General features: G+C 40.3%; 2 protein-coding genes and 4 pseudogenes across 2 annotated transcripts; all 6 read left to right on the plus strand.

Moving 5' to 3' along the window:
- The first annotated feature begins 19,952 nt into the window (after positions 1-19,952).
- On the plus strand, positions 19,953-22,534 carry LOC118797347 (alpha-amylase-like). Its single transcript, XM_036556680.1, has 10 exons — positions 19,953-20,126; positions 20,333-20,479; positions 20,583-20,780; positions 20,864-21,094; positions 21,187-21,320; positions 21,413-21,535; positions 21,676-21,775; positions 21,864-21,985; positions 22,090-22,215; positions 22,306-22,534. Exons 1-10 carry the CDS (start codon positions 19,953-19,955, stop codon positions 22,493-22,495), a joined length of 1,545 nt encoding a protein of 514 aa, XP_036412573.1. The 3' UTR covers positions 22,496-22,534.
- A 2,289-nt stretch (positions 22,535-24,823) lies between these two features.
- Positions 24,824-28,727, plus strand: LOC118796913 (annotated as a pseudogene).
- A 2,969-nt stretch (positions 28,728-31,696) lies between these two features.
- On the plus strand, positions 31,697-34,433 carry LOC118797348 (alpha-amylase-like). Its single transcript, XM_036556681.1, has 10 exons — positions 31,697-31,895; positions 32,213-32,359; positions 32,463-32,660; positions 32,744-32,974; positions 33,067-33,200; positions 33,293-33,415; positions 33,556-33,655; positions 33,745-33,866; positions 33,975-34,100; positions 34,191-34,433. The coding sequence occupies exons 1-10, from the start codon at positions 31,722-31,724 to the stop codon at positions 34,378-34,380; spliced, it is 1,545 nt and encodes a 514-aa protein (XP_036412574.1). The 5' UTR covers positions 31,697-31,721; the 3' UTR covers positions 34,381-34,433.
- Positions 34,434-36,503: 2,070 nt separating this feature from the next.
- LOC118796914 lies at positions 36,504-39,873 on the plus strand (annotated as a pseudogene).
- Positions 39,874-49,506: 9,633 nt separating this feature from the next.
- On the plus strand, positions 49,507-52,202 carry LOC118797354 (annotated as a pseudogene).
- A 13,481-nt stretch (positions 52,203-65,683) lies between these two features.
- LOC118797355 overlaps positions 65,684-72,089 on the plus strand; it is an 8,481-nt pseudogene continuing 2,075 nt past the window's right edge.

Here is a 72,089-nt window from a genome sequence, read left to right on the forward strand (position 1 = left end):
TTATTGGCACCAATTGTAAAGATGAGTAAAAGTTAGGTTGTAAAATATGTTAAATGCAGGGGTGCCAATAATTGTAGTACGTGATATTGCTAAAAAATATTTCTTAATAAGGTATTTCTAAATCCCAGAATACACTTAATTAAATTAAAGGTTGTATTTTTCTAATCTCGTCATTGTGAGATTAAACCATCAAAGCCATTTTATTAAAACCAACCCCAATAAAACACTGTGCTAAAATATCTAGTACCACACTGGAAAAATCAAACTGTGAACAGCACCAAGAAAAAGAACAAAAACAAAACCTGACCACATTAGGCTACCCTGGAACAAGAAGTACTCAGCTAACCTAAAAAAGGGAACAAAAGCTGAGTACTCTGCACCTCCCTGGACAGTAAAAGTACATGTGGTAGATACCTACATGGTGAGAATGTATAGGCGCCCCTCTCACCTGTTTGAAACCCCAGGTGGTACAAATAAATAAACAATCTCTTGTAAAACCAAAGCAAAAACTGTGCAGATAAAATACCAAAACTAAAGCTTAGTCCCAACACGAGATTAAACACACAAACTAAAACACTGCACACATAATCAGTCCTCTCTCCTCAGCCATCTTGAAGGCCTCTTTTAAAGTGTAGGCTCCTCCCCCAGCAACACCAGCCAGGCCTCTGATTGGTTTGAGGTCCTCCACTGATTGCAGAGCAGGTACAACTGTGAAGGGAGAGAGAGACAAAAAAAAAGAATAAAAAAAAACCAATGTGTTTACATGTAACGGTTCTCTAAAGATTCATTCTCTAAAGTTTTTGGAGAGCTAAAAATCAGTCATGCTTCTTCAACAAGAAGCCAAGATGAACTAATCTACTACTGACTACTGTGGCTCTGGGCCTTCTGTAGCCGTAGTTCGGCCCTTGGCTCTCAAAAAGCAGGAAAAACAAAACAATATATATAATTTTGCAATTTTCGCTGATGCCATCCTTCGCTGATGAATTCTATACAAGCAGCACTGTTTAAATCTCTACTTTGGAGATTCAACTTTTTGACCAAAAATTAAATTTTCATATGGATGGGAGGCAAAAACACAGAAAAAAAGTTTCAAAAGTAAGAAGCCAAATAAGCTCCTGTGAATCTGTATTTCATAGACATAACAAAACATTGTTTCATTTTGTTTTGTCTGTGGTTACATTACAAAATAATGACTCAAGTAGAAGGAAAAATACACTCACACATATATACGAACACATGCACACACACACACACACACATGCACACGCACACACACACACACACACACACACACACATGTTTTGCTTTGCTCACGATGATATTGTAAATTTTTTCTTTACTATGGTCAAATGTTCTATTTATCTAGCTCTCTGGCTAGATGAATGGTAGACTCAAAGATGGTTCTTTAGTAAGATGGTGGTTCTGTATGGAGCCATGAACACACAAAGAACCATTTGCATGCTTAATTGGTTCTTTGCATGGTAAAATGGTCCTTCAGATTGATGGAGAATGTGTTGTATATAGTTCCATATAGAACCTTTTCGAAAAAAAGGCACCAAAAAAGGGTTCTTCTATTGTGACAGTGCCAAGCTTGTAACAACAGACAAACCTATTTTGGTGCTGTGTAGAACCACATACAACACATTCTTCATCAATCTGAAGAATCATTTCACCATTTAGGCATGAATTGGTTCTTTGAGTGTTCATAGTTCTATATAGAATTATTGTTTTTTTTTAAAGAACCCTTGAAGAACCATCCTTTTTTAAGAGTGTAGCCTGCTTCAAAAACTCCTGGAGTGCTGGGTTGCTCTGTAGAACTGCAGAGGATCTTCTTAAGTCCATTCAGCATCTATCAGCACCATTGCTGAAGTTAGTAATGCTCTGTTTTTCTGTTGGTCTATAATGAAAGCCTGGGTGGGTTTAGGCTACTTTACCCACGTATGACTGTAGAGCACCATCAGAATAAATCATGACCTTTGGTTTTTAATAATTTAAATAAATTCCAGTCTCCATAGCAGGATGGTATGTAGTGGTGAATGTCACCTCTGCTGTCTCCGCTCTCACCGCCTGGCTTTCAGGTCCATGAGCGTGTGAGCATGTGAGCGTGTGACGGGGCGCGGAGGGTGGCCCCCTGGGCCTGGCACTGCCCTGACGGCGCTGCCATAGCTGCACTCAGGTGAAACCGACGCGGTGGCAGCATGAAAGCCCAAAACACAACAGAGAGAGAAAATGCCCCTGCAAGATCAAAGACTTCACTCAGCTGCTGCTGGGAAACCTGAGCGAACCGGCTTTGTTGTGTCTGGTTGTAGCGATGAAGTATAAATAACAAGAGCGTTAGCTTCAGGGTGTACAGGGTTGTGCATGTAGACAATAACACATTGTTTGTTTGTTTGTTTGTTTTGTTTGTTTCAGCTGCTCTGAAAACAGCAGTCCTGGCGTGTAGAGTTTGAAAGTTTGGAGGAACATTAAGACGCCTCATTAAAACACACCTGACACGAGCTCTACACCATGTGAGTGATCCGAGATAATGAACCACGGTGTAAAAGCGTCAGTACTTGTAGCTGAGCTACAGCATGCTGACGCTATTAGCATAAAAATGTGTATTTACTCAAAAATATTTGCTGATTATTCTTTTAAAAATGATCTAAATGTCCAAATTCCTGACACAGTGCTGTGGTCAATGCTATAAGCATGAATAGCCTTAGTGGCTCAGTGCTGTTTGTTGATGTTTGATAGATAGATAGATGGATGGATAGATAGATGGATGGACAGCCTCAGCAAAACTGTCAACTATAAATAAATCTATCTCGCTTATTACAAAAAGGCAGGAATATATACAATAAACCATCTACAGTCATATATACAACTAGAAATATACAAAAATATGCAATAAGATCCATCCTGAGATAAAAGGCAGTGCAGTAATGATGTACAAGGAGGCACAGGGAACAGTATAGAATGTCAATACTGAATAAATATGTGCATAGATTGGTACTGACAAAAGTGTCCAGATGTGCAAGATGTACAGTAAGGTGTCCATATGTGCAGATAGATAAATAATAGGGTGCTTCTTTTTAAAACTTATCTTGACCATATAAATACTATTAGACCAACTTGGACTTTTTATAATGTGCTGATTCTTTAGCAGCACGTTGCCAGTACTAGTAGCATAAAAGGCTAAGTATACATGAACAAATACTGCTATGAATTCTATTTTTATTTCAATTCTTAACTTGGTTTTAATTTTAATGTTATCATGACTTTCCTCTTTTGCTTTTTCATTGTATTTTTCTATTTATTTTCTGTTTTATTCTTGTTTTTTAGTTAGGCTGTTTATGCTCTTCTGTTACTCTTTTGACTGTTTCACTCTTTAAAATTTTATGTCAAGCGCTGTCAAGCACTTTGTGCTGTTTTTTATGCATGAAAGATGCTATATAAATAAAAAAAAAAAACTTATTAAAAATCTTATTAATCTTATTAATATTAGAATTGTGCTGATTACCTCTTTGCCATTAGTAGTTTCAAGCCAATTTGCCAAAATTGATAATCATTCCAATTCCTTGCAGGGTACTTACATTTTACCATTTCTATTTTTTTTTAGATAATTATCAAATAATTAATTATTATGTGCTGATTTTTCAAGCAGCACATTGCCAGTGCTGTCAGCATTAATGTACCACAGCAGAATTTGCTGATATTTGATCAAACATTGCACATGATTGTAGATCCCAGTTTCTTACAGTGTGCTTACTAAAACACACTTTAACATCATTTTAAGATGTCTTAGGATAAGACCAGCTGGATTTTTAGAATGTGCTAATGAGCTTAAATCTTTAGGTTGCTACAGCATGAAAAACCTCTCGACACCACTTCTTATTATCAAAAACTGATAAATATTTCTAACATGGTGCTCATTTTAAAATTATCTTGAGAATTTCTTAATATGCTGATCACTTGAATGAATCATTGCTAATGTCACTAGCATACAATGCCATAATTATTTTGGGACTCATTCAAATTAGGCCACAGATTTTCTTAATGTGCTTATTCCTGAGTGGCTTATTGCCAATGCTGTTAGCATTGGAGGCTAAATAACTCCATGCCATTTGCTAATATTTTATGAAGTTGATAAATATTGCAATATTCCTCATATGGTGCTTTACATTAAGATTAAATTTAGAATTTACAATTTGAGAATTAGATTTCTATAATGTGCTTAGAGGCATTTTGTCAATGCTATTAGCATAAAATACTCACTAACTCAACATCATTTCCAGTTTTATCAAAATGTATGTCATTAGCAATAAAATCTTTAAAAATTCCGCTTACACGTTAAACTTATATTTTAACATCTATCTTGGAAACTGCTGCAAGCAGACCGACTCGGACTTTATTAATGTGGTAATTCCTTTGCGTCACTTTGCTGATATTATTAGCACAAACAAAACTTAACTAACTAATGCTGTTTGGATATTTGATCAAAAAATGTATTAATATTCCAATTTCTACCACAGTTCTCATATAAAACTTATCATGAGACTTTCTTCTTGTGTTGATTACCCGAGTGAATCATTGTCAAGGCTATTAGCATAAAAGCCTTGCAAACTCAATGCCATTTGTTGATATTTGATCAAAAATTGATAAATATCCAAATTCATCACTTGAATTACAATGAGACCATCCTGGAATTTCTTAAGGCACTGATTCCCGAGCAGCACATCACATCCCTAGCACTATTAGCATAAAAAGCTTAGGAACTCAATACCGTTTGATCAAAAATGTATAAACATCCTCACACAATGCCTTTTTTAACATTACTATCCAAATGAGACCACCTCAGATTTTTTAATGTGCTGATTCCTGAGCAGCTCATCACAAAAAGAGAAAAAAATAATCTAACTCTTTTGCTCTGTTCAAGGCCATTGTTGGAGAGAATACATTTCTGTCACTTTTGATGCTGGGCAGGAAATAGATTATGCATTATCTCAGACTCTTTGGGTACGCAGGTCCATCCTGGAATTCATTAAGGCTGAGGGCCCCCGCAGACTGGCTGGTTGGAGCTGTGCTCTGCAAGGCCAGCGTCTCTGACAGGTCATTATTGGCCATCACGCTGGGTGACGGACTGCAGGGTTCAAACTTCCACTCTCCTTCCTCTGCGGAGGGAAGGAAGCAGCCGTGGTCTTCTGCTGCTTTCAAAATGATTTGAGGGAAGCGAGAGGGGGGCAGCTTGGGTTGCACGCTGTGCTAAAGGACTCGTGCTGTTGGGAGTGGGAGCCGGTCCAACGTGGGACATGCTGCTTACAGTGCTCATGACTCAAGCGCAGTGAGTCACTTTGCAGCATTTGCCAGAATTACACCAAAACCGGACTTCACGCAGGTGCCTTTTCTCTGCCTGTGATAGTATTTTTCACAGTGCAAACAATAGCTTGTTAACGCAGGCCCCCTAGTGGTGTGGATGCTGGTGTATATGCTTTAAGCACTTTTGGAAAACATGATTTGTATGAAGAGAATAGCATTTATGTCATTAAAGTCTGTCTGACAGCCACCTGGAAAACCATTACAGGCCAGGGGCATAGCTGGGGGCTGGGGTGGCTTCAGCACTCTCACAGCTGTCACCCAATTTCTGACTCCTAAACAAAAAAGTTCTGATGAAAACACAGGGTGAATACAAATGCTTTTGAAAAACATAATTTCTATAGAGAAAATAGGATTGATGACATTAAAGTCTGCCTGACAACCACCAAGAAAACCAGTACGGACCAGAGGCAAAGTCGTTGTGGGAGGGGTGAGGTGGCTAGTGTGGCCTAAGCCCTCTCACAGCTGTCCACCAGTTTTTGACTCCTAAACAAAAAAGTTCTGATAAAAATGTCTTTAATTTTGCACTCTAATAACACAGGATGAATCCATATTATTTAAAAATATATATTTTATATAAAGAAAATAGCACTGATGTCATTAAAGTCTGCCTGACAATGACCCGAAAAACCAGTACCAGCCAAGGGTGTAACTATGGGGGAGGCAGTGCTGGGGTGGCCTAAGTACTTTTACATCTGTCTCCCAATTTCTGATATCCAAACAAAAAAGTTTCTGATGAAAATATTTTTTTTATGCTCTTATAACACAGGATGAATCCAAATACCTTAAAAAATGATGTGTAGAAAGAGAATAGCACTAATGTCACTGAAATCTGCCTGACAACCACCTGAAAAACCAGTGCAGATCAGGGGCGTAGCTAAAGGCCGGGGGGTGGGGGGCTGGGGCTATCTGTCTCCTGATTCCTGACACCTTAAAACAGTTCTGATGAAAATGCCTTTAATTTTGTGTTTATATAACACAGGATGGATGCAGAAGTGGTCATCATACTTTTCTTTAGCTACAACAAAACCAGTGATTTTCAGCAGATCACCATGGCAACATTTACATGGCTGCATGCCACCACTGGTCACATACTATCGCTGTGTTACACCAGTTTTGCAATGAGGCACAGAATGATGCTGTGTTTTCAATGTCAACATGCAAACACAGCGTAACCCTGCTCAGCTGTTCCTGCAGATTGTGGGAACAGAGCTGAGCTGTGCTAGCTCCTCGCTTAGGCCACACACTTAAAAAAGAAGGTTCTTCAAGGGTTCTTCAGTGAAGACAGTGATTCTATATAGAACCTTGAACACTTAGTGAACAATTAGCATTATTAAATGGTTCTTTGCATGTTAAAATGATTCTTAAGATTGTTGGGAAATGTGTTGTATATGGTTCTATATAGAATTTTTTCTTTTTCTATATTTAAAAGGTTCTACATAGCACAAAAAAGGGCCCTTCTATTCTTACAAGCTTGACATTGTGACAACAGAAAAAACCCTTTTTGGTGCTATATAGAACCATATACAACACATTCTCTGAAGAACCATTTCACCCTGTAGAGAAGCAATTAAAAACCCTCAGAGAGACTCATCATGTACTACTCCCTAGTCAGAGAGCTAAAGAAATTTCAGTTGACCGTAGTAAAAAAAATAAAAATGTTAAATATTATAACAAAATTACAATCGTAGCTGCCCAAAGAAAAACATTTCTCTAAAATAGTAACATTACGGGAGAAAGGAAAACATCCTGAACATTTAACGTAAGTTAATGTAAAAAAAATATTCCAAGTGATTTTGGAAAATTAAAGAGCAGCTTCTGTGCTCAAATGATGTAGAGAAATAAAAAACGACAAAAATGGAGATGCTTTTTCATATGTAGGCTCTTCAGACATTCTACAGGTAGTGCTGTAAAATGTAGGCCTGTGGCTAATTAGCCTTTACTCTCTGTGGTTTTCTGCCAGCTAAGCAGTTAAATGCTCTCTGGTGTACAGAGGCCCTGAAGGGTAAGGTGGAAAAAAGTTCCACTTTTTATTTATTTATTTATTTATTTATTTATTTTTGCAGTATAACATATCAATATCAGCCATGGATGGTCAATTCATAATGAAATTTTCACACAATGTAAGGGGCAGCTGCTGTGTTGAAATGCTGCAGAAAATTAAAAAGCGACAAAATGGAGATGCATGTGTTTCTTTGGACAGCTTGTCAGACGTGTATAAAAACGATGCCGTATTAAAAAGACAGTGTTCATAATGGATGAAGTAAAGTTCTCTACAAATGCGGCTGCTGCGGTTTGGTGTACACAACTTTTGAAGACATCAGAAAACATGCTTTTCATAAGTATTTTATTGAAAAGTTTATTTTTTTTATAGAATATGCTAGAAGGACAACAAGAATGGCCTTCTCTGCTGCCATAGCTGCAACACACAACCGTTTCCGTCTAATTGTTTTGCTACATTTTCTCAGGGCTGAATGCAAAAATCAAGGAGAGCAAAGTGGCTTGCAATTAGCATGCTATACCAACTTTGACCACAAGGTGGCAATTCATTTTAATGGACTGTCAATCCAGAGACAACTGGAGAACTGGCCTTCATACAGTTAGAGGTGAGTCAGTTAGTTCACAGCATGTAACTATTATACATGACAGACTTAATAAGCTAGCAGGTTAAATAATTCAGTAGTTCTTTTTTTGTAATGTTGATTATAACATCTCAACAGAGGAAATCATTAGCTTATTAAGTCTAGCAGTAGGAGATCATGTATGATAGTTACATGCTATGAAAAGTTTGATTCACTAGTAACTGTATTCACTAGTAACAGTGAGTTACAGAAGAAAACTGTCACTGTTAGGAAGTCACTTTTTTTTTTTAGAAAAATGGCTTTATGTAAGAGTGTACAGGGCTTACACTGGGAGGTACACTCTGATGTTTGTGGATCTCTGCCCTGAACACATATTTTTCATCTCAGCTGCACTGCAACAAGGTCAGGATGAACGCTGGCCTGAGAGGAACCCTGCGGTGGGATTTGTTTTGCTCAAGATGTATCACTGGAGAATAGAGATCTATATATATGGATTTCAGATTCGTTGAGGTTAACAGTGAAGCAGGAGACTTATAAAATATATATAGTGGGTTCCAAAAGTCTGAGAGCACTGGTCCATTTTAAATTCCTTTCTAGTTTAATACAAAGTTTTTCAGTACTAATGATGTTATCAGCATAACAATCTGAGTGAACAGTAATGTCTTTAAATGTTTGCATGAATTTCTTTTGGTGGTATTTGTTATGTGTCCACATTTTACTTTAAAGAGCCCCTCTGAACAAGTTTTTTTTTGGTGTAATAGTAAAGATGTATAGGTATGCTGTAGAAAAAGCATTTACCAGTGTTTTATATATATATATAATTCATATATATATATATATAATTCAATGGTAGATAAATGCTCCAACAGTTCCGAGCTGCTGTTCACAACTGTGTGGGCATGTCAGAACACAAAATGATTGGCAGTGGCTTCTCAAAGGCAGTGTAAACAATCTAGCTCTAGTGGCAGTGATGAGCCAATCGGTTTCAGCCCTACATGTTCAAAGCAACATTACCTTAAACTAACAGCCTCAAAATCATTTTGATGCTACTCTGACTTATAACAGTGAGAACGGCATCTCTGTTTTTGCCACTCCGGGCCGGAACACCTGCTATAGCGCTATGTAACTTTGGAGGAGCAGCACAAGAACCTCTCGCCAGAACTGCGTAACGCTTTACAGCACCACATCACACAACAACAATTCAGCAGCTATAAGAAGAAGCAGCTCGGTATTCCCAGCATGGACATCATGGCAGAGGCTGCGAAGAGACCAAAGAAGATGCTGTCAGAGGAAGTGAAAAAAGAGAGAGTGACTGAGCGAGAGAACAGACGAGTAAATCTCGGACTGACTTTCTCGCTGACGAGAGCTAAAAGAGACAAAAGGATGCAAGACAGACTCACGGCTAACGGGAAAACAATGAAACTCAGTCAGAGTGTTCATCCCTGCCAGTGCTATTAATGAAAGACTGCGCCGTAGACTGTAAGCTTATCTGTGTCGTCCCCGTCTCTCAGAGTTTTGTAGTTTTTCTGGATGCCAAAAGTCGTCTAACCTCAGTCTCATTTCAGACTAAGTTAGCATGCAAATAAATAAATTCATCTCACACCAAAAGTGGTCATTTTTTGTCAATACCACATCAAATAAGCCTTGAAAGTTTGCAACCTCCTGTAATGTTACTTTACCTTGTAAGTTGACGAGGTTCTTTCTCTTCTGATGTTGTCTTGTCGCTGGTATTGTGCCAAATTCTCACTTCACGGCAAAATCTGACTCCCCTTTACGTGCCTGCATGTCACGCAGACATATGGATGCTGCAGATTACACTCACGATTTTGGTTATTTAAACATAGAAACAAGAGAAATCTGTAGTGGTAAATACAGCAGGGTTTATACACGCATCCCTGCTGATTGAGTAACACCTCTGTGTTACGACCCTGTCTAGGGTCAGGCCAAAACAACAAACAGAACCCACACTAACTTGAAGACAAAAACTAAAATGAACCAAAATAAAAGAATAAACAAAAAGACAAACAGCCCACCTAACTCCATGACTGACACAAAAACAGACAAAACCCAAAACCCAAACAAAATGGCAGCCAAACCTCACGTCTGGTGAAGCTATTTACAAAACCTAGAAAAAAGTAATCTATATACAAAATACACCAATCAGCCATAACATTCTGACCACCTCCTTGTTTCTACGCTCATTGTCCATTTTATCAGCTCCACTTACTATATAGGTGCACTTTGTAGTTCTACAGTTACAGACTGTAGTCCATCTGTTTCTCTGATACTTTGTTAGCCCCCTTTTACCCTGTTCTTCAGTGGTCAGGACCCCCATGGACCCTCACAGAGCAGGTACTATCTGGGTGGTGGATCATTCTCAGCACTGCAGTAACACTGATGTGGTGGTGGTGTGTTAGTGTGTGTTGCGCTGGTCTGAGTGGATCAGACACAGCAGGGGAAGTCAGTTTTCTCACAGCATGTAACTATTATACATCATTACCTGATTTTATTTTTACATTACTGAGATGTGGATTCAAGCAGGACTGCTATTCCTGAGGAGCTCCTATAATTCACCAAATTCAGAGCTCCAAATTCAGTATTTTGTTTGAGTGTCTAGAATTATTACTTAACAGACTAAAACTACAGACATGGCAGATTCATACTGGATTAAAACCATGGATCTCATCGGTAATCTCTCAGATTACAGCACATACTCATATAACACTAATCCATCTTGAATAGGTCTTAAGAAATTTAAAGAAAAAAATTGTCACACTTTTAAATTATACCCAAACAGCAGAGAAAGCCAAAAAACACAAACAAAGTGAACAAAATAATCAGCATTTCTGATCTTCTGTTTTGTCTCTCCTGCTCTACTTTTGACTGTTTACAAGTGTCAAAGCTGCCACACCCATTTTACATAAGCTGCAGCGTAAAGGAGGCATATCTGCCTGTGTAAACACTCAGAACAAGTCCAAAACAACAACTCTGGCCCTCTGGACAGGTGGCTGATTGTGTAACTTGCTCCTGCTGCTTACTTAACCAGCTTGAGTAACATGGACATGGTATTCACCAGTGCTCTAGTTTAGTTTGTGCATTGGCTCATATTGAATTAACCCTTTAAGACCTACACAGAGACACTTCTGCCTTTGCATACTTTTGAGTTTTGCACTTTTATTTTGTTATTTATTTATTTATTTATTTACTTATTTTTACACAACCACAGATTTGGCACAACCTCAGCTAATACAGTTTGTCAACATGTTTTTCTACTCACTTTATTTGTCAATTAAAACCATGATATGGAAATAAAAACCTGCACAAAACCCTTTGACCTACAACACAAGTTATTTGAAGATTTTATTTCATTTTGTTTTGAAGTTAAGCTCCTTATTCTGGACAGTGGAAAAATGTTTTTATGTGAAAGTTCTTTTGGCAGTTTCTGTCCACAATTACGAAATAGCACTTTGTAAACTCCAAACAAGAAAGGGGTCGGTTTATATATTTTTACACAGTCTGTATGTAAGGGTTCAGCCGGCCCCGCCTGCTGCCGGCAGAGGGCAACGGCAGCAGGGTGTCCGGCCTGCGCCGCCAGCTGCCAGCAGAGGGCGACCGCGGCACAGGGCCATAACTTCAGGGAACTCCAATTCCCAGAAGTCCGCGGGCTGATTAGGCCCAATGCACTCACCTGCGGACTCCTCTACTTAAGGTCAAGGCAAACAGTGGTGTTTGTCACACCTTTGTAGAGGGGTGACCGGTACGGTACTTAGTGTCAGAAAAGCAAAGAAAAGCAAAGAAAAGCAAAGAAAAGCAAAGAAACTGCCCGAAAACTAAAAAAGAAAAAGAAAAGAGGGCTGAGAGAAGAAACTGCCCCAAAAATAAAAAGGAAAAAGAAAAGAGGGCTGAGAAGAGAAATTGCCCCAAAACTAAAAAAGAAAAGAAAAGAGGGCTGAGAAAAGAAACTATCCCAAAGCGGCTTAAAGCCAAAAAAATAAATAAATAAATAAATAAAAATAAATAAATAATAAATAAATTAAAAAAAAAGGAAAAGAAGAGGTCTGCCTTCCCTTCGTTTTTGGAGTGGAAGTGTTTTTTTTGTTTTTCCTATTATCTGTCCTCTCGCCTCTCTAGTTCAGCCTTTGTTTGAGCACGCTGCTCTCAGCGTCTCTTTTGTTTGCCGTTCGTCATTTTCCCGCCTTTTCTTTTCCCCCTTCCTTGAGGTGTTATTGCCGGTAGTTACCTGTGCTCCTCAGTGGCGCAGTGGCAACGCCACGAAGCGCCGATCAATACATCGCCGGTTCGAACCTGGCTTTGGGTCACCTCATGTGCATGTTTTGGATTCACAACCCAGTATCACAACAACTCATTTTTTCCATTTTTTTTTTTTCTGTTTCCATTTCTGCACTTGGGTCCGCCTCCCCGCCGTCCCGTAACACTGTATTTGTCTTCTGAATAACATTAGGAATCATCTGCAGCCGTATTACACAAACATCCTAACTAGACTAAACCTCCTAAATCCTGTCCTAACTTTAGGATGAACCCCAACAGGGTCCTCACTTCTGTTTAAGGTCCGTTTCTATGGTTTTTAGGCAGCTGAGTCAGCAGCATAGTTCACTACCAGCATAATGAGCTCCATTTATTTCTACTGTAAAATGCTGCTTTCACTGTGAGATGATTTTCTTTTCTAACTCTGCGTTTTAAAGATCTCAGACGCTGCAGACTCGATCTCCACCGCCCCTCTGATCACCTTCGTGTGTTAATGTTGATGATGAAATATTACAGTGATGGTGGTGAATAATGAGGAGACGGAGCTGAACGTGTGTCTGATTATTAGGAGGAGTAACGTTAGCGCACTCGGCTAAAGCGTTTGGGAAATGGAGATTGAAACTGGGGAGCGGTGACGCTCTGATAAACAGCAGGGGGCGCTCTCACAGTATTCACACCTTACAGTTTGTCACACTTTAGTTTTGTTTGACCTTTTTTACACTAGTAATGGCAATGACATGACAGTTGACTGTTGACTTTAATGGAGTAGTTTAGGATTGCTAACCTGAGATAAGATACAAAGATTCCTAAATTGAGATCAGATTTGCTTCTGCAATACAAATTAGTGAAAAATCTTATCTTGACCTGTCAGATCTTAACTTAGGGCAAAAAGAAAGAGAAGAGTTCCCACATTGTGCGTCATTCTGTGCTGGAACAGCAGTTCTAGAGCCTTGTCTGTAGAAAATACCATCTTAGGCATGTTTTTCATTTTTCTGTTTTTGTTTGTGGATTGCATTTCTTGCTTTTTCTCTTTCTCCTCTCTCATAATTGCCCAAAAAATACTCCTGTCTCTGAATCAGAGAAACTTCTCCGGCACTATGCATGGATGTGCCCACCTCGACTTTCAAATCTCCAAATTACATACTCTGATTGGCTATGAGTTGCTAACCAAAGGCAATCAAATACAAACTAAACCTTACATCCCATGAATAAAGACGGTGGATTTAAACTGATCTGTAAACAAAACAATTGAACAAGCATTGTGCTGAGCACAATGAAAGGGTGTGTATGTTTTCTATTAATCTACCCTGTAGGTTTACATAGGAAGTAAACAACCCACAACAAAAAAATTGGGCTTGTATTTTAGTGCTGGTTTCTTTAGTTTCAAGTGGAAAAACTGCTGCAAGAGTCAATATTGGATGTACTGGAGTGGAAAAAATAATAAATGGTTAGTTAATATTATTAGATTTTGGCAGAACATAAGAACTCCGCGAGGTCAGCAGGCTGAGTACACAAACTTGGTGCCATCAAACTGGGTGCAGTTTCAACAGCTTCGTAGGGCTTTGCTAAAAGAGAGTGGATTAGTTTGTAAAAGATGAACCAGAATATTTAGTATTTACATTTTTACAAGCTTTTCAAAATTAAGTGTTCTAAATTTTAAGTTTTAAGTGAGTTTTAAGTGTAAAAACTATCCTTTTCTATTTAGAAATCTTTGTCCCAATTTGAAGGACGCTGCTTATAGAGGCAATACATGCAGTTTAAGTAACACCAAAACCATCAGACACCAATTTAGCAGTGAAACCAATGCAAAACACAAAGTATTCAGACCTTAGATATTTATAATGATCATGTTCAGATCTACTTAAACTTAAGGCATTAATAGAGATAGTAATAAGCTAAATATATGCATAATCATCATTTATAGGGTGCTTTCTATTGAAGGGTGTCTGTCCCAAACCCTAACTCCTAAATTTACACTTCTGAAAATGAGACTTACATTTTTTTGTATTTCTTCAATGTTTTTTTAAGTTCTATTTAATTTTGGTGAAGTCGAAAGATTTAAATTTATCATGAGTTTAATTTATATTATAATGTAAAGAATATATATATATATATATATATATATATATATATATATATATATATATATATATATATATATATAATAAATAATAATAATATTAAACTTTACTCCACAAATGCTCATTTCACAGAAATACAGACTTGTAGTCAGTAGGTGGAGTCTAATTTTATCCATGCCCATGCATTTTAGAGCAGGAAGTGAAGCTGCATCTCTGTCCCTCATGGCCACTTGGTGAGCAGTTAGATCCCATTGTTTTGAAGTAAATGTGTCCCAAAGTCTGAAAATCAGTGAGGAACATTAAGTCACTACTAAAACAATTTAAGTAAACATTTTTAGTGTTTTAATGAAGAACATGATGATTTTATGTATGTGCAGCTGTTCAAAGCTGTGTTTGCTGGTCATGTACTGGCTGCATTTTTGAGCTCAAAATGAGCTAAAATTGTCACCAAAACAGTCACTACTGAAGCATTTGGTGGTGACAAAATGGAATGTTTTATCTAGTTTTAATAAAATAAAATAATTAAGATATAGGGTCACTCAAAGCAAAATAATTTTAGCCTAAAGTCCAAGATCAGTTAAAATGCCCAAACGTGGTTTCAGCTCTGACTTTGACCCAGTTCAGTAGAATAATACAGTGTAAAATTTTAAATATATTATAGAATACAGTTTGTTCCCATTCAGTGTAACTGCTTATACTGAACCCAACGGCCACATACTACAAAATCTGTTAGCTGCTCAGACAACAATGGACTCTGTGCACGTCCAGCTCAGAAGAACAGGTGATATCAGGATCTAAAACAAAAACTCATTCTACCAGGTGTGAGTTCCCATAGCTGTGACCCCTGCTCACAGTTGTAGTGTTGTTGAAGAGTTCTAATGTCATCAGCTCACTCATTTCATGGTTGTTGTATGAGGAGGGCTGCAGCTATATAAGACTTTGCTTTTATCAGTGAAATATGCATTTTAACTATGGCACAAGAAATATATATTTGAAGTATCACATTATATGCATTTATTTAGTAACAGAAATTGTAACTGTACAAGAACTACAGAAACTGTGCCCAAATAATGCAAATAATTACAAAAGTAAATGGGTCACACTTCAAAAGTAATGCAAATAAATGTGGAATAAGTTCAAAACCTTCCTACTTAATGTGCTGTGTTCAGAAAAATCCAATAAAACGGTTACCTAACTGACCATTTGCAAAATTCTGAGAAAGTCCCACCTTTTATAGTGAACTTTCAGGTTAGGGTACCTGGGAGCATCCATAACAACTGTACTAACAGACTAAAGTTCAGGAGCGCAAAGTAAAATGTAGAAGCTCACAGAGGAGAACCTCTGAAACATTTCTCATTCAAAAATAAACTGGCTTTACAGGATGTTCAGTGCAGACATATATGTTTGAGAACTGCCAAAATATGAATGTAGGACAATTTAAAGTGAATGATCAATGGACAAACAGTGGATTCTGGAAACTATATTTACATTAAACCAAAAAATGTGAATGATTTAGTCTCTCGATGCAGAAGTGGCAGGTTTTTAAAGTCTGATTATGCCTGGCCCACAATACAGGATTTAAAAAATCATATCCGATGTTGAAAACGTGAGCCCCAACACATCGTGACATTTTTCACTGATTCACTGTCCTAGAGTGTTGTTAGTGATCAAAGTCCCCACATTCCATGATCTGCCCTGAATGAAACACCACACACTTTCAGATAATGCACATGAACAAGAGTCCCGACCAATAATTCTGATTCTCAAAACCTTGTCAGATTTCTTGTGAACTAACGTGACTTTAGATCTAAACAAACACTGTGGATGACAGTGAGGCTGTTGCTGTGCTGGTGGTGATGCTTTCTGCACAGAAAAAGTCAAGCGGAAGAAAAAATGTGGATGAAGCCATGGCTGAAAATAAGGGGTCACCAGGGCTTAGACGGGTGCGCCACTCGGGAGCCCTCCTACTGAACATCTTTAACGTTTACAATTCACAATTGGGGTCCTGACTGCCCTGGGAGCAGATTGGAGGTGTAAAGTTTGGATTACAGACATCCTATAGCACTGGATCATCTGGGAAGATCATTGTTTAAGATCACCCTGATATCAGGAGACCTCTTGCGGATGTCGGGAGGAGCAAATCAGCCTCAAAACTGTCCAGATTATCCTGCAGTGTCATCCGGGCATTAGGAGAAGGCTCTAGAGATGGAAGCTGCCCTTTTAGAGAAGCTGGTGCTAAAGCTAACACTAGAGCTAGTCAGAGCAATGTTAGATGCTGGGTATGACTCGCCGTCCTCGTAATATTTTTATATGCATCTCTGTTATTGTGAACTTAGATTTAAATGTTCTTCTCTATTATTATTATTATTATTATTATTATTATTATTATTATTATTATTATTATTATTGTTGCTGTTTTTACAGAGCATCTTATCAGCAAATAGGACAATAGATAGGCAACCTCATAATGTTTTATAGAGTTAATTAAAATAAGATTGTTCTAAGGTTGGCCTGAATAATTAGAATTGTCAAGTGTTGATTTGGTGCATTAATTTTTTAATACAAATTAATTCTTTATTTGTATTTGGAAGTTTCTGTGTGGCCATTTGAGCAAAGTAAGATGTCTAAAAATCATGGGAGAGCTTTAAATTACCAGACTATAAAAAAAATGCTCTGAGCAAAATTTGCAATAAGAGGCTGGTATATGATGGAAACCAGTCAAGTTTAATGAACAATCTTTAAATAAGTGAGTATAGTGATACTTATCCAGATACCACTGGGGAAGGGTGATGCCAAAACAGCGGACTCTCAAATCTGTGTGTTGGCAGATGAGAAGGAGAGGAGCACTGGTGCTGCGGGCCTTGCCTTGGTCTGCTCCCAGGCAAATAAGTTTGGAGCAGGTTTGGAGTTTCCTTTTAGCCGCTCTGATTGTGTTCCTTTACCTGCAATTATGGTCCACAGTTTCAGCTGTGGAGTTTCCTTACAGCCTGCATCCTTTAAGCCAGGTACCGGGATCAGGAAGACAGTTGCACTTGCAAAGGGGGGTATCCACCAAGTCACCAAGTCATGTTCCGACAACCCTGTAGCTCTCAAAGCTTCTCAATGTTCTGCTCCACTCTTTGTAACATGGGTAACACTGAGCTAAACATGGCTCGTATGTTGCCCTCACTGCTGCTTTCCTTGATAAGAAAACAAACTAAAATTAAAATCTAAAATCATCTCACTTTAATGTCTAGATTTGTGACTCACAGACATGATACAAGTGACTCCTAAGGCTGTATGTGAATGAGAGGGCAACAATCATGGACTCCTCACAGCAACATACAGCCGCTGGGCTTCAGCCTCACCACTAACACACTGTTGCTGCTTACTGGATATATTCTGAACTGCAGTAGTGACCATACTTATAATTATGGCCGGTTATGTGAAGTAGATAAATGAGTTTTTTAAAGCCAACATTGTTTAGAAGTTTGAACTCATTAGTTGTAGATTTAAGTTTCTTTTTTGGTAACTGAGTAAGTAAGAATAGTTTATTTATATAGCACAGCTTTGATAGACCTTTCTCACAGTTACTGCGTCATTACATCTGGCCATAAATAGTAGCATTATTAAACTTCCACCTGCATCATGGATGCATTTCCAAAAATTTCAGCCACAGTGTGATTAATAGGAGAGCAGCTGGCATGTCTGGTAGTTCCTCAAGGATAGTTTTGACTTGGCTGAAGTGCATCACGCAAATCTTTTATACTTTGCATGACCCTGTGCATCGGCCACAGCAAACTCAGCTAACTGCTGCACGGATGCTAGTAGACATCTGTGCTGCACATCCTGCTGGAAATAAAGTGCACCTGTGAATTTTATGCATTCAGTATCAAAGCTGCTGCGTTCAGACAGCAGAACGTATTCTGTGAAATTCCGCATCTTAACTAAAAACAATCTGCCTAAGACAAGTTTTTCAAAGAAGAAGCGGAGCAGATCTTTTTGTTTAACACCCAAAATGAACAGACTTAAGAAACTTATTGTGCTTCATTCTGAAAGAGATTAAGTGCACTAGGTTTAATTCTTCCAACTCAGTAATATGAACACACACTACATGGACAAAAGCACTGGGACACACCTCTTAATCATTGAATTCAGGTGTTTCCTTCAGTCCCAACAGGTGTATAAAATCAAGAACCTAGCCATGCAGTCTGCCTTTACACACATCTGTGAAAGAATGGGTCGTTCTGAAGAGCTCACTGTATTTGACTGTGGTACTCTAATAGGAGGCCACTGTTGCAAGTCGGTTTGCGAAATTTCTTCCCTCCTGGATATTCCACAATCAACTGTGGTATTATTGAAAAGTAGAAGCGTTTAGGAACCACAGCAACTCGGCCATGAAGCGTCAGACCATGTAAAGTTACAGAGCGGGTCGCCGAGTTCTGAGGAGTATAATGCATAAAAGTCTCCAACACTCCTCTGGCATCAACATCAGTACAAAAACTGAGCACCAGGAGCTTCATGTCATGGCTTTCCATGGCCGAACAGCTGCACACAAGCCTTACATCACCAAGCACAGTGCCAAGCGTCAGATGGAGTGGTGTAAGTCATGCCGCCATTGGACTCAATAGCAGTGGAAACATATTCTGTGGAGTGATGAATCAGCTTCTCTATCTGTCAGTCTGATGGACGAGTCTGGGTTTGGCGAATGCCAGGAGAACGTTACCTGCCTGACTGCACTGAACCAGCTGTAGAGTTTGGTGGAGGAGGGATGATATGGGGTTGTTTTTCAGGGGTTGATCTAGAACCCTCAGTTCCACTGAAGGAAAATCTTAATGCTTCAGCACCAAGACATTTTGGACAATTTTACACTTCCAACTTTGTGGGAACAGTTTGGGGAAGAACCTGTTCTGTTCCAGTATGACTGAGCCCCAGTGCACAAAGCAGCTCCATAAAGGCCTGACTGGGTGAGTTTGGTGTGGAAAAACTTAACTGGCCCTCACAGAGCCCTGACCTCAACCCCATGAATTCAGTTTTACCCTGTTTTGATCGGCTACCTCATTAAAAGGGACACATGATGAGTGAAGATGAGAGGTTTTGATCGAGTGGATGTTTATGTAAGACTGTTTATTGCTGCATTTAGGAATGTAGCAATGGTTCCACGCAGTATGAGCGATCGTTTACAGTACGACTGGAAGCTGTTAATGCTACTTTAATGCTAATTAAGCTTAATGCGAGAATGGTTTATTCAAAGTTTTTTGCAAACTGGGAGTTATAGGTGGTTGCAAGTTAGATGGCTGGAACAGCTCTGAGAATAAACAAAAAATAGACAGGTGCGTAATTAAGTAAAACTATAGTGATGAATGTGTATTTGTATGGTTTGAATTTGGTGGAAGGAAATGTACATCTCAGTAAAAAAACCATGATGACCATAAGCTTAAAATAACTATGTGAGGGGAAATTAAACCTTTCAATGTTTGATAATTAAACAGAACCGAAACGCATTTTCTGTTGAATATTTTTGTAGGTATTTTTATGTGAGAAAGACATGTTGATAAGCAGGTGTTTTACTTGGTCATAACACATTAACTTCTCTATCAGGGAGACATCCTGGGATGGGCACGGTGACAATAACACAGTGTGTATATATATTGGGGCTAAGGGTTCGAGTGATTTACTTCTCAACCAGATGAAGATGAAGCTTCTCATTCTGGCTGCGCTGCTTGGGCTGAGCTTTGCTCAGTTCGACCCTCATATGAAATATGGAAGAACTTCCATGGTCCACCTGTTTGAATGGCGCTGGGCTGATATTGCAGAAGAGTGTGAGAGATATCTGGCACCCAATGGCTACGGTGGAGTTCAGGTACATTTAAAAAATAGAAAAGCAAATGTTGCTTGTTCTCTGTTTGGTTAGGTGACAAAATATATTGCGATGTTGCAGAGGCTGGCCAAATCTAGTCTGGAAGGGCAAGAGACCAGCACAGTTTGATCATTTCTCTGCCAAAGATGAAGGGTAGGTCATTATGCAACACTGTTCAGTAGGTCATATGATGTCATTTCATCTTGCAGATCTCCCCTCCGAGTGAGAGCATTGTTGTCACCAACCCTTGGCATCCTTGGTGGCAGAGATATCAGCCAATCAGCTACAATCTGTGCTCCAGATCAGGAAATGAGGATGAGCTGAGGGACATGATCACCAGATGCAACAATGTTGGGGTAAAATCTGGATGTTGTTGTTTTCCCAGTCAATGATTCACCAATTTAGGCATCAAAGTTATTGAAATTAGAGTAAAATTCTTTTGGATCATTGATTGTATAGGTGAACATCTATGTGGACGCTGTGATCAACCACATGTGTGGAGCTGGTGGTGGAGAGGGTAAACACTCCAGCTGTGGCACATATTTCAATGCCAACACAAAAGACTTCCCTTCAGTTCCTTACTCAGCCTGGGACTTCAATGATGGAAAATGCTACACCAGCAGTGGAAACATCGAGAACTATAACGATATTAACCAAGTAAGGAAAAATGTTGCATGTTTTTAACATGTTTTCTGCATTTTCTGTTTTGCCTAATTCGTGAACTGTTTTAATGATGACAGGTGAGAAACTGTCGTCTGGTTGGTCTTCTGGACCTGGCCTTGGAGAAGGACTATGTGCGCGGTATAGTGGCTGATTACATGAACAAGCTTATCGACATGGGTGTTGCTGGGTTCAGAGTGGACGCCTGCAAGCACATGTGGCCTGGTGATCTTAGCGTAGTTTATGGACAACTGAATAATCTCAACACCAAATGGTTCTCTTCTGGCGCCAGACCCCTCATCGTCCAAGAGGTTTTATTATGGAATATTTTGTTTACTTCTGCACAAGTTCCCTAAAACCTAGTTAATATCAAGATTGCATTAAAAACTAACAATTTTCTTAGGTCATTGATCTCGGTGGTGAGCCCATCACATCATCTGAATATACTGGAATGGGAAGGGTGACTGAGTTCAAGTATGGTGCCAAGCTGGGTACCGTTATCCGCAAATGGAACGGAGAAAAGCTGTGCTACCTGGTGTAAGTAATAGCAATAGCTATTTATTGCCAACTTGCTATTTTTTTTTGTATCTTTGGTAAGTTCATCTAACCAGCTATCTTCTTCCTTCCAGTAACTGGGGTGAAGGCTGGGGTATGATGGCCTCTGGTACGGCCCTGGCATTTGTTGACAACCACGATAACCAGAGAGGCCACGGAGCTGGAGGTGCATCCATTGTCACATTCTGGGATTCCAGGTATTAGAGATCTTCAGAACAACCTTTACATCAAATTGTTAGTGATCCTAGCAACTGTCTTTTTGCTGGATTAATTGTATTATATTTTTGCATGGCAATTTACAATATTTTGTACAATGTAAAAATCTCCTTCTTTCAAGGCTTTATAAGATGGCTGTTGGTCTGATGTTGGCCCATCCCTACGGACTTACCAGAGTGATGTCCAGTTTCCGTTGGGACCGCAACATTGTCAATGGAGAGGTACCTGAACTGGCAGAATGAGCAAAATCATTTTTCCTCATCTAATATTATTATTTTCTGAAATTATTTTTTTCTATTTCTTTCCTAGGATCAGAATGACTGGATGGGACCACCCAGTTATGGTGATGGCACAACCAAGCCTGTGACCATCAATGCAGACACTACATGTGGAGATGGCTGGGTCTGTGAGCATAGGTGGCGCCAGATCAGGTGAGTGCTTCTGTTCTAAACTGTTCTAAAGAATATTTACCCACAAGTTGGTGGGAATATTTACCTAAACATAAACATATCTCCCAAATACACATTTTCCACAGAAACATGGTGATTTTCCGAAATGTGGTCAATGGAGAGACTTTATCCAACTGGTGGGACAACGGCAGTAACCAGGTTGCTTTTGGCCGTGGCAGCCGTGGTTTCATCGTTATCAATAATGATGACTGGTAAGGCAACACATTCACAAATAAAATCTGAAAAACCTGAATTAAGTGATTGTTTTGTGCAAATTACAACACATTTCTGGTTAATTTCAGGACCCTGGATGCAACTCTGGACACTGGTTTGCCTTCAGGAACCTACTGTGACGTGATCTCTGGCGACAAGCAGGGAAGCAGTTGTACTGGAAAGCAGGTGCAGGTTGGAGGAGACGGACGTGCCTATTTCAACATCAGCAACTCGGAAGAAGATCCATTTATCGCTATCCATGCTGACTCTAAACTGTAAATTAATTTATTAGTAAAAATAAAAGAATTGCAAATAAAATTTTTGTTTGTGTGCCCATTTTTCTGTCCTCTGTGTTGGTCATCATCAATTTCCTTAGACTGTCTGAATGTTACAGATACCAGACAAGCCCCCAAACATTACAAACGTCTGTTAAATTCATGGCGTTTAAAATCTTTAGCATGTGGTATATATGCACTTGTGAGTTAAATGGTTGATAAGAAAGAAAACAAGATCATGTTTTCTAGCAATCACTATAAGTAACGCATCAACAAAAGGTAAACTTTCTAAATCTTTCCACAGTGGATAAAAGTAGCAACAATGCTTACATGCTTCTTACTGGCTGAGGGCAACTTTACAAGAACAATACAAGTAAACATTTCTTTTACTCTCTTCTATCGAAAAGGATAGACTCTGTCCCCCTCTAGCCATCACACTGAGCTTAAATAGTTCACTGTTAATACATGTAGTGCTCTAATAACAGGCATCAGCTGCACCTGTAGAGACACAAACAAAAACATGGCCTTGAGTGTCTATTCAACAAAAGGTTGCAAAAACACTTTCAGAGCCACACAATTTCTGGTACTAGAATGATTTGTGCAATTTAAAAGCAAAATGCATGCGGAGAGTCAGAATGTATACCTTTGTTCTACTATAAAGGAAAACACATTCTCTTGATACCTAACAAGAGTCCAATCCTATGCAGGAGTGACAATCTAATAACCATGCAGTAGGTCAAATCAGTGGCTGTTTTAGAACCTAAAATAATGACTTAAGATCATTTAAGTACGGCTTTTTACTACAATGCTCCTTGTATTTTGTTTACCTGCTGGCCTGTTCAGTCTTCTCTCCTATAGCCCTCATCAATTCACTACTCACTGATGGAGTGCTTCAATGGGCTAAGTCCATTTGGAGTAAAGATGGAGAAGAGACCCACAGCTGCGCTTCTTTTTCAAAACTGACCTCCCTCACGAGGGTAAGATAACCGAGAGTGGCCACTCCTTTATCTTTACTTGGCTGTCCTTAAGCCATTTTGCCACAAGTTTGATGTATGCTTGGGGTCATTGTCCATTTGGAGGCCTCATTTGCAACCAAGCCTTAACTTCCTGGCTGATATCTTGAGATGTTGCCTCTACATAATTTTCCTTCCTCATTATGCCATCTGTTTTGTGAAGTGCACCAGTCCCTCCTGCAGTAAAGCACCCCCACAACACAACAGTGGTTTCTTCCTTGCTGAGCAGCCTTTCAGGTCTTGTCAATATAGGGCACGTTTTACTGTTGATATAAATACTTTTGTACCTGTTTCCTCCAGCATCTTCACACGGTTGTTTACTGTTGTTTTTGGATTGATTTGTATTTTTCCACCAAATTACGTTCATCTCTAGGACACAGAATGCATCTCCTACATTGTCATAGCAAGCAGGGGTCGACATTTAGGCAGGTGGGAAAAGATGCAGATCCATACTCAGAAATAACAATGAGACTAGCAGAAGTCAAAACCAGTGAAAACTAAACACAGTAAACAGGTTCAGAACTCAAGTCACAAACACAGAGACTTTGTTAACACATAGTGGAAACAAAAGGGTATATGTAGCAGTCTTACTGAAAATCAACACCAGTTGCGGGTGTGTGGGAGAGGAGGAGAGTGGGCAGAGCCTGGAAGAGTCCAATCAGTCTCCCCAGAGGGGAAGAGACATGACAGAATTTTTGGAACTTCCTTTAAATAATAAGCAAATTTTTAATGAAACACATTAACAGGACAATTAAATGATAAAAACTGTATAAAACAGTGTGAATTAAGAAGGAAACATGATTCTAAATATATTCTGAAAACATTACTTTTTCTTTATTGTAATGGAAAACATTACTGGATATATTGAGGACAATGTATTCAGTGTTCAAAGTATTTTGCCCAACCCTGCTTAAATATTAGCTAGTGAGTTAACAATGGTTGGCTGTATGATTTTGACTGGAACCATTAGCCACTGGTGTTGAACTGCATACAGCATAACCCACCTCTAAGAAGATTGTTTTACTGTATACACACATAAATATGCTCAGAGACATGTTTGTGTCAGTGTACCACAGATGGCAAACACTCCAAATTGGTCGAGTCATGAATATAACCATGGTGCAATGGTGCGATTAGCTAAAAGAAACTTCCTTTCCTAACTTTATCCACATTCCCCGATTTTGCCTGATGCAAATCCACATGCTAATCATCTCTGCCAGTATTTTTTAGAGAGACCATGAGCTACAGATCAGGCAAACCCATGAAAGAAGATAGGAAAAAAAGTTTAATGTGAGTATTTAGACACAGCATGTGTCGCAATGGTGATATATGGCAGAACGGTAAAAAGGACGTGTATCATATCATGCTGATGAATCAAAAGTGAAAACAGACTCAAGGATTTGCTAGAAGCCCCATAAGCCCATATTTGGTGCCCCCCATAAAAATCAACTACGCAGGATGCCAGCCCTCAAGGACAAGCATTGCCCACCCCAGTAACGCAGTATCTATCAATGTAGCACAGGAGGTCATATGATGTCATTGCATCTTGCAGATCTCCCCTCCGAGTGAGAACATTCTTGTCACTAACCCTTGGCATCCTTGGTGACAGAGATATCAGCCAATCAACTACAATCTGCGCTCCTGATCAGGAAATGAGAATGAGCTGAGGGACATGATCACCAGGTGCAACAATGTTGGGGTAAAAACACAATTTGTTCAGGAAACATTTCCAATATTCTGGTCATAGTCAATTCCACCAGTTTAGGAAGTGAAGTAGTGGAAATTACATACACTAGAGTGATCTGTAAAATTGTTTTGTAATGTGTAGATTTTGTAATCTGTGTAGATACAGTGATCAACCACATGTGTAAAGCATTTGCTGGAGAGGGCAAACACTCCAGCTGTGGCACATATTTCAATGCCAACAATGCCCTTCAGTTCCTTACTCAGCCTGGGACTTCAATGATGATCAAGTGCTACACTGGCTGTGGAAACATCGAGAACTATAATGATATTAACCAAGTAAGTGATTGTTATCATGTCTTATTCTATCTCATACTGTTACCAGCTGGTGTAGGATGGGCCTCAACAAAAGAAAAAAACATCCGTGCCCTCCTGGTTCCCCAACCAGTGTTGTGGTAATAACAGATTTGTTTACTTTCTTCAAGCCTAAGTAGTGAAGTGAAGTAGATAAAGGTAATAAAAGGAACAGTGGAGGAGGAAAGAGGAAAATAACAAACAGATCAAAGCTAAACTTAGAATAAGGGGAAGTTAACTTACCTAACAAACAAAATAAAAGCAAATGCAGTTACTAGCCTAACTTCCTAACTAAAACAAATCAGGAAAAAACAAAGGCAAACAAAAATAACCCTTTCTCCCCAGTGAAAGTGATTATAAACAAGAGTTATGTCACTGAGCAGCCACACTTGCTCAGTGTTTACAGTATACTTCAGTGAGAACTCACCATGATCTTTCAGAAAATAACCACAAGTAAGCAACAAAGCAACAACACCAACATTTAAACTCTTCCACAGACGCAGCTCTATAGGTGAAGCTCTTTCCAAGTCCGGTCAACGCAACAGAAGCCACGTCAGAAGCAAAGCAGCACCTGCTCCTCCTGGATGTGTACTTTGTAAAGGCGGCTCCCCCTAGTGGTGCATCTTCCCTCTCACAGTTCTGTAAAGCAATATGGGACACATTAGACCCAGAGAACAATAACAATACTGTATCTGTGTATTCAACAATGTGTTCTGACTATTATTTTATGACTAATTGTGAACTTCAATGATGTCAGGTGAGAAACTGTCATCTGAAAAATCTTCTGGACCTGGTATTGGGGAAGGACTATGTGTGCGGTAAGGTGGCCGAGTACATGAACAAGCTTATCGACATGGGTGTTGCTGGGTTTATGGAAGTCAACACCAAATGGTTGTCTGCTGGCTCCAGACCCTTCATCTACCAAATCTCTTCAATATCAAGATTACTTTAACTGGAAAATTATTTCAGGTCATTGATCTCGGTGGTGAGCCATCACGTCATCTGAATACACTGGACAGGAAAGGGTGACTGAGCTCAAGTACAGTGCCAAACTGGGTACCGTTATCCGCAAATGGAATGTAGAAAAGCTGCACTACCTGGTTTAAGACTGCTCAAATAAGTAATAAGCTGTATTTGTCCTTCAGGTCTCCTTGCATCTTATATTTATTACGTTCAATTGACCAGCTAGCTTTGTCTTTCCAGTAACTGGGGGAGGGCTGGGGTATGATGCCCTCTGGTAAGGCCCTGGTGTTTGTTGAAAACCACGATAATCAAAGAGGCCATGGAGCTGGGGGTGCATCTATTGTGACATTCTGGGTTTCCAGGGATTAGAGATCTTTCATAACATTTCCAAAAGAAAGTGATACTACCAACTGTTTTTCTGGCATTTGTGGTATACAACTTTCTGATACAATGCAAACATCTGCTTTGTTCAAAGCTTTATAAGATGGCTGTCGGTCTGATGTTGGTCCAACCCTACGGAATTACGAGAGCAATGTCCAGTTACCATTGGGACCGCAACATTGTCAATGGACAGGTACCTGTACTTGCACACCTGCTGAGCAGAAGTATTTTTCCTCGTTATTCATTCAATGTTTTGTTTTTTAACATTTTTGATGCTTTTCTTGCTTTCTCAGGATCAGAATGACTGGCTGGGACCACCCAGCTATGGTGATGGCACAACCAAGCCTGTGCCCATCAATCCAGACTCTACCTGTGGAGATGGCTGGGTCTGTGAGCATAGATGGTACCAGATCAGGTGAGTACCTTCTGTTCTGAACTATTCTGAAGATGTTTGCCCCTACCACTGGGAACTCCAAAAGATAACTCCCAATTACACTCTACAGAAACATGGTGATTTTACGTAATGTGTTCGATAGAGAGCCATTATCCAACGTGGGACAATGGCAGTAACCAGATTGCTTTCGGCCGTGTCAGCTGTGGTTTCATTGTGATCAATAAAGATGACTGTTTCTGGTTAATTTCAGGATGATGGATGCAACTCTCAACACCGGTTTGCCTGGAGGAACCTACTGTGATGTGATGTGATGTGATGTGATGTGATTTCTGGCCAGAAGGAGGGAAGTGGATGCACTGGAAAGCAGGTGCAGGTTGGAGGAGATGGACATGCCTATTTCAACACCAGCAACTCGGAAGAAGATCTGTTTATCGCTATTCATGCTGACTCAAAACTGTAAATGAATATATAATTAAGAATAAATGAATTGCATATAGAATCTTTTGCAGACATTTGCCACATCGTGTGTGTTGGAGGGTTGGGATAGGACATTTTTGCCCACTTATCTCCCATTCTTAGCTCTCAACAGTTTCCATCCACTGTGGGAATGTCAAAGATCCCGGACCGGCCCCCAGAATATTCCGACCCTGTGTTAAAGCTATGGGATATGTAGCATGTATGCAGCCATGTGAGTTATGTGAAACAAAACAGTCCATCAACCAACAAAACAACACAGGAGAAATTATAAAACAACCGGGGCTATTGCTCTGTGGTTTAACATGCAGCTGTGCTTAAAATTAAACCTGATTGCTCTGTCAAAACAAGCACAAGATGACCTGATCCATCACTAAACTTCTGCTGCTATCAAATTACGTGATTTTAAGCCCAAATAAAACAAAGCACTTCATAAAAAAGACATATTTTACTATTTAAAAGTATTCAAATTCATCAGCCAAAATTTACATTTCACGGTATATATATATATATACTTGGCAAGGGCCCTTTACGGTAAAGGAGAAATTGGGCCCAGTTAACTATCGTCTAGAGCAGCCGGGTAAGAAAAAAAAATGAACAAATATACCACGTTAATCTCCTTGGGAGAAATGGATTGAACCCATCCCTCTGCTCTCAGCTTTTGCTTCCTCTCCAGAATCCTCTGCATGCTCCCTGTTGCAGTATGGTGAGGACCTCACCCCTTCTCAATGACAAAAACTAGTTGAATTAGCAGAACAGTTCCAGGATGTGTTCTCTGATGTCCCCAGCCACACCCACATCATCCAACACAACATCCAGACCCCCCTGGGGTTGTGATAAGGCAACGGCGCTACCGGGGACCCGAAGCCTGCTGCACTGCCATTGAAGAGGAGATTATAAGGATGCTGGCCGCCGGTATCATCGAACCTTCTCAGCCCATGGTCCAGCCCAATTGGCATGGTACCCAAGCCTGACGGGACCTGGAGATTCTGCAACGATTTTTGGAAACTCAATGAAGTTTCACAATTCCACTCCTACCCTCTGCCCTGAGTGGATTACCTGATCGATCCGCTAGGTAAGGCCTGTTTCATCTCCGTTGTGGACCTCACCAATGGCTTCTAGCAGGTGTCCCTGACTTCTGAGGCAGGACTCACAGCCAACCCCAAGAAGTATCATTTCGAACTCTCAGAGGGACACTACCTGGGGTACAGAATTGGTAGGGGTGTACTACAGTCTCAAGAAAAAAAAGCGGCGGGGATTATCAATTGCCCCCGACCCAGGACCAAAACAGAGGTACATGCATTTTTGGGTATGGTAGGATATTACTGGCGGTTTGTCCCTAACTTCTCCTCTGTAGCAGCCATTCTTTCAGATCTTACTAAGAAGGGCTAACCTGACTCAGTGAACCATGGCTGAAATGACCTTTACCCAATTGAAACGCCCACTGACCACTAAACCCATTCTGGGTAATCACGATTTTGACCGACACTTCACGGTCCAGAACAATGTGTCAGAATGGGGTCTCGGAGCGGTACTGACCCAGGACTTCGGTGTTGTATATCAGCCAAAAGCTTACCCCTACAGAACAATGCAATGCTGCTCTGGAACGTGAAGCCCTGGCCATTAAGTGGGCTGTTGATAAGCTACGGTATTACCCAAACGCTAGGCCCTTCACTTTAATCATGGATCATGCACCTTTGCAATGGCTGAGTAAGGCTAAAAATTCTAACCCACGTGTCACCAGGTGGTTTCTGTCACTGCAGGTGTATATAGAACCATACACAACACATTCCTAACCTAACTCTAACATATTAAAAATCTGTGCTGAAGATTCACTTATATTACAATAATCTTGCAAAAAATCTCAGGAAACATGTGTCTTTAGCAGGTTTAAGATAAACCTCAGCTAAGCCTGATGTACAGCACCATCTAGTGGGAGATGTATGATTTTTAAATGCCAGTAGTTGGGTTTAGTTTAAACCACAGGTGTGCTTTAAACTGCCGCTTGCAATGATGCAGCAGTAGAGCTTAACCCTCTTGGTTCTGAGGTCATTCTCTCCCAACCTGTTCTTATCTTCTTAAATTGTCCTTTAAAGGCTCTTCATACAACATGATACTCATATGTTTCCAATCAAAAAGCTTCATTATCTTCATCACTACTTTCCAAAACCTCTGCAGCAGCTTCAGCAGCTGTAAACTCTCTGCACGCCGTTTCACATGAGTCTCCGATGTGGACTGAATGAAGAATGAAGGGTTTCCTCAGTGCATATCAGCGCTCTACTGTTCACAAAATCTGTACGTTTAAAATTTTACTCTTGATGGAGGCTCGCATTGTACTTGTAGCACAAGCTGGTGCTAATAATGGCAGATGAGCACCAGCAAAGCGTTGGATTTTGTCAGGTGGAATGTGAAAAGTATTTTTGATAGGTAGGATTAGTCTTCAGTTACCTGACTGTTTGAAGTCAAAATGACAGATAACAAAACCAATCCATGATAAAGAAGTAGCATTCAAGCAAGGTTTATTTTAATTACATTATTTTGTCATAACTTTCTATACATGTAGACATTACGCATCCCATGCAACATAATAAGACATTGTTGCAATAATACATTTTATCAATATCAGTAAGAGATAAATCTAGATCTTATGATCTTATGTAACTGAATGGCAAAATTCCTGACCAATTAAACAATGCAAAGAACACCTATGAGAATTCTTTGGTGTACCTCGGCCATTGCATTCTGAATCCAACTAAACCAAATTTAAAAGTTTTAGGGTAGTAAATTGATTCAGCTTGATTCAGGTTGTACTGTTGATTCAGCTCATCCTTTCCTTTATGTTTTAGCACACTGTCTATTTATTCCTTTTTTCCTACTTTGAAATGGTGAGTTCAATGGTAAAATGTTGTGATTCAGCTGCTGGTCTACAATATCAGTGTGACCTTGTTTGGAGGAAGTCAGGAGTAAATGCAAGCGATAATATTATGTCAGGTAAATATCCTGTGTTTTGGGAAAAAAGCAGTTGACTTATCATCAGCGACTGCTCATGACTCCAGTGCGTGTCCATCAAAGTTGATCCGAAATTGCTGGCCAAAACAATCTGCCAAAGGCTGACCAAAATAATCGGCCAAAATTAACTCACTCAGTGTCACATGACACTGATTAGGCAAAGTGACTTTGATACCCTTTTTTCCTGTCCAGTCTTGTGACAACCCTTTCTGAAAGCTATGATAATGTTTGTAAAATAGATTAGTCATAGTAATATAGAATTTCATTTAGTACATGATTAGGGCTTTAATTGTAAATGCTGCACTGAACTTATATTTCAACACAAACACTTTAAAGCAAACATATAGTTAAAAAGTGTTTCTTAAGCTTGGTCCTTTAATAGCACTTAAACTGCACATAAATGGATGTTTAGGGCAAAAATATTTGAAAACTCTACAGGCAGGGATAGGGTTCCTAGTCTGGGACCAGGATAGTAAAGAAACTCAACACCTCAAAAGAAAATAAGAATGATATTTCCAGTGAGTTACATTTTTGTGCCTGGCATTCACATGTGCATCTTCCATATTGATTTCTGCAAAAGTACATTAATAAAGCACTCTGAAATATGAGACTGGTCAGATTCATGTGTTCATGTTTGATTTTATTTCACAAGTTCAAATAAGGTCATAAACTTAAATGCATTATATTACGCATTGCGTCTTGCTGTGAAACGCAATGGAATAACAGCCTTTCACTGTTTGCTAATTAAAGAAATGTACAGTTTACAGAACCGAACGCATTTCCTGTTGAATATTTTTGAAGGTATTTTTATGTGAGAAAGACATGTTGATAAGCAGGTTTTACTTGGTCATAACACATTAACTTCTCTATCAGGGGACATCCTGGGTGGGCACTGTGACAATAACACAGTGTGTATATATACTGGGGCTGAGGGTTCGAGTGATTTACTTCTCAACCAGATGAAGATGAAGCTTCTCATGTTGGCTACGCTGCTTGGGCTGAGCTTTGCTCAGTTCGACCCTCATATGAAATATGGAAGAACTTCCATGGTCCACCTGTTTGAATGGCGCTGGGCTGATATTGCAGAAGAGTGTGAGAGATATCTGGCACCCAATGGCTACGGTGGAGTTCAGGTACATTTAAAAAATAGAAAAGCAAATGTTGCTTGTTCTCTGTTTGGTTAGGTGACAAAATATATTGCGATGTTGCAGAGGCTGGCCAACTCTAGTCTGGAAGGGCAAGAGACCAGCACAGTTTGATGATTTCTCTGCCAAACCTCTTAAACCTAAACCCCAATTAATTAATGAGATGAATCAGAAGTAGATGATCAGGAACATCACCAAACTGTGTGATACATCTCACACTCTTGTGCTGGAGCAAGTATCATTGTGAAGAGTAGGTCATACGCAACACTGTTCAGTAGGTCATATGATGTCATTTCATCTTGCAGATCTCCCCTCCGAGTGAGAGCATTGTTGTCACCAACCCTTGGCATCCTTGGTGGCAGAGATATCAGCCAATCAGCTACAATCTGTGCTCCAGATCAGGAAATGAGGATGAGCTGAGGGACATGATCACCAGATGCAACAATGTTGGGGTAAAAACTGGATGTTGATGTTTTCCCAGTCAATGATTCACCAATTTAGGCATCAAAGTTATTGAAATCTGAGTAAAATTATTTTGGATCATTGATCGTGTAGGTGAACATCTATGTGGACGCTGTGATCAACCACATGTGTGGAGCTGGTGGTGGAGAGGGTAAACACTCCAGCTGTGGCACATATTTCAATGCCAACACAAAAGACTTCCCTTCAGTTCCTTACTCAGCCTGGGACTTCAATGATGGAAAATGCTACACCAGCAGTGGAAACATCGAGAACTATAACGATATTAACCAAGTAAGGAAAAAAGTCGCATGTTTTTAACATGTTTTCTGCATTTTCTGTTTTGCCTAATTCGTAAACTGTTTTAATGATGACAGGTGAGAAACTGTCGTCTGGTTGGTCTTCTGGACCTGGCCTTGGAGAAGGACTATGTGCGCGGTATAGTGGCTGATTACATGAACAAGCTTATCGACATGGGTGTTGCTGGGTTCAGAGTGGACGCCTGCAAGCACATGTGGCCTGGTGACCTTAGCGTTGTTTATGGACAACTGAATAATCTCAACACCAAATGGTTCTCTTCTGGCGCCAGACCCCTCATCGTCCAAGAGGTTTTATTATGGAATATTTTGTTTACTTCTGCACAAGTTCCCTAAAACCTAGTTAATATCAAGATTGCATTAAAAACTAACAATTTTCTTAGGTCATTGATCTCGGTGGTGAGCCCATCACATCATCTGAATATACTGGAATGGGAAGGGTGACTGAGTTCAAGTATGGTGCCAAGCTGGGTACCGTTATCCGCAAATGGAATGGAGAAAAGCTGTGCTACCTGGTGTAAGTAATAGCAATAGCTATTTATTGCCAACTTGCTATTTTTCTTTGTATCTTTGGTAAGTTCATCTAACCAGCTATCTTCGTCCTTCCAGTAACTGGGGTGAAGGCTGGGGTATGATGGCCTCTGGTACGGCCCTGGCATTTGTTGACAACCACGATAACCAGAGAGGCCACGGAGCTGGAGGTGCATCCATTGTCACATTCTGGGATTCCAGGTATTAGAGATCTTCAGAACAACCTTTACATCAAATTGTTAGTGATCCTAGCAACTGTCTTTTTGCTGGATTAATTGTATTATATTTTTGCATGGCAATTTACAATATTTTGTACGATGTAAAAATCTCCTTCTTTCAAGGCTTTATAAGATGGCTGTTGGTCTGATGTTGGCCCATCCCTACGGACTTACCAGAGTGATGTCCAGTTTCCGTTGGGACCGCAACATTGTCAATGGAGAGGTACCTGAACTGGCAGAATGAGCAAAATCATTTTTCCTCATCTAATATTATTATTTTCTGAAATTATTTTTTTTCTATTTCTTTCCTAGGATCAGAATGACTGGATGGGACCACCCAGTTATGGTGATGGCACAACCAAGCCTGTGACCATCAATGCAGACACTACATGTGGAGATGGCTGGGTCTGTGAGCATAGGTGGCGCCAGATCAGGTGAGTGCTTCTGTTCTAAACTGTTCTAAAGAATATTTACCCACAAGTTGGTGGGAATATTTACCCACCAACGTCTAAACATAACTCCCAAATACACATTTTCCACAGAAACATGGTGATTTTCCGAAATGTGGTCAATGGAGAGACTTTATCCAACTGGTGGGACAACGGCAGTAACCAGGTTGCTTTCGGCCGTGGCAGCCGTGGTTTCATCGTTATCAATAATGATGACTGGTGAGGCAACACATTCACAAATAAAATCTGAAAAACCTGAATTAAGTGATTGTTTTGTGCAAATTACAACACATTTCTGGTTAATTTCAGGACCCTGGATGCAACTCTGGACACTGGTTTGCCTTCAGGAACCTACTGTGACGTGATCTCTGGCGACAAGCAGGGAAGCAGTTGTACTGGAAAGCAGGTGCAGGTCGGAGGAGACGGACGTGCCTATTTCAACATCAGCAACTCGGAAGAAGATCCATTTATCGCTATCCATATTGACTCTAAACTGTAAATTAATATATTAAGAATAAATGAATTGCAAATAAAATCAAGACACTTTAGACTTTTTTGTTTGTGTGTGCCCATTTTTCTGTCCTCTGTGTTGGTCGTCATCAATTTCCTTAGACTGTCTGAATGTTACAGATACCAGACAAGCCCCCAAACATTACAAACGTCTGTTAAATTCATGGCGTTTAAAATCTTTAGCATGTGGTATATATGCACTTGTGAGTTAAATGGTTGAAAAGGAAGAAAACAAGATCATGTTTTCTAGCAATCACTATAAGTAACGCATCAACAAAAGGTAAACTTTCTAAATCTTTCCACAGTGGATAAAAGTAGCAACAATGCTTACATGCTTCTTACTGGCTGAGGGCAACTTTACAAGTACTATTTCTTCTGCTTTTCTGTCACTAAAAGTTTGCAAAAACACTTTCAGAGCCACACAATTTCTGGTACTAGAATGATTTGTGCAATTTAAAAGCAAAATGCATGCGGAGAGTCAGAATGTATACTTTTGTTCTACTATAAAGGAAAACACATTCTCTTGATACCTAACAAGAGTCCAATCCTATGCAGGAGTGACAATCTAATAACCATGCAGTAGGTCAAATCAGTGGCTGTTTTAGAACCTAAAATAATGACTTAAGATCATTTAAGTACGGCTTTTTACTACAATGCTCCTTGTATTTTGTTTACCTGCTGGCCTGTTCAGTCTTCTCTCCTATAGCCCTCATCATTTCACTACTCACTGATGGAGTGCTTCAATGGGCTTAGTCCATTTGGAGTAAAGATGGAGAAGAGACCCACAGCTGCACCTCTTTTTCAAAAATGACCTCCCTCACGAGGGTAAAGATAACCGAGAGTGGCCACTCCTTTATCTTTACTTGGCTGTCCTTAAGCCATTTTGCCACAAGTTTGATGTATGCTTGGGGTCATTGTCCATTTGGAGGATTCATTTGCACCCAAGCCTTAACTTCCTGGCTCCAGTCCCTTCTGCAGTAAAGCACCCCCACAACACAACAGTGGCTTCTTCCTTGCTGAGCAACCTTTCAGGTCATGTCAATATAGGGCACGTTTTACTGTTGATATAAATACTTTTGTACCTGTTTTCTCCAGCATCTTCACACGGTTGTTTTCTGTTGTTTTTGGATTGATTTGTATTTTTCCACCAAATTACGTTCATCTCTAGGACACAGAATGCATCTCCTGCATTGTCATAGCAAGCAGGGGTCAACATTTAGGCAGGTGGGAAAAGATGCAGATCATACTCAGAAATAACAATGAGACTAGCAGAGGTCAAAACCAGTGAAAACTAAACACAGTAAACAGGTTCAGAACTCAAGTGACAAGCACAGAGACTTTGTTAACACATAGTGGAAACAAAAGGGTATATGTAGCAGTCTTACTGAAAATCAACACCAGTTGCGGGTGTGTGGGAGAGGAGGAGAGTGGGCAGAGCCTGGAAGAGTCCAAGTCAGTCTCCCCAGAGGGGAAGAGACATGACAGAATTTTTGGAACTTCCTTTAAATGATAAGCAAATTTTTAATGAAACACATTAACAGGACAATTAAATGATGAAAACTGTATAAACAGTGTGAATTAAGAAGGAAACATGATTCTAAATATATTCTGAAAACATTACTTTTTCTTTATTGTAATAAAAAACATTACTGGATATATTGAGGACAATGTATTCAGTGTTCAAAGTATTTTGCCCAACCCTGCTTAAATATTAGCTAGTGAGTTAACAATGGTTGGCTGTATGATTTTGACTGGAACCATTAGCCACTGGTGTTGAAGTGCATATAGCATAACCCACCTCTAAGAAGATTGTTTTACTGTATACACACATAAATATGCTCAGAGACATGTTTGTGTCAGTGTACCACGGATGGCAAACACTCCAAATTGGTCCAGTCATGAATATAACCATGGTGCAATGGTGCGATTAGCTAAAAGAAACTTCCTTTCCTAACTTTATCCACATTCCCCGATTTTGCCTGATGCAAATCCACATGCTAATCATCTCTGCCAGTATTTTTAGAGAGACCATGAGCTACAGATCAGGCAAACCCATGAAAGAAGATAGGAAAGAAAGTTTAATGTGAGTATTTAGACACAGCATGTGTCGCAATGGTGATATATGGCAGAACGGTAAAAAGGACATGTATCGTATCATGCTGATGAATCAAAAGTGAAAACAGACTCAAGGATTTGCTAGAAGCCCCGTAAGACCCATATTTGGTGCCCCCCATAAAAATCAACTACGCAGGATGCCAGCCCTCAAGGACAAGCATTGCCCACCCCAATAACGCAGTATCTATCAATGTAGCACAGGAGGTCATATGATGTCATTGCATCTTGCAGATCTCCCCTCCGAGTGAGAGCATTCTTGTCACCAACCCTTGGCATCCTTGGTGGCACAGATATCAGCCAATCAACTACAGTCTGTGCTCCTGATCAGGAAATGAGAATGAGCTGAGGGACATGATCACCAGATGCAACAATGTTGGGGTAAAAACACAATTTGTTCAGGAAACATTTCCAATATTCTGGTCATAGTCAATTCCACCAGTTTAGGAAGTGAAGTAGTGGAAATTACATACACTAGAGTGATCTGTAAAATTGTTTTGTAATGTGTAGATTTTGTAATCTGTGTAGATACAGTGATCAACCACATGTGTAAAGCAATTACTGGAGAGGGCAAACACTCCAGCTGTGGCACATATTTCAATGCCAACACAAGGCACTTCCGTTCAGTTCCTTACTCAGCCTGGGACTTCAATGATGATCAAGTGCTACACTGGCTGTGGAAACATCGAGAACTATAATGATATTAACCAAGTAAGTGATTGGTATCATGTCTTATTCTATCTCATACTGTTACCAGCTGGTGTAGGATGGGCCTCAACAAAAGAAAAGACATCCGTGCCCTCCTGGTTCCCCAACTAGCGTTGCGGTAATGACAGATTTGTTTTACTTTCTTCAAGCCTAAGTAGTAGGTCTGTCTGTTAATGTTCCGGCACGCAATCTAAGATCTGCAGATAGTGGCCTTCTACAGATACCCTCTGTAAAATACAGAAAACATGGAGAGACTCTTTCAGTTATTATGCTTCTAAACTGTGGAACTCAATTCGACCTTTTATTAGACAGTCAAGCTCAGTGCTCACTTTTAAGAAGCACCTAAAAACGTATCTCTTTAAATTAGCATTTAACTAAAATTGAATGTCTCGTGGTGTTTATCTTGTAATTTAATCTTATTCATCTTCTTCTGATTCTAATTAAGTACTAATGATCTTTTCTATAACTTTGTTTTATCACCTGTCTGTAAAGCACTTTGAGCTGCCACCGGCATGAAAAGTGCTAAATAAATAAAATTATTATTTTTATTATTATTATTATTATTATTATTATTATTAAAGTCTTTAGATAAGGGTAATAAAAGGAACAGTGGAGGAAGAAAGGGGAGAATAACAAACAGAACAAAGCTAAACTTAGAATAAGGGGAAGTTAACTTACCTAACAAACAAAAAAGCAAATGCAGTTACTAGCCAAACTTCCTAACTAAAGCAAACCGTGAAAAAACAAAGGCAAACAAAAATAACCCTTTCTCCCCAATAAAAGAGAATATAAACAAGAGTCATGTCACTGAGCAGCCACACTTGCTCAGTGTTTACAGTATACTTCAGTGAGAACTCACCATGATCTTTCAGAAAATAACCACAAGTAAGCAACAAAGCAACAACACCAACATTTTAAACTCTTTCACAGACGCAGCTCTATAGGTGAAGCTCTTTCAAAGTCTGGTCAACGCAACAGAAACCGCATCAGAAGCAAAGCAGCACCTGCTCCTCCTGGATGTGTACTTTGTAAAGGCGGCTCCCCCTAGTGGTGCATCTCCCCTCTCACAGTTCTGTAGAGCAATATGGGACACATTAGACACACAAAAAAACACATTATGACCCAGAGGGCAATAACAATACTCTATCTGTGTATTCTACATGTGTTCTGACTATTATGACTAATTCGTGAACTTCAATGATGACAGTTGAGAAATCTGAAAAATCTTCTGGACCTGGTATTGGGGAAGGACTATGTGTGTGGTAAGGTGGCTGAGTACATGAACAAGCTTACCGACATGGGTATTGCTGGGTTTATGGAAGTCAACACCAAATGGTTGTCTGCTGGCTCCAGAACCTTCATCTACCAAATCTCTTCAATATCAAGATTACTTTAACTGGAAAATTATTTCAGGTCATTCAGCTCATCACATCATCTGAATACACTGAACAGGGAAGGGTGACTGAGTTCAAGTACGGGGCCAAGCTTGGTACCGTTATCCGCAAATGGAACAGAGAAACCTGGTTTAAGACTGCTCAAATAAGTAATAAGCTGTATTTGTCCTTCAGGTCTCCTCGTATCTTATATTTCTTACGTTCAACTGGCCAGCTAGCTTTGTCTTTCCAGTAACTGGGGGAGGGCTGGGGTATGATGCCCTCTGGTAAGGCCCTGGTGTTTGTTGACAACCACGATAATCAAAGAGGCCACGGAGCTGGGGGTGCATCTATTGTGACATTCTGAGATTCCAGCTTTTAGAGATCTTTCACAACATTCCAAAAGAAAGTGATACTACCAACTGTTTTTCTGGCATTTGTGGTATACAACTTTATGATACAATGCAAACATCTCATTTGTTCAAGGCTTTGCAAGATGGCTGTTGGTCTGATGTTGGCCAACCCTATGGAATTACGAGAGCGATGTCCAGTTATCGTTGGGACTGCAACATTGTCAATGGACAGGTACCTGTACTTGCATACCTGCTGAGCAGAAGTATGTTTCCTCATTATTTATTCATCTTTTTGTTTTTTTTAATTTTTGATGCTTTTCTTGCTTTCTCAGGATCAGAATGACTGGATGGGACCACCCAGCTATGGTGAATCATCCATCCATCAATCCAGACTCCTGTGGAGATGGTTTGGTCTGCAAGCATAGATAGTGCCAGATCAGGTAGATCTGCCAGAGTACCTTCTGTTCTGAACTATTCTGAAGAAGTTTGCCCCTACCATTGGGAACTCTGAAAGATAACTCCCAATTACCCTCCACAGAAACATCGTGATTTTACGAAATGTGATCGATAGAGAGCCATTATCCAACTGGTGGGACAACGGCAGTAACCAGATTGCTTTCGGCCATGGCAGCTGTGGTTTCATTGTGATCAATAATGATGAATGGTAGGGCAACATATTCACAAATTCGCAAATATTCGCAAAGATGGTGGCGCAGTAACACGCAGTGGCTTCTCTGCTTCCGACAAATGGTGTTATTTCTGTTATACTAGTTTAAGTTTTGTGTTCTTTCCAATGCAAGTACATGGAAACCACTGCAACTTTTGTTTACCACTGAAGAATCCAAACCCTCTTGATTCCAAACCAGGGGAATCTGTTGTCTGGACAAGTTTATTCGTTGCGCGCACAGGTTCCAGACACCCAGCCAGCCCGTATGACCATGGACTGACACAGTTTTATAGCTGGACTGATGCCAAGATTAGACCCAGCTTATACAGAACAAGTAACAGATGTGACAAACATGACCAAGGATAGCCACAAAATAGGCAGCCTAAAATACAACTTCAGCACATTCACACACACTACAGAACGTATCACAACAATAAATTCCTTCATTCCCCCCTTAGAACATACTACAAAATGTATGTTCTCGCAAGCTTAATCAGTCTATCCTTTCCTTTTCCAGAGAAATATGGCCAGTATTTCCCTCTTTCTTCACATCCTAAAGACAGGTCTCTTTCCCTTCAGTCCGCATACAGGAAAATTTGGGGAAATGAAGTGTTTCCATGTTTATAAGGAACACCTATGCTGGTGTAGTTTAGTCATTAAACACCAGAGTAATTTGAGGCATAAGTAGATAACAATAGGTACTATAACTGGAGTTTTAAAAGGAAATACATATGGTCTATGGATCAGTATTGACCATAATAGGAGGCCTGACTACAGCCATGTAACAGGAACTGCACCAGGAATCAGATGGAAGTGATGGATAAGCCTTGTTTCCATAAACCCAAGAGAAACTCAAAGGAAGTGATTCCCTCATCCAAATACCGTATGGGTTGGTATTTGTGGTGGTATAATGTTTACACCAAAATGTGCCATTCATAGAGAAGGCAGAAATGAAAACAGAACATGTTCTATTACCAAGATAAGTGTCCTCTGGATAACAAGGTTTGTTAATACATACCCATCTTGAGGAAGCCCTCACAGGAATGGGATCTGCTAATCCATAATTCCAGCTAGATTTATCCCGATAATCACGCGCTATAGTTAAATTTTGATAAACCATAAAGTTGTAATTAGCACTACTAACTCTAACAGTATACTGCCGGCTGTCACACGTCCCTCAGCCTCAGAGGCCTCTAGGGACTCCAATTCCCAGAATCCCTAGGGGGATCACATGGTTCTCAGTCCTCCATCTTGCTCCAATCACCGCTCTCAGTCTCCTGAGTATTAACTGGTTACACCTGTTCTAACATAATTAGTTTAGTATAAAGCCCGGGCTTTCAGTCTAGTTTGTTGCGGGGTATTGCTTCTTTTCCCCAAGAGCTACTGAGCGTTATATTCTTCTCTCTATTGTGATTTTTCCGGTTTTTTGACTCTGTTTGCTGTTTTTGACTCTTGCTCTTTTGCCTTTGCCCTTTGGACTTTGTCTGCCCTATGTTTGTCTTTTTGTGTTGGTTGTCTTTGCTGGATTTGACCTTTGCCTGTTTTTTGACCATGATTTTGGATTACGACTCTAACATTAAAGTCTCACTCTCGTTTTTTAACCGCGAGCGTCTGAGTTATTCTGCCACGTTACACCAGCCAACAATCTTGGATTGTAACAGGCAGCTCTATTTGACCTGAGACATCTAACAATAGGCAATGACCTGTTATCGTCACTTATACCATCTACCATCATTTGCTATGATTCTCATTGGTTCAGATGCAGAATGGTCTGTACATTAGACATTGGGATCACATAATAGTGGTGATGCAACGCATGACAAACAAAACAACCATCACCTCCTAAGGTATGATTTTGTGCTCACAGGATGGCCTGACCACAGACCATGTTGTGGTCACAAACATCCTCCATCATACCTGCAAAAGCTTTTGTCACAATGTTTATGAAAACTACAGGTTTCATTTTTTTATTCCCTTTTTGTTATAAAAGTCTTTTGTTCATGCAGCTTGTTGCAGTGGTAGCCGTCTTCTCTTCCAGAATAGTGGGAGAAAGTGTTGATGTGTCCAAACTTGCTCACAGGGTAGCGTCAGGGGACCTAGACAAGCTTTTTTGTCAGTTCTTCGACCGCCAATCAGGAACCCGTGTCATGTCCTGTTTCTTCGTCCCTGTCTCAGATGTGCTCTGGGCATATCCTAAAACAAAACACATAGACATAGCAGCAGTATCATATTCTTAGTACACAACCCATGTCATATGTCCTTGTATAAAGGTTTGGTTTAGTCCTTGTAATGGATACCTTCTTTACCTACCTAACCTGGGTGCTGGCCTCTGATGGGAGTATGGGAGTGCTAGTCGCAAAGGGGGATTAGGAAGATCTTCGCTCTTGAGGTTGAGCCCCATGACCTAAACATCATAGTTCCTCCTCAGAGCATCTCCCAACCAGAGTCACCCATTTTATCCCTAAACCAGCCATCACCATCAGGTGGTGGCTCCACCTTGGTAGGGCTCACATGTATCCATTTTGGGTTTTCTTGGCATTTTAGAGCAGAGGGTGTAGTAAGGAGGACCTGATATGGACCTTCCCACTTTGGCCCTAATGGCTGAGTGTTATGCACCTTAACCATTACCCACATACCTGAACCCCCTTAGTAGGTTCTTTCCATGCATCCAACACTTGGTTCCGAGCGGCGGCAAGAGCCTCAGATAATGTCAGTATTGCAGCAGACTATCAGACATAACATGTATGTCTGCCGCTCTTAAATCAATAGTTCCTGGAAGTGATGACCAGTAATAATCTCATATGGTGACAGCTGGGTACTTCTGTTAGTTGAAGTTCTGATGCTGCAAAGTACAGCTGGTAAAGCTTCCACCCATGAAACCCCTTCATGATGTAACTTGGTCAGTCTGTACTTTAAAGTTCTGTTCATCCTTTCAACCTGACCTGAGGTTGATAGGGACGGTGGAGATGCCACTTTATCTCCAACACCCTTGCTACTTCTTGACAAACCTTCCCAGTAAAGTGAGTTCCTTGATCACTCGCAATGACCCTTGGGAGACCCCACCTTGGGATAAAATCTTTCACCAGATATTTAGCGGTATGCAGGGCAGTGCCTTTAGTAGTGGCATATCCCTCAATCCACCTTGAGAACTTGCAAATTATTATCAAACAGTCCTGTTTTCCCTGGCATCTTGGCAAAGTGATGTAATCTACCTGCAATTCTTGAAACAGGCCACTCGGTGGTGTTACAGTTTGGTAAGGGAGGGAGACTGCAAGTCCTGGATTTGCCTTAAGACAGGTGGTGCAAGCTAGACAATGGCTCTCCGCATTCTTGCGAAATTTAGGATTCCACCATACTTGGTTGAAGCGATGTACCATCTGGGTTACTCCAGGGTGACCTAGACTATGTATGGTAGCCACCAAATAGGGAAGCAGGGCATCAGGAGCCACATAATTACCCCCCCTTAACCCAGATACCATCGCGAAGAGACACACTTCACTCAACCAATCAAAGTCCAAACTTCCAAACTTGGGGCCTGCTGGTATAAAGCAAGCAGATCATCCAAATTTTTAACAACAGGTTGTTCAGAGGGTGACAGGATATATTCAATAGGCAACAGACAAGCCCTTTTTGCTGCATTATCAGCTAAACAGTTGCCTTGGTGTTCAGAAGATGTGGCAGAAGAATGAGCTTTTATTTTAATAATAGCAACCTGTTTTGGAAGTGTGAGCGCTTCCATTAGGTCTGCCACCTGCTGATTTTTTTTTACTGGGGTTCCATTTGCTGTCAAAAAATGCATGAGTTAGCGCTACCAGTTCTGCCTGTTGTGCGGAATAATGATCCGGCAATCTGCCGGTAGCTATTTCTTCATACTGTGTTGTGACAGCCCACCCTGTGCGTCGTCCCTCATCAAGGATGCGGGAAGAGCCATCTGTGAATAACACAACATCAGCATTTGGCAAAGGTGTTTCAGCATACATACTTTGCACCACACTAGACACCAGAGTTTCACAGTCATGATCATCTGAGTCATATTCCAGTTCCACCAAAAGATCTGAAATAGCATTCACAGGTGCCCTTTTGATCACTATATTAGGGGCAGTTAAAACTGCAAGCCAGTTACCCCACCTTTGTGCTGTCACTGAAACAATCCTGCCATTTAAGAGCAAAGAGGAAACTGAGTGTGGACATTTAACAGTAAGAATCTGATCCAAAACAATTGGAGCAACAGCTAAAACAGACAGATAAGTTGCCTGGATTGCTCTCAGGCAAGGTGACATTCCTAGTGCTACTGTGTCTATTTTAGCAGAGTAACAAAACACAGGCCTCTCTCTATCTCCATGATTTTGAGTTCAACAGCTAGACACAAGTCCTAGTGATTCTGAAACATACAGGGTGAATGGTAGTTCCATGTTCACCAAGCCTAGTGCTGGGGCCTTGCATAGAGCAGTTGTAAGGGAATGGAAAGCTTGTAACTGATCATCATTTAGCTGAAACTCAGGCTTCTGATTTTCTGTTTTAGTTAGATCATATAGTGGTTTTCTCATAAACCTCAACCTCAAGGTTGTCAATAATTGCACAACCCCATTAAGGATTGCAGCTGTGCTAACATATCAAGTAATAAAATAGCACACACTGTGGCACAACAGTCAGGTAAAATTGACTTCTGAGCCTGTTAAACCAGTTGTCCTAAATACTGAACAAAGAATTGATTTAATCTTGGCCTTTTTTATTAATTTTTTTTTTAAAGAGGCTTTGTGTCCTACCAAATGTAGGTAATCTAACAAAGCTAGCAAATCATGTTCATGTTCATCTGCATTTGAGGAAGCTATCAAAATAATACCTGACAATGTTGCATTATTAATTTAATACTGCTTGGTATTCAGAAAAGGAAATCCCAGTCAGGTTAACATGTTAAACCTTTAGTAAGCCACAATCTGCAAGAGATTTGGATCACTTCAGGCATAAAAAATAAAACTAATACCTTGCCCCATGAGCTGATTGATGACACCTAATGCCACCATGACAACACAGGACAACCATAAAAACTTGCACAGACCCCAGTACAGGGCAGCACTACTTTGGCTTTTAAAACACAGCTTCTGTTGTATCTGAAAGTCAACCCTGAGCTTTCCAGGAAGTTAGTCCCAGTCATTGTTTCAAACTTAATTTAAACATCAAACTTTCCCTTACGTTTATACTTTCACAGGCCTATTTTGCCTTGGAGGTTGCATGCATTAAGACATGTTCTGCGGGTTTGCCAGAATGACATATTTAGCTTCTCATCTAGGGACCATATTTTATCTGAATAAACAGGCACTTTCTTTTGATAGTATTTGTCCAAACTAGATGAGTCTATATGTTTATATAACTGTTCATCCGCTCTGACAATGAGAACATTATCAGACCAATCAGGTGCCACCCTACCACCCCTCTGTGTGGTAGCCTTTTCTCCTGCCATGGGCTTATGGGAACACTACCGCGGTCTTCCCCTCTGTTCCGTCAACAAGAGGAGGATATCCTACTGGTTTCAGGGTTTGCTTCGAAATGGGCACTCGCCTAGAGATGAGATGTCCAATCCGGGTCACGGCACCACTTGAAGAATCCAAACCCTCTTGATTCCAAACCAGGGGACTCGATCTGTTGTCTGGACAAGTGAAGTTTATTAGTTGCGCACGCAGGTTCCAGACACCCAGCCACCCCATAAGACAATGGACTGACACAGTTTTATAGCTGGACTGATGCCAAGATTAGACCCAGCTAATACAGGACAAGTAACAGGTGTGACAAACATGACCATATAAGGATAGACACAAAATAGGCAGCCTAAAATACAACTTCAGCACATTCACACACACTACAGAACGTATAACACAGCACATTTCACAATAAATTCCTTCACCACCGTCAGACCCTGCTACAGATAAGGAAACAGTCAGCAACCAACCTTGAAGACGACCTGCTGCAGAAGGTTTGTGAGCTCAGTTTACTAAGGGAGCAAAGCTTGTGGGGCCCTGCTCACACCCAGCAGTCCTCGACATTTCCAGATGAGGGAGGCTGGGGGACGGTCTGCCGAAAGCACTGTGCGAGGAGGCAGAAGCGTGGAAAGAGGGCCGGGTTCTGTGCTAGGCTAACCCTAGCCAACCCGCTATACTGGCCATTTTTCTTGCAAATGTTTGCTATCTGGACAATAAACTGGACTACATCAGGCCCCAGCGGACTACCCAGTGAGAGTTAAGAGACTGCGTTTTGGTTTTTCCCATAACTGAACTGAGCAGGAGCCATTTCTACTCTTCAAGACTGCTTTGAGCAAACTGTATGGGGCATGTTTAAGGAGGCTGCCACTGACAATGATTCTGTTAACCTGGAGGAATATACAGTATCAGTGACTGGCTATATCTGCAAGTGCATTGATGATGTTGCTGTCTCCAGGATCATCCCCACACGCAAAACTCAGAAGCCAACTGCTGAGGTGCACACACTGCTGAAGGCCCGTGACTCAGCTTTGAGAGCAGGTGACAGAGCAGCCCCGGAGAGGGCCACGAGCTATCAGAGAGGTGACGCGTGCACACACTCAGAGAATCCATGGACACTTCCAGAACACCGGTGACCTGCGGCGCATGTGGCAGGGCATTCAGGCCCTCAGCAACTACAGGAAAACATCTCCCCATCTCATAGTGACGCCTCCCTGCCAGGTGCACTGAACGACTTCTATACACATATTGAAGATATACATATACATATACCGTGCCTGTTCACTGCTGATGTGAGAAACTCTGTGCAGAGTTAAACCCACAGAAGACTGCTGGACCAGACAATATTCCTGGCAAAGTGCTCAGGGAATGTGCAGACCAGCTAGCGGGAGTTCTTACGGACATATTTAACATATTGCTAAGCAGCATTGTTCTTTCAGCATGCTTCAAGGCCACCACCATTGTCCCCGTGCCAAAGAAATTTCCAGTGTCCTGCCTCAATGACTATCGTCCCATTGCATTCACACCAACATCGAGCCTTCGAGAGGCTCGTATTGAGGCACATCAAGACCCAGCTTTGACAAAACAAAGGAGATGGTTGTTGACTTCAGGAGAGCACAGAGTGACCACTCTCCGCTCACCATTAAAAACTCCCCTGTGGAGACTGTTGTGAGCACCAAGTTCCAAATAACTTTGAGGCTTCCCGGGTGACCTGTGTGACATATTATAGTTGTGGTGTGAGACTTTCCCTCACAGCTAAGGACTCTTTCTAGGCTGACAAAGTGAGCCCAGTGGAACCCGCCCCCTCCCTTCTAGCTGTGTGAACTGTGGAGTTTTTTTGAGTGCTGCTTTGCTTGCTTCACCATCAGACTGTGAACTAGCCTACAGCTAGCTTCTCTGCACAATACATTCTGAAAATCCCTGATGAAGAATGCAATGGTTCTAGCACTATTGTTATGAGCTTGACATTATCTCAATAGCAGAACCTTTGGTGGCGCTATATAAAACAATACACAACACATTCCCCATCAATCTGAAGAACTAACCATGAAATGGATCTAAATAGAAAAATCCCCTGTACTAAAGCACCTTTGAAGGACTATAATTTTTAAAGAGTGTAGTTGAATATGGTCAGCAATATAGCATTAAATGAAAACATGCCACATAATACATAAAACATTATGATGGAAGCTGTCTGAACGTAGGTATGGATATTAAAAAAATCTGTGCTAAAGATACACTTATATTACAATTATCTTGCCTTAAGCCTCAGGAAGTTTAAGATAAACCTCGGCTAAACCTGATATACAGCACCGTCTAGTGTGAGATGTGTGATTCTTAAATGCCATAGCAGTTGAGTTTAGTTTAAACCACAGGTGCACTTTTAAACTGCTGCTTTCAATGATGCAGCAGTAGAGCCTAACCCTCTGGTGCCTGAGGGAATTTTCTCGATGTGTGCATATCTTCTTAAATTCTCCTTTAAAGGCTCTTGATATAAACATGATCCTCATATGTTTCATATCAAAATGCTCTGTTATTATCATCACTACTTTCTAAAACTGCTGCAGCAGCTGTAAACTCTCTGCATGCCATTTCACATGTGTCTCCGATGTGGCCTGAATGAAGAATGAAGGGTTTCCGGCGTGATGGTCAGTCCTTAGTGATTTCCTGAGTGTCCATTAGTCAGTTTCACACTGGATGTAGACGGACACACCAATCCACCAGTTCCACATGGTGAGAGGCAGATGACGTGTATCTCAGCCCCTCTTCATAGCCTCATAACTGTGGATGTGAGTCTCATATGATCTTGTGATAAGATGGAATGGAAAGGGCGACTCTACAGATTCAAAAAGTGTTTGACCTGTATTTCTGTGCTGGATTATCACAAAGATACTCAAACAGACATAGAAAACAGAGAATTTGATCATGATGATCCATGTGAAACAAAGGAATTCAACACCAGAAAGTGCTTTTCTCAGTGCATATCAGCGCTGTACTGTTCACAAAATCTGTATGTTTAAAATTTGACTTTTGATGGAGTCTCGTGTTGTAATAATGGCAGATAAGCCTTAGCAAAGCCTTGGATTTTGTCACATGGAATGTGAAAAGTGTTTTTGATAGGTTGGGTTAGTCTTCAGTTACCTGACTCTTTGAATTCAAACTGGCAGATAACAAAAACAATCGATTATAAAGAAGTAGCAGTCAAGCAAGTTTCATTTTTATTGTGGTATTTTATTATAACTTGCTATACATGTAGACACTAGGCATCTTATGCAACATTATTGCGATAAGACATTTAATCAATATCAGTAAGAGATAGATCTGGATGTTATGATAAGCAACTGAATGGCAACATTCCTGACCAATTAAACAATGCAAACAACACCTATGAGAATTCTTTGGTGTACCTCGGCCACTGCATTCTGAAACCAACTGAACCAAATAAAAAAAAAAATCCAAACTCTAGTGCAGATTTTAGCAAACAAATGAGCTCTGAAAACAGCTTTAGTTTTAGGGTAGTAAATTGATTCAGCTTGCTTCAGGTTGTACAATCAGCTCGTCCTTTCCTTTATGTTTTAACACACTGTCTATTTATTTCTTTTTTTCCTACTTTGAAATGGTGAGTTTCGATGGTAACATGTTGTGGTTCAGCTGTTAATCTACAACATCAGTGTGACCTTGTTTGGAGGAAGTCAGGACTAAATGCAAGCGCTAATATTATAATAAGTAAATATCCTGTGTTTTGGGAAAAGAGCAGTTGACTTATCACCAGCTGCTCATGACTCCAGTGAGTGACCACCAAAGTTGATTGGGAATTGCAGGCCAAAACAATCTGCCAAATGCTGACCAAAACAATCTGCCCAAACAAACAAAGATAAACTCACTTGATCACATGACAGCGATGATACTGATGGTCTTCTAACAGTGTGTGAACTGCACATGAATGGATGTTTAGAGCAAAAATATTTTAAAAACTCTATAGGCAGGAGTAGAGTTCCTAGTCTGGGAATATTGATGGGATAGGAAAAATTTGCGTAAGTGAATATATATTTGTGTAGTTTGATTGAGTTGAAGGAGTTGTTACCCAGTTTCAGTAAAAATTGTCACAAGTTCAAATAAGGTCATAAACTTAAATACATTATATCACGCAGTGCGTCTTGCTGTGAAAGGGAAAAACAGTCTTTCACTGTTTGTTAATTAAAGAAATGTACAGTTTACAGAATGGAAGACATTTCATGTTGAATATTTTGGAAATCTGAGGTATTTTTATGTGAGAAAAGACATGTTGATTAGCAGGTGTTTTACTTGGTCATAACACATTAAAATTCTCTATCAGGAGACATCCTGGGTGGGCACTGTGACAATAACACAGTGTGTATATATACTGGGGCTGAGGGTTCGAGTGATTTACTTCTCAACCAGATAAAGATGAAGCTTCTCATTCTGGCTAGCACTGCTTGGGCTGAGCTTTGCTCAGTTCGACCCTCATTTGAAATATGGAAGAACTTCCATGGTCCACCTGTTTGAATGGCGCTGGGCTGATATTGCAGAAGAGTGTGAGAGATATCTGGCACCCAATGGCTACGGTGGAGTTCAGGTAAGTCCAAAATATAGTAATTAGCCTTTGCAAATCAGTCTTTTTTTTAGTTGGTGACAAATATATCTAAATGTACTAGAGCAAGTTTAAGCAACTCCAATCCTGAAGTTTTCAATACCAGCATAGCCTGCCTATAGCCCTTCAAACACACCTACTAAATCTTGTAATTAACCAGTGAGTTGAACCAGGTGTGGCTGAACAAGAAAATCACCAGTTTCTTCAAGAAGCCAGCCCTCCAGGACAACAACTGCCTACTCCTATAAGGCAGAGCCTATCTGTGTGGTACAGAAGGTCATATGATGTGATTTCACCTTGCAGATCTCCCCTCCAGCTGAGAGCATTGTTCTCACCAACCCTTGGCATTCTTGGTCGCAGAGATATCAACCAGTCAGCTACAATCTGTGCTCCAGATCAGGAAATGAGAATGAGCTGAGGGACATGATCACCAGATGCAATAATGTTGGGGTAAATATGAGTATCTGTTCAGTAAACATTTCCAAATAATGACGATGTCAAATCCTGATGTCATCAAGTCAATGACATCAATTTAGGAAGTGAAGTAGTGGAAATTACATAGAGTAGTATGATCTACAAAATTGCTTTGTAATGTGTAGGTGAACATCTATGTGGACGTTGTGATCAACCACATGTGCGGAGCTGGTGGTGGAGAGGGTAAACACTCCAGCTGTGGCACATATTTCAATGCCAAAACAAAAGACTTCCCTTCAATTCCTTACTCAGCCTGGGACTTCAGTGATGAAAAATGCAGTGGCAACATCAATAACTACCAGGATATCAATCAAGTGGGTGACTGTTATCATGTTTACAAACTGGCTTCTGAATATTTTTTGTGACTAATTTTTTAACTGTTCTAATGATGACAGGTGAGAAACTGTCGTCTGGTTGATCTTCTGTACCTGGCTTTGGAGAAGGACTATGTGCGCGTCAAGGTGGCTGAGTACACGAACAAGCTTATTGACATGGGTGTTGCTGGGTTCAATGTTCACATCTGCAATCCCATGAGGCCTGAAAATCTTCTTGCAGTTTATGGACTTCTTAATAATCTCAACACCAACTGGTTTTCTTCTGGCTCCAAACCCTTCATCTACTATGAGGTTCCTTTTTTAGTTTTTACAGTTATTTTATGTATTTTATTTCTCAAGATTACCTTAACTGGAGAATTGTTTTAGGTCAATGATCTTGGTGGTGGGCCCATCACATCATCTGAATACACTGGACTGGGAAGGGTGACTGAGTACAAGTATGGTGCCAAGCTGGGTAACGTTATTTGCAAATGGAATGGAGAAAAGCTGAGTTACTTGGTGTAAGTATACACAGTGACTGTTGTTAAAATAATTAGCAAGCTTTTTGCCATTCACTTTTCACTGTATCTTGCATTTGTTAAATTAATCCAACCAATCTCAACTTTTGTTCCAGTAACTGGGGTGAGGCCTGGGGTTTGATGCGCTCTAGTTATGCACTGGTGTTTATTGACAGCCATGAAACTCAAAGAGGAAGTTCATCCACTCTCACATTCTGGGACTCCAGGTAATAGAGGTCTCTCACAATAATAACTTTACGACATGCCAAAATCAGTGATATTAGCAGCTGTCTATTCTATTGTAACCACTGGATGTAACTGTAAGGAAATTTACAGACTTTTGTAAAAGTAAAAGTATCTCTTTTTCTCAAGGCTTTATAAGTTGGCTGTTGCTCTGATGTTGGCCCATCCCTATGGACTTCCCAGAGTGATGTCCAGTTACCGTTGGGACCGCAACATTATTAATGGACAGGTAAATCAACTGTCACAACCATTTTTCCTCATAGTTTATTTTGGACTTGTGCTCTGATATCTTTGATACTTTTTACTTTCTCAGGATCAGAATGACTGGATGGGACCACCCAGCTATGGTGATGGCACAACCAAGCCTGTGCCCATAAATCCAGACTCTAGCTGTGGAGATGGCTGGGTGTGTGAGCATAGATGGCATCAGATCAGGTGAGCGCCTTCTGTTCTAAACTGTTCTTCTAACATCTAAAATCTACTGATTCTAAAATCTTCAGATTTTTCCTACTACTATCTGGCTTTAACTTCTAAGGATAACTTCCAATTACACATTCTCCACAGAAACATGGTGATTTTCCGAAATGTGGTCAATGGAGAGCCTTTATCCAACTGGTGGGACAACGGCAGTAACCAGATTGCTTTCGGCCGTGGCAGCCGTGGTTTCATCGTTATCAATAACGATGACTGGTACGGCAACACATTCACAAAGTAAAATACAAAAAACCTAAATTAAGTGATCTTGTTGTCTGAATTGCAGTGGTTAATTTCAGGACCCTGGATGCAACTCTGGACACTGGTTTGCCTTCAGGAACCTACTGTGATGTGATCTCTGGCCACAAGGAGGGAGGCAAATGCACTGGAAAGCAGGTGCAGGTTGGAGGAGATGGACGTGCCTATTTCAACATCAGCAACTCGGAAGAAGATCCATTTATCGTTATCCATGTTAACTCTAAACTGTAAATTGTACATTTTTTAAAAATATACACAATGCATTTGCAATCTTTTCAGACATCTGCAGCTTTTGTAATGAGGTGTTGAGGCTCTTGGCCAAGTTATCCCCACTGTGACAATCAACAGTTTCTATGCACTGTATGAATGTAACAAATGTGATTAACATTAAATTAAAATCAAAACGTGTTGAATGTATGGTCTTCAGGATCAGCAGAACTGTATGAGTAGATGTGATATGAATGCTTTAGGAGAGCAAAAATAAATGAAAACAGGACCATGTTTTCTAACTATCACAATATATTCATTCACAGGACAAAACCTTGAACCTCTATTTATACAATATAGTAAAATGTTACGATAAATGGACCAATAAAAATGTTCCAGCATAACTTTTTCGCCCAAAAAATCTTTTCCATGAAATTCCATTCCAAGTTATAAATGTTTTTTATTTTGCCTGTAACATTATCATTTTTTAGATGACCTGAGAAAAATCTAAATATCACAATAAAGTGCAGTAATATCCCATGCTAGCTTCTATGTTAATAAATAATATGCCTTAGGGACCAACACATAGACGTTTTTACTATCAGTATGAGGTTTTTCAGGCATTTTATTGTTGGAGCCCCATGAGGCTGTGCTAATTTTAATTTGTTTCGTTAGACAGATGACCAAATTGCAAATGAAACTACATTTTGTGGTTGCCATACTCATTGCAAGAAAGCTGTGCAATTCATTATGTTCAAAATGTTATTTGTACTGTAGTAACTCCACTGTAATTGTTGTGAGCTGTAGCTACAAGCTAACAGGTTAGGGAGTTGGGTTACCATGCAGTCAGATTGGTTGTTATTTGTCATGTTTAACACCAGATGTCATTATTTCCTAGGTTCATTTTCTGTGCTATTTTAGTTTGTAATAGCACGTAACATATTTTTATAATATATAATTATAAAAATCCAAGTGGATGATGGTGAAGGGAAACCTATTGAGTTTTGCATATGCATAAGTATAGAGTATATTTCCTGTAGTCATGAGTGGGAAGGATTGTAATTATAATTATTAAGATCTGTATTATATATCTAATATTATTCATAGTATTTAGTAAGTTAAGAAAAATCCAACTTCTATTGTCACTATATTTATTTTGTTGCCAGTATAAATTGGCAACAAAATAAATATTTTTACATAATAGTTTTTATTTCTAATGTACATCACTTCATATTACTGTTCCTGATTATCATTAACTCCTAGTTCATTAATGATGAGTTACCATATGTTTCACTTTATAATACTGTTCCTGATCATCATTAACTTCTAGTTCATTAATAGTGAGTTACCATGTGTTTCACTTTATAATACTGTTCCTGATCATCATTAACTCCTAATGAAGAACATACTAACACCTTGTTCATTAATATTGAGTTACCATGTGTATCACTTTATATGGTTCCTGATCATCATTAGCTCCTAATGAGGAACAGCAACACCTCATTCATTATCTAACAGACAGTAATTACATAATCGCTTGGTAATATTTAGAACCAAGTAAATTTGAAGGCAGGACACATACACAGTCAGATATTGCAGATGAGCCCTCTCTTCAACTGACCCTGTCCTCAAGAGGACTTTAAAGGAGAACTGGCACACATGCTCCTGCAGAAAAGAATGGTGTTTTCTTTTCTAAAGATGAGAGATAAGCAGAATGGTCTACTGAACACTGTAGTATTTTAGCAGTTGTCCCATTTGTAGGCAAATTGGTTCACACTGCCAAATATGAAGATGTGCATTAGCCTTTTAAGGTTTCTGATCAAAACACACATGAAGGACATCAGTCAGTACAGTGTGGTGTGTTGCCCCAGCCTCCTCTGAGGATACCTGTTTCTGTGAATAGAAATGGAGGATATAATCCATTATATTGTAGAGACTGCACACTGTGTAGTGCATTTCACTACTGTTGGAAGTGTTGAAATACACTACATCAGTTGTCAGTTCACCAGGAACCTTGTAAGACTAAGCTATTGAGCAATTTACAGTGGTGTGAAAAAGATTTCTTATTCTTTTGCATGTTTGTCACACTTAAATGTTTCAGATCACCAAACAAATTTAAATATTAGACAAAGATAACACAAGTAAACACAAAATGCAGTTTATAAACAAAGATCTTTATTATTAAGGGAAAAAGAAATCTAAACCTACAGGGCTCTGTGTGAAAAAGTGATTGCCCCCTAAATGTAATAACTGGTTGGGCCACACTTAGCAGCAACAATTGCAATCAAGCGTTTGTGATAACTGGCAATGAGTCTTTTACTGTGCTGTGCAGGAATTTTGGCCCACTCATCTTTGCAGAATTGTTGTAATTCAGCCACATTGGAGGGTTTCTGAGCCTGAACCGCCTTTTTAAGGTCGTGCCACTGCATCATAATCAGATTCAGGTCAGGACTTTGACTAGGCCACTCCAAAGTCTTAATTTTGTTTTTCTTAAGCCATTCAGTGGTGGATTTGCTGGTGTGTTTTGGATCATTGTCCTGCTGCATAACCCAAGTGCGTTTCAGCTTGAGGTCACGAACAGATGGCTCGACATTCTCCTTCAGGATTCTTTGGTAGACAGGTAGAATTCATGGGTCCATTTACCACAGCAAGTCTTCCAGGCCCTGAAGCAGCAAAACAGCCCCAGACCATCACACTACCACCACCATATTTTACTGTTGGTATGATATTCCTTTTCTGAAATGCTGTGATACTTCTACGCCAGATGTAATGGGACATATACCTTCCAAAAAGTTGAACTTTTGTCTCGTCAGTCCACAGAGTATTCTCCCAAAAGTCTTGGGGATCATCAAGATGTTTTCTGGCAAAACTGAGATGAGCCTTTATGTTCTTTTTGCTCAGCAGTGATTTTCGTCTTGGAACTCTGCCATGCAGGCCATTTTTGCCCAGTCTCTTTCTTATGGTGGAGTCATGAACACTGATCTTAACTGAGGCAAGTGAGGCCTGCAGTTCTTTGGATGTTGTTGTGGGGTCTTTTGTGACCTCTTGGATGAGTCGTTGCTGCGCTCTTGGGGTAATTTTGGTCGGCTGGCCACTCCTGGGAAGGTTCACCACTGTTCCATGTTTTCGCCATTTGTGAATAATGGCTCTCACTGTGTGTCGCTGGAGTCCCAAAGCTTTAGAAATGGCTTTATAACCTTTTCCAGGCTGATAGATCTCAAACACTTTGTTTCTCATTTGTTCCTGAATTTCTTTGGATCACAGCATGATGTCTAGCTTTTGAGGATCTTTTGGTCTACTTCACTTTGTCAGAGAGGTCCTATTTAAGTGATTTCTTGATTGAGAACAGGTGTGGCAGTAATCAGGCCTGGGTGTAATTGAACTCAGCTTTCCAAAGATGTGATAAACCACAGTTAATTTATGTTTTAATGGAGGGGGCAATCACTTTTTCACACAGGGCCCTGTAGGTTTGGATTTCTTTTTCCCTTAATAATAAAGACCTTCATTTATAAACTGCATTTTGTGTTTACTTGTGTTATCTTTGTCTAATATTTAAATTTGTTTGGTGATCTGAAATATTTAAGTGTGACAAACATGCAAAAGAATAAGAAATCAGGAAGGGGCAAACACTTTTTCACACCACTGTATGTTGAATTGATAATTAATTTATGAGTAGTTATTCTAAGAAACCATAGTTACTAAGTAATTCTCTATGAGACTCAGTAGTTATTGTTTAGTTAATAGTGAGCTACCCTAATCATTAGTTCACTATTACCTACTGAGTAGTTAACTAGTAGTCCTTGGTATTTAAGAGTAGTTACTTAAGTGTTAATGCAGCACTACTCATTCGTTTCTGCTTAGTCGCTGATTAGTTAGTTATTAACTGCGAAACAGTATTGTAAAGTGTTACTGACTTTGACATTAACACCAATGACTCAAAATTTGACTTGGATGTTGATTTGAAAAACAATGACTTTTTGTCTTGAACTTTGTCTTGAACATTACTGAGTCAGATTTTGACTTGAGCGCTAATGATTCAGACTTTGTCTTGAACACTAATGACTCACAGTATGATTTGGACTTGAGCCTCATTATTCGAAAAGACTCGAGACCCAAAGTTAAAGAAATTCAGAATTCCGAAATCTAATACTCCTAATGCTCCCAAAAATTATTATCATTAAAAATTATTCAACTGTAAGTTTTTCAGATATACGACTTCATCACATTGCATTGTGCTTTGTGTATATGTTACAACCCAATCTAGGGTCAGGTCATAACAGAAAATGAGAGTGGGCTCTCTCCCCAGGCCTGCTGCCAGACCAGACACTATGGAAGTCAGAAAATGGCAGGTTTATTTTCTTCAAAAGCTCAAACATAAGTTGGGCTGATGGTTTCAGGGATGAGCATATGCAAAAATAACAAAAAAAACAACTAATGATCATAAATCTAATGAACTAAACCTAAACACAAAATGAAACAAAAATACAAAGGGCTCCCAGGAGAAATGGTAACCAAAACAAAATGGCAATCGTCTTCCACTTTCCAAAAGTGCACAGAAAGTTTCACAGAATGCAACAAAGCTCTCATGAACTTTACAAGCGAAGCGAAGGGTGTTGTGAAGAGTGCCAGGCTGGTCTTCTAGGTCATGTCAAATGGGGAGAGAGCCCTGAACGTCTTCCAAGATGGTGGCTTGGCGACCTATTATATATCAGTGCGTTTCTGTGTGGCCAATCATATACCTACACATAAGAGGACACACAACGGGGAAAACACACAGAATGCCACTGCAAGGCACACAAAAGGTATATTATAACCAGGGGTCATAACAGTATATCACACAGTACTAAAATGCTGTTATTAAATTGACTATATTATTGTCAGCGTCATTTTTGGTGTTAAAAAGGCATTACATCTGCTGAAGAATTGCATACTGACTTCGTAAGGACTCATCATTTGCAACTTGGACTTGACTTAAGACTTAACTGTACTGACTCGGGACTTGAATTGAGACTTGACCGTCTTGACTCAGGACTTGACTCTGGATTTGAGTGTCAAGACTTGAGACTTACTTATTACTTTCAACTTGTTCCTACCTCTGTCATTCATACAGGTAGCCAATACCATTTGTCTGGGGATTGAACTGAGCAAAGCTCAGAGCTTCATCTTCACTTGGTTCACAAATCAGGCAACATAATGTATAAATACACAGTAGTATTCTCTCAATCTCCATTTTCAGATCACAAACAAGCTCTAAGTTAATTATTAGAAGTGCTCCAACCAAGTGACACACATGCAAATCGATTTGTCTTTCGTACAAAATGTGTTTATAAATTCCCCTGCTTCCCAAAATATTCCCTTCTTAATTTAACTTTAACTCCTTAGATGGTCAGGGCCTGTGGGTGGGCCCAACGTTTTATTGCACTCTTCTGTACCTAAAAATAGCTCAACCAGTTTGCATTGTGTAACGTGACAGAAAGGGCCAGACGCTCGCGGTAAAAACCAAAAGACGAGGCTTTATTATCAATAAATATCAAGGGTTTGACAAGAATCGTGGTCAGTAAACAGGCGTGGGTCAGATCCAAAGCAGCAAAAAGGTACAAAAAGGCAACCATAACCAGAGGGCAAAGACAAAAGGGAAAAAACAGAAATCCAGAAAAGCAATCCAAACATGAAAAAGGCAATCACAAAAACACAAGAGAAACACTCAGTAGCCCTACAAGAGAAACAATACCTCGCAATCTGGCTAAGCTAAAGCCCAGGCTTTTAAACTAAACAAAACAAGTCATATGACTTGGAGCACTTGTGAAAGGAGTAAATACTCAGGAGAACTAGAGCGGTGATTGGTTGATTGAGGACGTTCTGTCACATGATCTCCCAAGGGTTTCTGGGAGATGGAGTCCTTGTTAGAGTCAAGGCCAGAAGGATGTGTAACACATTGAAGTCCATGTATTTACTAAATAATAAGGTTAATTATGTAATATGTCAGGGAATAATATAAAATCTTTTATAGGAACTAATAAATGTTTGTTTTTCCCTCTCTTTGTTTATTAGTAAGATAACTAGTTTCTTTTTCCCATTTTACCTTTAATATATATTCTTCTCTCATTTTCTCTTTAAATTAATATTGACAGCTTTTTTATTTGTTGATGTGTACAATTAGTTTTTTATTAAATAGTAAATTGTAACACCTCAAACAATGTTCATCTTGCATCCTTACTTTTTATTTTGAATTTAAGAACCTCTGATAACCCCTGTAAGAGTGTCTAGTACAAGTGGCATTTGGAAGCGTTTAAGCTCAGAATAAAAAGGGAAGTCACCACATTATTATTATAGTATTATTTTTATTATAGGCTATTTAACTATATTATTCCACTGCAGTTATGTTCTGGAGAAATAATTAAAACAATAATAATTATCTTTTGAAGTGGCCTGGGTGGCATGGCTAAGGGCAAAATTAACCAACTCATTCTTATGATATGATTATGAAAAGTCCTGTATGTCCAGCATAAGGTCTAATCTAAAGGTTTTGATTCAACTTGGTTGTATGAGTAACTTCTTATTGCTTTTTTATGTTTTTTTATGCATTTATTATATTTTATTACATATGATCATTTTTTTCATGTGTCATTTTGTTTCATTTAAATGATGAGGTAATTTGTGGTTCAGCTGCTGGTCTAAAATATCAGTGTGACCTTGTTTCGACAAAGTTTGGAGTGAATGCAAGCGCTAATATTATAATAAGCAAATATCCCGTGTTTAGGGGAAAAAAGCAGTTGGCTTATCAATCGCAGTTGCACATGACTCCAGTGCATGACTCACAAAGTTGATCCAGAATTGCAGATCTCTGGCCAAAACATGCACACACACATCCACACACACATACACATTTTCTAAGCCACTTATCCTTCTGGGTTGTGGAAGGAGCTGGAGCCTATCCCAGCAGTCACTGGGCAGAAGGAAGGAAACACCCTGGACAGGTTCTGGCCAAAACAATCTGCCCAAATTTTAACTAACATAGTTTTACAGCATAGGGGTGAATACTTAGATGTCTGCACCACTCGAGAGCCCCAGAAGTTACGTACTCAGATTTCCGTGTCCATAAATGTTTAATGCACAGGTTGTTGTTTATCAAATATCATACATATATGTATATATACATATATGACAGCATAACTCACAGACTGTTGTTCTGTTAATGTACTGTTTTATTTTTTATTTATTCAATTTTAGGTCAGCCACAAAGAATTTAAACTTAAATTTATATGAAATTGTGAAACCTGGATATTTACATTCTTCTAAGTATTTTGTGTGTTCATAGTACTGAGGCCAGTTTTGTTGGACTAACATCAATTAACATTTTAACCCAACATTTTTCTTTGTTAGATGTAAAGCACCTCATGTACCTCGCTGTAAGTCACTCACTCACCTTTAACAAGATTGTCCACAAGGGCGAGCTACACTCTAGGGAAAATTCCAGGTCTGCCTCTGATAGAGTGAGAAAGAGAGAAGCGTGCGGTTGTTTCTAATGTAGCACTTTGCGAGTTCAAACTGAGCCTTCAACATGTGCTGGTAGACTGATTGAGGGAGGGTGGAGAACTCTGAGAACTTGGGCTGGAGTTCTGGATCGCTTCTGCATGTAGCTAGAAGGCTGGACCCCCAAAAGAACTCCAGGATGAACTCAGAAACTGAGGTCTCAAGTGAGGTGTATGAGAAGTATTCTTGAGGGATCTTCAGATAATAAGAAGGATAGATGTCCAAAAATCTCTGTCCTGTGAGAGCTGATTCTGAAAAGGTGACAAGAACTGTAGCAACTTGAGTAGAAAACTTGGTATGAGTGTATCTGAGTTAGGCCTAATGTGCTAGGCTTCTTATGGTTAGGTGGAGGAGTTTAGCCTAGACAGAAAAGATGTCTAGTGAAGTTGGCCTTCTGTATGGCGCTTGTAGTAAGTAATTTTGCTATTAAGGTTGTACGATGAGAAGAAAAATTGAGCAGATGAATGATTCAGTGTAATATCTTGATGGTGGCATGCTGCTTCACAAACATCCAAGTCTGAACCCTTGATGAGGAAGCCCTGTGTGACAGCAGCAAAGAAAACTTCCAGTGAGGAAGAAACCTTAAGAGGAACTACGAATTGAGAGGGGAACCCATCCTCCTCTGGTTGACACCGCATTGTGAAGACTGTGTTAAACATGGCAGGTAAAGTGATTAGATGAGAGTAAAGCAGATGATATTCTCCTAAAAGGAATGAACATGGAGCAGGAATAGCTGTTAAAAGGTAGCTGCAGCATAAAGGAGTTGATGGGCGAGATGACAAAGGCACCTGGATGGTGTTCTGCTCAATGCAGGAGGTAGTTTGGCATGGAATATTGTTAAGAACAAAACGACTGTTCAGTAATAACATTTGAAATATGTCATTAGAATCACTTGCTTGAATTTCAAGCCCTCAAAATGTCAGCAATGGAAAAATGGCTCCCAGGGACTGAGGGGTCAATGGGATGAGAGAATGAAGTCAACAGCATGATGGAAGTCAAGTCAGTGGTGGCAGAAGAATGGCCAAAATGACAAAGAGAGCAACAAGTTCCTTTGGGCACAGGTAGCATCTTCATAAATGAACCAGTGTCAGTCCAGTCAGAGGGAAAAAAGAGGGAAAGAACAAAAAATGGAGCCAAGTTAAGATGGAGCTTATACAAGGTGGAGCTGATTCGAGGTGGAGCCACATAAAGACAGCGATAAGTGGCAAAGTTGATTGTGCTGGAGCTGATCCGAGACAGAGCAGATCCGAGAGGGGGCTGATCTGACATGGAGTCAAGTTTAGTCAGAAAGGAGTTGCAGAGTTGACATCCATTGGAGCTGATCTGAGACTGAGCTCGTCTGAAAAGGAGCTGGCCTGAGAAAGAGCAGAATGGAGTTAGAAATGAGATGACTGAGCTCATTGTACTGGGGCTGATCTGAAATGGAAAAGAAGTGATTTGCAGAGCTGAGTTGCATTGGAGCTGAACCAAAATGCAGTTGAACCTGAGATGGAGCTGGGTTGAGATGAAGCCGAGTAGAGACAGAAATGAGTTGCAGAGCTGGGTAGAAGGACCTGATCTGAGATAGAACAAGTTGAGACGGACCTGGGTTGAGATGAGATGGGATGGAGGCAAGAGGGTGAGGAAAGAAAGGGGTGAGGGGAGGATGTGGAATGAAAGAGGAGGATGAAGAAAAAATGGTGATAGAGTGAGATGAGGGATAAAAAGATGAAGAAGGGAGGAACTGGGATGAAAAAATGTGTGGAAGAAAAGGTGAGGGGCTTAAATCAGTAGGTTGAGCAAATGCAACATCATTAAAGAACATAATACTACATGAAATGGAATGTAGCAAATGTCAAGTGATTCCTTCAACTGTGCATAGGCAGTGAATACAATAGGGGAGAAAAAGTGAGTCCCCAAGTAAGAGCATACACAGCCAGACTAAAACAAGTGATTTAGGTAGGATGCAGAGAAACTGACATTACAGCGATCAACAGGCATAACAAAATATGCCATTGCATCCAACAGAGTAGATGCAAGACATGATAAGGGACAGAAATTTTGGCCCTGTGCTAGGGCAGGAACAATTTTACAAAAGACACACAGAGAATCAAGGTCAAAGCCCCAGTGATCATCACCACAGGCAAAAGTGGCAAGAAAAACTCCCTAAGAGCAAGAGGAAGAAGCCTTGACAGTAACCAAGATTCAAAAGCAGAAACCATCCTCCTCTGGTCCACACTGGACAGCAGAACAAAACTACAAGAGCAATATTAACAGAGGATAAAATTTTACAATACACAATAATGAATACAGTAAAAAGGAAGCCAGCCTGTCATTGGACAGAAGTACTTAGATTAGCCAGTGATCACCAATGACTGTTAGAGGCTGATCAAAGTAACTCTGAGAAACAAATCTGTGAGAATCAGTCACTGTTACCAGAAAAATCCAGTGACTACTATTAGGAGTGTATCAAAGTGAAAACCATGAACATCAGTGACTGTTAGAAGCCTATAATGATGATCTGTTAGTATGAATATGACAAGAGCTCATAGTATTGTGAGGCAGGGAAAGCAATGCCAATCATTAAATAGTTTGAGTCTGTGCGGGCAGCTGTATCATCAGGAGGGCCAATGGCATGCAGGTGAGAAAAACTGTAGCCTAGTTGTCAACGGTGAGGGGTTTGCCTGTTGTGTAACATTTTATACTTTGCAAGGGAAGAGCTACTTCTGTGCAAAGATGTATTGATATAACTTAGCTGCAATGTACAAGCCCATTTCCAAAAAAGTTGGGACGCTGTGTAAAATGTAAATAGAAACAAAATGCAATGATGTGGAGATCATTTAAACCCTATATTTAATTAAAAAAAAAGTACAAAGACAATATATCAAATGTTGAAACTAAGAAATTGTATTGTTTATTGAAAAATATTTGCCCATTTTGAATTTGATGCCAACAGCACGTTCCAGAAAAGTTGAGATGGGGGCAACAAAAATCTGGTAAAGTTGTGCAAAGCTAAAAAAAATACCTGGTGGTTGACTGGCAACAAGTCAGTAACATAATTGGGTATAAAAAAGAGCATCCCAGAGCGGACTTTTGCTTTTCATCATCTATGGTACATAATAACATTATTAATCTGGAGAAATCTCTGTATGTAAGGGACAAGGCTGTGGCCATGATCTTCGGGGCCTCAGGTGGCACTGCATTAAAAACAGACAAGATTCTATAGTGGAAATCACTGCATGAGCTCAGAAACACTTCTGAAAACCAATGTCTGTATAAACAGTTCATCACTGCATCCACAAATGCAAGTTAAAACTCTACGATTCAAAGGAAAAACCATATATAAACAGGATCCAGAAATGCTGCCACCTTCTTTTTGGCCCGAGCTCTTTTAAAACGGACTGAGGGGAAGTGGAAAAGTGTCCTGTGGTCGGATGAATCTACATTTGAAATTCTTTTTGGAAATCATGGACACTGTGTCCTTCAGGCTAAAGACCACTCAGCTTGTTATCAGTGCACAGTTCAAAAGCCAGTATTCATGATGGTATAGGGGTGCATTAGTGCACATGGCATAGGTGGCCTGAACATCAGTGAATGCACCATTAATGCTGAATGATATATACAGGTTTTGGCAACATATGCTGCCATCCAGACAACGTCTTTTTCAGGGAAAGCCTTGATTAATTCAGCAAGACAATGTCAAACCACATTCTGCATGTATTACAACAGCATTGCTCAGTATTAAAAGAGACTGGTTGCTAAACTGACCTGCCTGCAGTCCAGACCTGTCACCACTGATAACATTTGGCACATTATGAAATGAAAAATACAACAAATGAGTCCCCGAAATCCTACATCAAACAAGAATGAGAAAACATTTCACTTTCAAAACTACAGCAGTGTCTCCTCAGTTCCCAAACGCTTACAATGTGTTGATAAAAGAAGAGGTGATGAAACACAGTGGTAAACATGCCACCATCCCAACTTTTTTGGAACATGTTGTTCGCATCAAATTCAAAACAGGCATATATTTTTCAAAAAACAATAACATTTTCCAGTTTCAACATTTGATATGATGTCTTTGTAGTATTTTCCTTTAAAAATATGATTTATATGATTTGCATATCATTGCATTCTATTTTTATTTACATTCTTCACAGCATCCCAACCTTTTTTTGGAAATGGGGTTGTATGTGTTTTTAAAGGTGACAGTAGGTGAGAAGTTGATAATAAAATACGTTGATATATTATAATGTGATTGGCTCTGAATTGCAAGTCCACCTCCTTTTTTGGACATTTGTTGTCCATTTTATCAGCTCCATTTACCATATAGGAGCACTTTGTAATTCTCCAATTACAGACTGAAGTCCATCTGTGGTCAGGACCCTCAAAGGACCAATTAAATGATAAGTTCATTTGTGGTTCAGTTGCTGGTGTATAAGTGTGACAATGTTTGAAGGTAGTTTGGAGCAAATGCAAGCGCTATTATTATAAAAAGCAAATATTTTTTATATTGAAAAAAAGGAATTGACATCAGCAACTGCTCATGACTCTGATCTGGAATTGCAAATCTCCGGCTAAAACAATCTCACTTGGTCACATGCGAATCATGAAACTGATACCAATTTTATTGTGTCCAGTTTTATGGCAACCATTTCTAAAAACTACTGTGATAAATTGTTTGTATAGTAGAATAAGCTCAGTAATACACAATTTCATTTACAACGTGATCAAGACCAGAATATGAAAAGCTGAACTCATCATGCATTTCAACAGTCATACATTTTCTTAAAGTGTTTTCCAGTCTTGGTCCTCGAGAACGCCTCAACTGCACATTTGTCCAGCTTACAAAAAAACAGTATCAACGTATAAGTGAATTGTCATGAATTTAAAATGGATGTGTAATGGTAAATACATTTTTATTATTTGTAAGAAAGGGGTACACCAGGACCAGGATAAGGGAGCAACTGGTGCAGAATGTAAAGTTAATAAAAAGAAAGAAATTTTAATGCTAAAAATTGGCATTCACATGCAGATTAATTTTTAATGTGGGGCTAACTGGTTGTAAATTTTTGTTATTTAATTTATATGTTCATATTTCATTAATGTGATTATTTATGCTTATTATTCAGTAGCATAAAAGTCCAGAGAGGCAAATTTTCTAGACTGTTACTCAGAGATCATAAATTATTTGTCTTGTGATCTCAAGATAACAAATGTTTTTTTTTTTCTCCAGGTCACATCTTATTATCTTATGTCTTGTGATTTCGACAAAACAACAGGTGTTTCTTTGAGATAACTTGCTCATTTTGATAATCTTGAGATCAAGAGAAAAATTAGTTGTACTATCAAGAAAACAACAAGTTTTATCTTGAGATCACAAGAGTCATGATCTTGTGATCTCAAAATGACAGTGCAGAAACTTATAACTATTATAACTTTGATGGCCTCCGCACATAAGAAAGCTATTTCATGATTATAGCCTAGGGTTTCTGGTCGTTTACTTTAATTTGAAGAAACTCCTCTGAGGCATAAAATAAAGAGGAAATAGGAAACAGGATCAGAATGCACTCCTAAACAAAATAAGAAAGCAAAACTATAGTGTGGAATGTACGTTTGTGAGACATAGATTGTAGGAGATGGTTGCACATATCCATTTAAAAATTATGCAAAAATCAGATAAGGTTACACATTTAGGATAACCACATTGCACAGGATTATCACTGTGGGACATAAGGAAAAATTCATCTTTTATTGTTTTATAATTATCTTTTATAGAATTCACACCACGGAAGGCATTTCCTACTGAAAAAGTCTGAGGTGTTTTCATGTGAGAAAGAAATGTTGATTAGCAGGTGTCTTATTTGGACATATTACAGTTAGAAGATTAACTTCTCTATCAGGAGACATCCTGGGTGGGTACTGTGACAGTAACATGGTGTATATATACTGGAGCTGATCGTTCGAGTGATCTACTTCTCAACCAGATAAGGATGAAGCTTCTCATTTCGGCAGCACTGCTTGGGCTGAGCTTTGCTCAGTTCAACCCTCATATGAAATATGGAAGAACTTCCATCGTCCCCCTGTTTGAATGGCGCTGGGCTGATATTGCAGAAGAGTGTGAGAAATACACTATATTGCCAAAAGTATTCACTCACCCATTCAAATAATTAAATTCAGGTGTTCCAATCCTTCTACAAACATGTGTGAAAGAATGGGTCGCTCTCAGGAGATCAGTGAATTCCAGTGTGGTACTGTGATAGGATGCCACCTGTGCAATAAGTCCAATCGTGAAATTTCCTCGCTACTAAATATTCCACAACTGTCAGTGGCCTTCTGATTAGCTCAAGAACAGTGCATAGAGAGCTTCATGGAAAGGGTTTCCATAGCCGAGCAGCCTTACATTACAATTCAAGCCTTACATCACCAAGCGCAATGCAAAGCGTCGAATGCAGTGGTGTAACGCGCCGCCACTGGACTCTGAAGCAGTGGAGACATGTTCTCTGGAGTGACGAATCACGCTTCTCCATCTGGCAATCCGATGGACGAGTCAGGGTTTGGCGGTTGCCAGGAGAACGGTATATGTCTGACTGCATTGTGCCAAGTGTAAAGTTGGGTGGAGGGGGATTATGGTGTGGGGTTGCTTTTCAGGAGGTGGGCTCGGCCCCTTAGTTCCAGTGAAAGGAGCTCTTAATGCTTCAACACCAAGAGATTTTGGACAATTTCATGCTCCCAACTTTGTGGGAACAGTCTGGGGATAGGCCCTTCCTGTTCCAACATGACTGCGCACCAGTGCACTAAGCAATGTCCATAAAGACATGGATGAGCGAGTTTGGTGTGGAAGAATTTGACTGGCCTGCACAGAGTCCTGACCTCAACCCAACAGAACACATTTGGGATGAATTGGATTGGAGACTGCGAGCCAGGCCTTCTTGTCCAACATCAGTGTCTGACCTCACAAATGCACTTCTGGAAGAAGGTCAAAAATTCCCATAAACACACTCCTAAACCTTGTGGAAAGCCTTCCGAGAAGAGTTGAAGTTGTTATAGCTGCAAAGGGTGGGCCAACTTCATATCAAACCCTATGGATTAAGAATGGGATGTCATTCAAGTTGATATGCATGTGAAGGCAGACGAGCTAATACTTTTGGCAATATAGTGTATCTGGCACCCAATGGCTATGGTGGAGTTCAGGTATGTGTAAATATATAGAAAGTAGATTTTGCAGTTATTTTGGTTTTGTTTAGATGACAAACATATTCAGATGTTCTATGGTAAGGCTGGAAAACTCCAATCTGGAAGGGGCCAAAGACCAGCACAGTTTGGTGATTTTTCTGCATTAACACACGTGCTAAACCTGTTAAACCTGAATGCTAAATAACTAATGAGATGAATCTGGCTGAGTAGGAAAATTGCCAAACTGTGCAGAACTCTTGCCTTCCAGAATCAGAATTTCCTGCTCCTGTTCTACCATATCTGTGAATAGTATGTCATATGATAACACTGTTCAGTAGGTTAAACAATGTAATTCCATCTTGCAGATCTCCCCTCTAAGTGAGAACACTGTTGTCACCAACCCTCCACATGCTTGGTGGCAGAGATATCAGCCAATCAGCTACAATCTGTGCTCCGGATCAGGAAATGAGAACGAGCTGAGGGACATGATCATCAGATGCATCAATGTTGGGGTAAAAACTGGATGTCTTTGTTCTCCCAGTCATTAACTCACCAATTAAGCAACCAGAGTGGTTAAAATGATAACAAAACTCTGAACATTTATTTTGTAGGTGAACATCTATGTGGATGCTGTGATCAACCACATGTGTGGAGCTGGTGGTGGAGCGGGTACACACTCCAGCTGTGGCACATATTTCAATGCCAACACGAAAGACTTCCCTTCAGTTCCTTACTCAGGCTGGGACTTCAATGATGGAAAATGATACACCAGCAGTGGCAACATCGAGAACTACCAAGATATTAACCAAGCAAGTAAACAAACAAGTCGCATACAGTAACCAGGGTGTGGGACAACCCCTGGTAGTTGGGGTTTGGGGGAGTTGGTTACATGTTGGCTGGCAACTCTGGTGTTAGCTGGCTGCTAACTTACTCACTATAGCACTGTTGATGATTCAATGGCAGCAAATTATTATTCTGGATTCAGTTTGAGAAATAAAGAACAGTTCACTCTTTCCACCTATGTCTTCATAAATTGGGCAGGTTTTCAAATATGCTATTGCACGTTGTAAAGGGTTTTAGAGGCATCTTGGGCAGAGAATCAGAATCATAATCAGAATCAAGCTTTATTGGCCAGGTATGCTTACACATACAAGGAATTTGGTTTTGGTTACAGGAGCGCACAGTGCACAGTATTAGACAGACATTTGCATGTAGTGAATAAAATAAAATAAAATAAATATAAATATATAAAATAGAATAGAATGAAATACAATAAAATAGAATAAAATACAATCCAAAAAAATAAAATAAACATGCATTCCTACCATCACTCACTCATACATACATACACACACACAGTCATACCTGTAACCTTTACATTGTGCAAAGTATAGGTCTAAAGTTAAAGTGCTGAGTGCAACAGCAGTTAAAGGGGTGTATAGTGGCAAAGAAAGGGATCAATGAGGTAACAGTCAGATAAGTGGGGTAATAAGGCAGGTAAGTGAGGTAACAGTCCGATAAGTGGGGTAATAAGGCAGGTAAGTAAGATGCTAGAATAAACACTGGTCTGAGATGGTAGTTTCAGAGGATGGACTGTTGAGTTTGATACTATATACCAGTATTTATGAAGTGCAGTTTAGAAGCTGGAATATTTTAATGTGTAATATTTTAACTGTTCAAGAGAGTGATGACTTGTGGGAAGAAGCTCCTTTGTAGCCTGGATGTCCTGATTCTCATCTGGCTGAAGCACCGGCCTGAGGGAAGGAGCTGGAACAGGTGGTGTCCGGGGTGGGACGAGTCAGTGGAGATCTTCTCTGCACGCTTCCTGGTTCTGGAGGCATGCAGTTCCAGCAATGTGGGCAACTTAACCCCAATTGTCCTCTCTGCAGACCTGATGATGCGCTGCAGTCTGTGGAGGTCATGCTTGGTGGCTGAGCTGCCCCACACTGTGATGGACATGGTGATGTGAGACTCTATGATGGCTGTGTAGAACCGCACCATCAGCTCAACCATCCAGCTCAACTTCCTCAGCTGATGCAGGAAGCACATCCTCTGCTGGGCTCTCTTGGTGATGGAGCTGATGTTGCTGTCCCACTTCAGGTCCCTGGTAATTGTTCTACACAGAAACTTGCAGGACCCTACTGCCACCACAGTTCTGTCCAGGATGGTGAGTGCTGGCAGGGTTGGAGGGCTCCTCCTGAAGTCCACTGTCATCTCCACTGTTTTCGCTGTATTCAGCACCAGGTTGTTGTAGCTGCTCCAAAGGACCACCTGATCAACCACCCATCTGGGATGAGACCAATGACTGTAGTGTCATCTGCATACTTAAAGATTTTGACTGAGGGGTCCGTGGAGGTACAGTCGTTCGTGTACAGTAAGAAGAGCAATGGTGAGACTACACAACCCTGTGGAGCGTACTGATGATCTGGATGTTTGAGGTGAACTTTTACCAACCTCACCTGCTGCTCTCTGCCAGTGAGGAAGTTGGTGATCCACTGGCAGGTGGCGGTTGGCACACTGAGTTGGAGTAGTTTGTTGTGTAGCTGTCCTGGTATGATCGTATTAAAGGCTGAGCTGAAGTCCAAGAACAGAATTCTTGCATAAGTTTCTGGGTGTTCAAGCTGTTGGAGAATGAGATGGAGTCCCATGTTCACTGCGTCGTCCACTGACCTGTTTGCCCGGTATGCAAACTGCAGGGGTCTAGCAGAGGATCTGTGATGTTCTTCAGATGGGAGAGCACCAGTCTCTCAAAGGATTTCATGACTACAGAGGTCAAAGCAATGTGTCTGTGGTCATTCAATCCTGTGATGGTTGCTTTCTTGGGAACTGGTATTATGGTAGAGCGTTTGAAGAAGCAAGGTACAACACACAGCTCCAGTGATTTAATAGAGAGCTCTGTAAAGACTGGCGCAAGCTGGTCGGCGCAGGCCCTCAGACAGGAGGGTGATACACCATCTGGTCTTGGTGCTTTCCTCACTTTTTGTCTCCTGAAGAGTCGATGCACGTCCTTCTTGCAGATCTTCAGGGCGGGCTGAATAGGTGGCTGAATGACAGGAGGGTGTGAATCTATGCTGAATGGGTGTGTTGCTGAATGAGCTGGGCTTTTCAAACCTGTAGTAAAAGGTGTTAAGTTCATCAGCCATCTGACAATCACCCATTGTTTTTGGGGGGGGGGTGTTCTTTTGTAGCTGGTGATGTTCTGCAGGAACTTCCAGATGGCTGATGGCTCCTTTGTGGACATCATACTGCTCAGCTTGTTTGAGTAGCTCTTTTTTGCAGCTCTGATTTCTTTGTTGAGTGTGTTCCTTGCCTGATTGTACAGAACCCGATCTCCGCTCCTATACGCTGCTTCTTTAGACTGGCGCAACTGTTTCAGTCTGGCATTAAACCAGGGCTTGTCATTGTTATATTTAATGCGAGCCCTGGTGGGAACACAGGTGTCTTCACAAAAACTAATGTAGGATGTCACAGTATCCGTATATTAATCCAGGCTGCCTGTAGCGTCCTCAAACACATTCCAATCTGTTAAGTCCATGCAGTCCTGAAGCCTTTCTTTAGCCTCAGTGGTCCACTTCTTCACAGAGCTGACTACAGGTTTGGCACACTTGAGCTTCTGCCTATAGATTGGAAGGAGGTGGATTAGCGAGTGATCTGAGAGGCCCAGAGCAGCACGGGGAACAGAGTGATAGGCCCCCTTTAACACAGTGTAGCAGTGATCCAAAATATTACTCTCCCTGGTGGGGCAGGTAACATGCTGTCTGTATTTAGGCAGTTCGCTGGTGAGTTGCGCTCTGTTGAAGTCCCCTAAAATAATAAAAACAGAGTCTGTGTGTTTGAGCTCCGTGCTGGTGATCTGGTCTGGGAGAGCTTGCAGCACCTTGTGCATGCACGCCTGGGGTGGAATATAGATTCCTGCGAGTACAATAGATGAAAATTCCCTCGGACAATAAAATGGTTTGCAGTTTATAAAAAGTGTTTCCAGGTTAGGGCTGCCTGTTTTCGTTAACACTTTGACATCTGTACACCAGCCGTGGTTGATGTAAAAGCAGATTCTGCCGCCTTTCTTCTTGCCCGAGAGCTCCATGGAGCGGTCCGTTCTGTAGATGTTAAAGCCGTGGAGCTGGAACGCGCTGTCCGGGGTCGACTCAGTGAGCCAAGGCTCAGTGAAGCACAGCACAGCAGAGAGAGAAAAGTCCTTGTTAGTTCTGTTTAGAAGGGAAAGCTCGTCCAATTTATTCCCTAAGGAGCGAAGATTCGCCATGTGTAATGCTGAGGAGTGGTGTGCGAAGTCCGTGCTGTCGGAGTTTAACCAGCCCTCAAGCGTGCTTCCCGTGTCTGCGTGTCCCCCTGCGCCTCCGCCTGCTGTGGAGAGCAGCTGCTCCGCTCACCAAAATGTCCAAAAAACAGTCCGAAAGTGAAAAGTCAGGAAAAATGCCTTGTGGCATGGTCTGCCTGATGTTCAGCAGATCTTCTGCGCTGTATGTGAGTGAGACTGGTTCACATATAACAGTACAAACAAACAAAAACAAGCAAAACACGATGGAGCTCCCAACCAGTGTCGCCGTCTGCGGCGCCATCTTGCCATCGCCATAGTTACAGTTGCTAGGCTATGAAGGACAAACTGGGTAAACCAGATTGTTACAGCACCACCCTGAGGCAGAGCAGTGCTGCAGCTCTAGTTATTTAAGACTACTACAGACAGAAGCTTGCTGATTGTGGGTGAAGCAGCTAAACAACGAGTTTTCCCTGAACTTGTATCTGAGTGTCTATTTTACGCTAAAAGCATAACATAATAATATTTTCAGAGACTCCCCCAGAATTTTGATATTGTGACTTTAAAAGAGTCAGAGGTTAATTAGAGGGTCATAGACACCTCTTGACCCCCTGTATTTTGCACCTTGATTGTAAACGTGTAATCGGCATGTATTTTGATTTTTCAACAACTGACAACAGGTGAGAAACTGTCATCTGGTCGGTCTTCTGGACCTGGCCTTGGAGAAGGACTATGTGCGCAGTGTAGTGGCCGAGTACATGAACAAGCTTATCGACGTGGGTGTTGCTGGGTTCAAAGTGGATGCCTGCAAGCACATGTGGCCTGGTGATCTTAGCGCAGTTTATGGACGTCTCAATAATCTCAACACCAAATGGTTCTCTGCTGGCTCCAAACCCTTCTTCTACCAAAAGGTTGTTTTTCTCATTTTTACAGTTACATATTTCATGTAT

The sequence above is a fragment of the Colossoma macropomum genome, unplaced genomic scaffold, assembly GCF_904425465.1.
Source record: "Colossoma macropomum unplaced genomic scaffold, Colossoma_macropomum, whole genome shotgun sequence".
Lineage (NCBI taxonomy): Eukaryota > Metazoa > Chordata > Actinopteri > Characiformes > Serrasalmidae > Colossoma > Colossoma macropomum.

Excerpts from the sequence above, each read along its gene's own strand:
- LOC118797347 (XM_036556680.1), top strand. The coding sequence starts at position 19,953 with ATGAAGATGAAGCTTCTCATTCTGGCTGCGCTGCTTGGGCTGAGCTTT. Across the intron at positions 20,127-20,332 it reads ATGGCTACGGTGGAGTTCAG|ATCTCCCCTCCGAGTGAGAG; the intron begins GTACATTTAAAA and ends TTCATCTTGCAG. Across the intron at positions 22,216-22,305 it reads GTTATCAATAATGATGACTG|GACCCTGGATGCAACTCTGG; the intron begins GTAAGGCAACAC and ends GGTTAATTTCAG.
- LOC118797348 (XM_036556681.1), top strand. The coding sequence starts at position 31,722 with ATGAAGATGAAGCTTCTCATGTTGGCTACGCTGCTTGGGCTGAGCTTT. Across the intron at positions 32,975-33,066 it reads GACCCCTCATCGTCCAAGAG|GTCATTGATCTCGGTGGTGA; the intron begins GTTTTATTATGG and ends CAATTTTCTTAG. Across the intron at positions 33,867-33,974 it reads CATAGGTGGCGCCAGATCAG|AAACATGGTGATTTTCCGAA; the intron begins GTGAGTGCTTCT and ends CATTTTCCACAG.